The sequence below is a fragment of the Cucurbita pepo genome, chromosome 12, assembly GCF_057944985.1.
Source record: "Cucurbita pepo subsp. pepo isolate OVF chromosome 12, ASM5794498v1, whole genome shotgun sequence".
Lineage (NCBI taxonomy): Eukaryota > Viridiplantae > Streptophyta > Magnoliopsida > Cucurbitales > Cucurbitaceae > Cucurbita > Cucurbita pepo.
Window position 1 is genome coordinate 5,133,126 of NC_141809.1, and position 72,089 is coordinate 5,205,214.

Below are 72,089 nucleotides of genomic sequence, written 5' to 3' on the forward strand. Positions count from 1 at the left end.
CTGTGTTCACAGCATCAGCCCAGAATGTCTTTGGCAGTCCAGAATAAATCCTCATCCTTCTTGCTCGCTCATTCAATGTTCTGTTCATTCTTTCTGCAATACCATTTTGTCTTGCCTTACCGGGAATTGTTCTTATTAATCTAATTCCCTCAGCTGCACAAAATGTTATAAACTCTGATTTGTTGTACTCTCCTCCATTGTCAGACCTCAGGCATTTGATCTTCAAGCCAGTCTGATTTTCAACTTCATCTTTCCACTTCTTGAAGGTGGTAAACACATCTGACTTGTGTTTCAGAAAGTAAACCGATACCTTCCTGCTGAAGTCATCGATGAAGGTGACGTAGTACCTTGATCCACCAAGTGATGAAACTGGAGATGGTCCCCAGATGTCTGTATGGATCATTTCCAACCGCACTTTCTTCGGTTCTCTGGCAGCCTTTGTGAAACTAACTCGTTTCTGTTTGCCCATAACGCAACTCTCACAAAGACCCATATCAACAGATTTTAAGCCTTCTAAAGCTCCTTTCGCAGTCAACATCTTCATTTCTTTGACGCTCATATGTCCAAGTCTATTGCCATAGACTTGAATTGGAAGCACTCTCAGCAGTAGCAGTCATGTTTATACACTCTGCAGTAGTGTATAAGGTTCCGAATTTTGTGCCACGTGCAACAACCATGGCACCCTTCACAATCATCCAGGAACTCTTTCCAAACTCTGCTGCATAGCCTGTGCTATCCAACTGACCAATAGAGATCAGGTTCTTCTTGAGACCAGGAATGTATCTAACATCTTGTAATGTCCATTGATTTCATGCTGGAGTTTGTATAGAGACATCTCCTTTTCCTTCAATCTCCAAGGTTTTGTTGTCGGCAAGATACACCTTTCCGAAATTTCCTGATTTGAAATTTCGAAACAATTCCTTACTTGGAGACGAATGGAACGATGCACCTGAATCCAAAATCCAGGATTCAGCTGGGCTATCCACACTAAGGATTAAAACGTCCTCAACATCTTCTGTTGTGTATATAGAATCATCATCATCTTCAGATTTATGATTCTGCTTCTTTTTTAGTTTTGTACAATCTGTCCAAAAGTGTCATTTTCCCCCACAGCTCCAACACGTTACGTTGGGTTTGTTTGGAGATTTTCCTCGGTTCTTTGATTTTGAACGCCCATGTTTGTTTGAGCTCTTTGATTTGCTTCTTCCCCTTCGATCAACACTGAGAGCATTGCCTGATGAATCTTCAGTTTCCCGTTTGCGAATACTTTCGCTGAGAACTACATCTCGAATTTCATCAAATTTCAGTTTATCAGATCCTCAGGAACTACTGATTGCAGCAACAACAGTATCCCATGACTCGGGTAAGGATGACATCAAAATCAACGCTTTAATTTCATCTTCGAAATTAATTTCCACCAAACCCAGTTGACTTATGATCATATTGAATTCATTTATATGATCCGCAACACGTCCACCTTCAGACATCTATAGATTGAACAATCTACGCATCAAATACACCTTGTTCATAACCGACGGTTTTTCATACATATTTGACAGTGCCTTCATCAGATCTGACGTTGTCTTCTCCTTGATGATGTTAAATGCAATGTTTTTGGATAGCGTCAACCGGATCATTCCTAAGGCTCGTCGATCCTTGAGCTTCCACTGTTTCGTGGTCATGGTATCCGGCTTCACCCCCAATAGAGGTTCGTGAAGATCCTTATGGTACAGATAATCTTCAATCTGCATCTTCCAGAAACCGAAATCGGATCCATCGAACTTCTCAATTCTAATCTTTGAACTTTCCATCTTCACAGATCGTGGTGAATTTCGCCTAGCTTTGATACCAGTTGTTAGGATCGCACAACAACGCACACACTCGATCTAGATGAACACAAAGAAAATGATAGAGAAAATTGCAAGGAGAACTCTGGCTAAAAGGATTTTTATTGAGGCCATCGATCTAGATGAACACACTCGATCTAGATGAACACAACGCACACACTCGGATTTCTGAACTTCTCTAGATCCGGGATTGTGAGGCCTTTACAAACCAAATCCATACCCAAAATGGAGTTAGGGGGAGGAAGAGACTCGGGAACAGAGGAAATAGGAGGGAAAAAGGACGTCGAAAGGACGTTAACGAGGAGAGAGAAAAGTCACTGGAAAAACCCGCAGGCAACCGGGTGAAGAAGACGAAGTGCGACCCAAGGGTCGGATCCCGCAACCCGAACCGAACCCAATCACCTTAGGTCAGCCCAGTACACGACGGTTCCCGCGGCCCAGTTGCTTCAGCCCAAAACGCGTAAGCCCAGTTACGGCCCAACCCGACAGCCTTGACCTGAGACCTCCAAGCCTAGTTCAACGCGGCACGCCTAGCCCAGCCCACCTGCACTTTTTCTTCAGCCTGGGCCGGCCTGTCACCGGCGAACAACCCTAAACCTGCGAGCGATCCGATAACCCGCGCCTCGACTTGAGACCGCTGCACACGCGTCGCCCTCTGGTTGTGCCACTTGGCACGTCTGCAATGCGGCTCCCCTTGGCTCCGACGGCTTAATCGGCTCGGCGGCGACTTCTCGGCTTCGGCGGCTTATTCGGCTCGAGAAACCTATTTCCAGCCCGTTTGTCACCGTTCTGACCCTCCCGGACTTAGTTTCGGCCCTTTTTAAGGTGAAATAGATCATTTTAAGGTCGTATTTCACAAATTCAAGTTGGAAATTAATTATGTTTGTGAAATACTAACGAAGGTGACGAATGAACCAATAGGAACCAACCACCAATGGAAGCGTAGAATGTTCACGAGGAGCTAGGAGCTTACGTTTATATTCTAGGGAGTACTTCAGCTAAGGCCTACCAACTAAGTTGCTCACCCGTCGTAGGTTACGCGTTAATTGCTGTTTGTTGGCACGTGCCCATTGATTCGCACGTGTCATTAAATTGTATGCTAGTTTGTTGTGCTTAAGTACGTAATCACGTGAACGTGAATCTATGCTATGTATGCTGCTTAGTTTGATGTGATATGTAATGCATGTGACGATATGTTGTTCTTGAATGATTATGACATGATTGTATGGAATATCTGAATGTAAACAGCATGAATTGTATGACATGAAATAAGGTAAAATGCATGGAAACATAACCCCGTTAGGAATATGCCTGATACATAAAGAAATGAAAATGAGAATGACATGTAAGTATGAAACGTGACAGGGGGTTATGTTCATTAATGATAAATGTAGGACTAGCGGGGACCTCATGCATATTGTGTGTTCATGCATCTGGGAGGATACCCCTATCCCATCACAAGGGTACGGACGCGTACATCCAATGGCAGGACAACGATTGTTATGCTTTGCATAGCGCTACCGTGACGGTTACTAGTTCTAACGGGTACCGGCATAAGGGGCTCCCAGAGCATGCCCACCGGATAAGAAAAGTGGCCCAGCGGTATGTGAACTAGCTGGTGAGCCCATACTCACACGTATGGGTTGTGTGTAGAGTATATGGTACACATCCAAAGTTTACCCGTTAGGACAGCACCATAGGGAAAACAAAACGAAACGAAAGATAGGTCCCATCATTTCATTGCATGTGAATGTTGCATAACCCCGATAGGGGGTCACTTACTGAGTATTCTAGAAATACTCAAGCCTCGTGCTACTTTACTTTTCAGATAAAGGCAAGGCACCCATGTGAGGTCGTCGGTGGCATTGTACACCCCGGGACCGTGGCACATGCATAGGGTATTTGCTTTCCATTTCCTAGTATAGGTTAGTTTAGGTTGAATTTTGTTTACTTCATTAGTATAAATTAGTGTAGGTTGAATTGTAATCGCATAATAAACCTTAGGGTAGATTGAGACAATTATTTCAGTATTGTTCTTTTCCTTTCTTTACCTTGTATTTGTTTTTCTCTTTCACGAGATAATAAAAGGCGAGTGTTAAGTCGCATTTATATTCAGGGCCCATGTAATGTAATTTCGCATTCCAAGGTATAGTAATGACCTTAGATTAAATAGGTAAAAATTAGGGTCGTTACACTCCTCTAGCTTTAACATTCATCAGACCACATAAATTTGAATGTATAAGTTCTAGGGGTTCTTTGGCTCTATATCCTTTCCAGTAAAAGGTCTTCTAGTCATTTTTCCTCCTCAGCAGGATTCACATACTAGTAAAGTGTCCAACTCTAACTTGCTTAGAAGACCATTTTTTACCAATCTTTCAATTCTATCTAAATTGATGTGACCCAACCTTAAATGCCAAAGATAGGTGTCATCTTTTCGAGAAACTTTATGTCTTTTTGTTCTAGATTTAGCCATTTTAAACAATTCAGTATTTAGAAGTGTCTTACATGCTGATGGTCTTAGCACATACAAGTTATTTTAAACAAAAGCGGAACAACTCTCAAAAAACATTTTTCGAAACAACAACTTTGTTACTATAAAAGTTCAAGGAATGAAATTGTTCAACTTAACATGAAACTGAAATTAGGTTCCTCTTCAACTTAGGAACCAAAAATACATTTTCTAAAAGTAAATAAGATTTGTTTAAAAATAACTTGAAGCTTCCAATGACACAACCTCTCTAGTGCCTACTTTCATGATCATTTCTCCCTCGTTTAACTGCTTCCAAGAGTCACTTTCTTGAAAAGAAGAATAAACATGATTAGTGGCTCCTGAATCAATTATCCAGGTAGATTTATGATAAGAATCACGGTGTTCCAAATGGACCTATTTTCGAGAAGATTCAAAAAATGTCAATGCCAAGAAGATTAGAAAAAACTATCGATTCAAAAATGTCGATCACGGTGCTCCAAATGGACCTATTGCCAAGAAGATTAAAAAAAAAAAAAAGTGGTGTTCCAAATGGACCTATTGCCAAAAAGAATAAAAAAAAAATGTCGATGCCAAGAAGATTCAACAATGTCGATTAAAAAATGTCAACAACATAATTCAAACCTACGCTCAGAGAACTCAATTGATTTTAAACCTGTTGCATTAGCCACTCAAGCACATCAACATTTGTTAAAAAAACTCTTTTTAATTTTATAAATAATGGTCAATTTGACTTATTCTTTTGTTGATATGGAAATCAACCCATGGGAAAGTATGAAACAAATTACCTTGATGATCAAAATCAAGAGTAAAGAAAACTCGTGATTCGAATCACTCCACAAGAGGTTTGATCAATACCACTTGAATGACTCTAGCATGCAAGTTGTAAACACAAGAATTTGCAAAGAAAGTTTTAGCTCTCAACAAAGCTAAAATAGAAATTTTATTCTTAATTCCAAAATGTCATGTCTAATCAAATAAAAGAAGGCTTTATATAGCCTTTACAAACCTTAACCCATGTGATACATAACTCCCAAATTAAATGGGTAAGTAAATGAGAAATACCCATAACCTTCATATTAAAATGGCTAGTTAATGGTGGAATATAGTAACCTACGTGGGTTACAATATAACCTTAACTCCTATATTTAAAAATACCTTAAATATGACAAACAAATAGTTAAACTATAATTAAATAATGCAAATAATAAAATGTGCTTATTAGTCATCCTTTGACTAGTTTGATAAATTCAGCGGAGTTTATTAAATGCAACTTAAAGTGAATTTAATTCATCTCTGTCTTGAAGCTCAACTTTGCATAACATATAAGAGAGGTCTCCAACGTCTTTTAGAATTTCCTTTGATGAGCTCACCATAGCATGAATATAACTGTAAAAGGTTTGTTGTAGCTTCTTGGCTCTCGTCCTTGTAATTGGACCTTGAGGTATGAAAATTCCTTTGTCGTGGTTCATATCATTCTCCCCCTCTTGAGAAGGATTCATCCTCGAATCCAAGCCATCACCTACATCAAAGGGACTTAAATCAACAACATTAAACGTTGCACTAACACCGTACTTACCTGGTAAATCAATTTTATAAGCATTGTCGTTGATGCGCTCAAGAACTTGAAAAGGTCCATCTCCTCATGGTAAAAGCTTAGATTTTCTTTGAGTAGGAAATCTTTCTTTTCGGAAATGCACCCAAATCCAATCTCCTGGCTTGTAGATGACAATCTTACGTCCTTTATTAATTCGGGTGGCAACCTTGGAATTTTGTTTCTCAATTTGTTCTTTTACTTGCTTGTGCAGTTTATGAACAAACTCAACCCTGACATTTGCATCAAAATTCACAAATTCTTTTGAAGGTATAGGTAACAAGTCAATGGGGGTTAAAAGGATTAAAGCCATAAACAATTTCAAAACATATGCATTTAGTAGTGCTCTGAACAACCCTATTATATGCAAATTCTATAAATGGCAAACAATCCTCCCAAGTCTTAAGATTTTTATCAATAATAGCCCTAAGCATAGTAGTCATGGTTCTGTTAACAACTTCAGTTTGTCCATCCCTTTGAGGATAACAAGTAGTTGAATATACTAGCTTAGTTCCTAACTTACCCCATAAAACACGCCAAAAGTGGCTTAAAATTTTTACATCACGATCACTAACGATGCTTTTAGGAATGCCATGCAATCGTACAACTTTCCTAAAAAACAAGTCTAGCAATATGTTTTGCATCATCAGTTTTGTGACAAGGAATAAAATGAGCCATTTTACTAAAAATTCGATCAACCACAACAAAGATGCTATCATAACCTTTCATAGTCCTAGGTAAACCTAAAACAAAATCCATTGATATATCAATCCAAGGACCATTAGGAACCGGTAATGGGGAGTATAAACTATGTGGTTGAAGCCTAGACTTAGCTTGTTTACATGCTATGCAACGAGCACAAACTTTATGAACATCATGTCTCATTTTAGACAAAAAAAAAAATGTTCAGAGAGCATATCATAAGTTTTAGAAACTCCATGGTGTGCCATTAAACTACCTCCATGAGCTTCCCTCACAAGTAGCTCACGGATGGAACAAGATGGTATGCAAAGTTTGCCTTTTCGGAACAAAAATCCATCTAACAACAAGTAATTATTCACAATGAGTCCTTTTTCACAAGATTCAACAAAAGGAGCAAAGAACATGTCATGTTGATACAAATCCTTTATGTGTTCAAAACCCAATAACCTAGCATTCAAAGTATTGAGGAGGACATACCTTCGTGATAAAGCATCTGCAACAATGTTCTTCTTACCTTGTTTATATTTTATGACATAAGAGAATGTTTCAATAAATTCTAACCACTTAGCATGTCGTCTGTTGAGTTTATTTTGTACTCTCAAATGCTTTAAACTTTCATGATCCGTATGAATAATGAACTCCTTAGGCCAAAGATAATGTTGCCAGGTTTGCAATGCACGAACCAAAGCATAAAGCTCTTTGTCGTAAGTTGGATACCTCAAAGATGCACCAGTCAACTTCTCACTAAAGAACATTAAAGGTTTTTGATTTTGCATTAATACAGCACCTATCCCTACTCCACTAGCATCACATTCAATTTCAAAAGTAGACTCAAAATTAGGTAATGCAAGCAAGGGAGCATAACTCAATTTTTCTTTCAACGTATTAAAAGCAAGTTCTTGATCTTTTTTCCATATAAAGGATACATTTTTCTTAACAAGTTCATTCAAGGGTGAAGCAGTTGTACTAAAATTCTTAATGAACCTACGGTAGAAACTTGCAAGACCATGAAAACTTCTTACCTCACTTACATTTTTAGGTGTAGGCCAATCTTTTATAGCCTTCACTTTCTCCTCATCAACCTCAACACCATTAGATGAAACTACAAACCAAGAAAGTTAACTTTTTTCATGCAAAAGCTACATTTCTTTAAATTTACGTACAAACATTCGTTTCTTAAAATAGTCAAAACATTGCGTACATGGGTAATATGATCATCTAAAGATTTAGAGTAAACAAGGATGTCATCAAAATAAACAACCACAAACTTACCTAAGTATTCTCGTAAGACATGGTTCATTAGTCTCATGAATGTACTAGGTGCATTAGTTAATCCAAAAGGCATAACCAACCATTCATAAAGACCCTACTTGGTTTTAAAAGCTGTTTTCCACTTCATCCTCAATATGCATGCGAATTTGATGATAACCCGATTTTAAATCAATCTTAGTAAAAAGACTACATCCATGCAATTCATCAAGCATATCATCTAATCTGGGAATTCGATGCCTATACTTTATAGTTATCTTGTTTATAGCCCTACAATCAACACACATACGCCAAGAACCATCTTTCTTAGGTACAAGAATAACTGGAAAAAAACAAGAACTCAAACTTGCACGTACATACCCTTTAGCAAGGAGTTCAGTTACTTGCCTTTGTATCTCTTCAGCCTCCTTTGGATTAGTCCTATAAGCTAGTCAGTTTGGAATAGGTGCGCCAGGAATGAAGTCAATCTTGTGTTCAATCCCTCTAAGTGGTGGCAAACTACTAGGCATCTCCTCGGAAAATAAAACTTCAAACTCTTGCAAAAGCACAACAAAATCACTAGGCAAAGAAGGGTTAAGCATGTTAGTAAAGTAACAAGACCCCTTGCACATATGTACAAGAATAGTCTTGTTAGAGAGCAAAACATTCCTAGCCTCACTTGATCTAACATACAAGCTTACTGATTTGGCTTTTCTTTCTTTTTTTTCTCTAGGCTGAGTGATACTCTCTTGCTTTTCACTCAAGCTCTTTTTTTCACTTGATTCTTTTTCAATCTCTGCTTTTGCATCAGCCTCTTGTCTTTTCTTTTCCAATAAATACATCTTTTGGAGACAATGGAATAAGAGTAGTTTTTCTACAGTTGTGAGTAAAAGAGTATCGATTTGCATACCAATCATACATTACCCGACGATCAAATTGCCAAGGCCTCCCCAGTAGTAAATCTCCAACATGCATAGATACAACATCACATAAAACTTCATTGATAAGGCAACCCTAATCCTCAGCCCAACGATCCAAGCTTTAGTTGAAGCAAGAACCTTTGAATCAAAGTAATTAACACCTCCTTATACGAAATTTTGATCAACCAAGAGATAAGGCTAGAATTAGATTACCTCTTACGATCGAAGATCTAGAAGCAAGATTTGGAAACATTGTTCTAAATTGAATCACTCCACAATCTAACTTGATCAAGGCTTGATTGAATGGCTCGGGTGCAATTCTACCACAAGAATTGCTTGAAACTTAGAAATGGCAAATATGATGCTCTGATTTCTAATGCTCTGATTTCTAAGGGAAACATCTCAATTTGAGATCTGAATTACATTCATCCACGAATCTGAATTTTACATAACATATTGTGGGTATTTATAGTCTCCCGACAAAAGACGTTTGTGGACAGGATTCAATCCCGATCCCCTTTAAACTCCACAAATGACGAAGTCAATTTTGACCAATTGACCATTGCAAAATGAAAACAAAAAAAAAAAAAAAAACAATAAAATTTTTCAACAAATGTTGATATGTTTGAGTGGCTAAAGAAATAAACTTAAAATCTATTAGGCTTCACTTGTTTTAATGTTTTCCAACTTCAACCGAGCCGATCCAATTTTGTAGATAAAGAATGAATGTTTGTTGAATCTTCTTCGCCTTGGATCATGTAATAGGTCCAGTTGGAACGTTTGGAACACCATGATTCTTATCATCTTCCCCCTCTTCAAAAGAATATTGTCCTTCGTCAATCGTATCAGCTTCTAATTCTACAAATGATGGTTGAACCGAGCCAATCCAATTTTGTAGATGAAGAATGAATGTTTGTTGAATCTTCTTCGCCTTGGATCGTGTAATAGGTCCAGTTGGAACGTTTGGAACACCATGATTCTTATCATCTTCCCCCTCTTCAAAAGAATATTGTCCTTCGTCAGTCGTATCAGCTTCTAATTCTACAAATGATGGTTGAACCGAGTCGATCCAATTTTGTAGATGAAGAATGAATGTTTGTTGAATCTTCTTCGCCTTGGATCGTGTAATAGGTCCAGTTGGAACGTTTGGAACACCATGATTCTTATCATCTTCCTCCTCTTCAAAAGGATTCGTCCTCGAATCAGAAAAATCATCACCTACATCAAAAGGACTCAAGTCAGCAACATTGAAAGTAGAATGTACTGAAAAGTCTTCGGGAAGGTCAATTTTATATGTATTGTTATTAATTCCTTCAAGGACTTGATAAGGACCATCCCCTCTTGGATGTAACTTTGTCTTCCGTTGAGATGGGAATCGCTCCTTGCGAAAATGTATCCAAACCCAGTCACCAGGTTTAAAAATGTTTTACTTCTGTCCTTTGTTAATCCTTGAAGCAACTTTGAAATTTTTGTTCTCAATTCTCTCCTTCACCTCCTTATGCAATGTTTTGATCAAGTCTGCCTTACTTGTGGCTGCGTCACTCACAAACATATTAGAATGAATAGGAAGCAAATCAAGAGGCGTAAGTGGATTAAATCCATAAACAACTTCAAAAGGAGAACAATGAGTTGTACTACGAATTGCTCTATTATATGCAAACTCTACAAATGACAAACATTCATCCCAAGACTTAATATTCTTAGAAATAATAGCCCTAAGCAATGCTTCTAATGTTCTATTAACCACCTCAGTTTGTCCATGCGTCTGAGGATGACATGTAGTTGAAAACAACAATTTGGTACCCAATTTACCCCCACAATACTTTCCAAAAGTGACTTAGAAATTTAGCATCCCTATCACTAACAATTATTCTAGGGATTCCATGTAATCTTACTACTTCCCTAAAAAATAAGCCAGCAACATGTTTTGCATCGTCCGTCTTGTTACATGCAATAAAATGAGGCATCTTACTAAATCTGTCTACCACAACAAAAATATTATCTTTACCCTTTTTAGTGTGCCGTAAACCAAGAACAAAATCCATAGATATATTAGTCCAAGGTTCATTAGGTACATTCAAAGGAGTGTACAATCCATTTGGTTGTGATCTAGATTTAGCTTCTTTGCATTTAAAGCATTGACTACAAAATTTATGAACATCATGCTTCAATTTCGGCCAAAATAAGTGTTCATGCAACATATTATAAGTTTTATTAATCCTAAAATGTCCCATTAAGCCACCACCATGTGCTTTTTTTACAAGCAAATCTCTGATAGAGCATTTAGGAATACAAAGCTTACTTTTCTTAAATAAGAATTCATGAAACACTTAATAATAATCATCTACAGCTATTTTTGTACGACAAGATGCATAAATAATTCCAAAGTCGTGGTCATCTCGATATAATTCTTTAATATGCTCATTGTACCTTCTAGATAATGCATCAGCTACCACATTATCCTTACCTTTCTTATATTTGATGACATACGGAAATGTTTCAATAAACTCCACCCACTTTGCATGCCTACAGTTCAGTTTGCTATGACCCTTAAGATACTTCAAGCTTTCATGATCAGAGTGGAACACAAATTCTCTAGGCCATAAGTAGTGTTGCCACACCGTGATTTTGTTGATGGCTCTACAATCCACGCACATGCGCCACGTTCCATCTTTCTTCAGCACCAATAAGACTGGTACAGAACATGGACTCAAACTCTCTTGTATATACCCCTTCTCCATAAGCTCCTCTACTTGCCTTCTAATTTCTTTATTCTCAGTTGGGTTCGCTCTATAAGCTGGCCTATTAGGAATTACTGCCCCTGGAATGAAGTCTATTTTATGTTCAATACCTCTAATGGGAGGTAGTCCTTTAGGGACTTCATCTTGAAATACGTCATCAAATTCCTGTAAAAGAGATTGAAACATACTAGGCAAAGACAAATTATTATCGTTAGAGACCAAACATCCTTCCTTGTACACAAGTACAAAGATGGTTTTTTGTGAGAACATTGCCCTTCTAACCTCTCCAACTCTAGCCAAACAACTCACATTCTTTCCTTTTTTTCCAATTTCATTATTTTCTTCACTATGGTTTTCTCGTTGACTTTTCTCTATTTTTTTACTCACCTCTTTTTCCTCAAACTCTTTCTTTTTTTGTTCCAACTTTAATTGATCAGCAAATACATTTGCAGAACTCAAAGGTACAAGAGTGGTTTTTCTACCATCTTTGACAAAAGAATACCGATTCAAATAGCCATCATACATAACCCTCCTGTCAAATTGCCATGGTCGGCTAAGCAATATGTCTCCAGCATGCATTGATAAAACATCACAAAGAACTTCATCTTTATATTTTCCTAAAGTAAAAGATATTAAAGCTTGATAAGTTACCTTCATTGTTCCACTGTCATTGAGCCATTGAAGCTTGTAAGGTTTAGGATGGTGTTGGGTAGGAATTAGCAACCTTTTGATCAGCATTGTACTTACGACATTGGTGCAGCTTCAACTATCAATTACAAGACTACAAGGAGTCCCCTTGACCAAACACCTTGTGTTAAATAGGTTGTCTCTTTGATCATCAACATCATTCTCAGTAACTTGAGTTTTAAGAAGTCTTCTGGTTATAAGTACCAAATGACTCCCATCTTCTAGTTCCTCCTCATTCTCCTGGATTTCCTCTTCAACTAGCTCATCATGGTCACTTTCCTCACTATCTGTGACAACTTGTCCATTCTTGATAATCATGACTCTCTTGTTAGGACAATCACGACTAAGATGACCAATTCCTTGACATTTCCAACATTTGATGTCTCTATTTCTTTTTCGAATCTCCTTATATTCCTCTGCTTTCTCTTTACCTTTGGAGGTCTCAGCTTTGTTCTTTTTGTCAAGATCATACTTGCCTCAAACTTTGAAATCTATCTTTTCAATATTTGCATTCTTTTTCCAAGTGTTGAAAGTAATAGACTTTGAAATACCATACCTCTTGGAGTTATCCTTCTCCCAAGCTAGTTGCCCTTCGATTTTGACAGCAAGGTGTAACAATTCTTGCATATCAAAGTACGCTTGCCTATCCAGTTGATGAGCAAGTTGTCGGTTTAACCCACCAAGAAATCTAGCCATTATATCTTCCTCATCTTCATCAATACATGCTCTACTCATAAGGTCTCCATTTCTTTGTAATATTCTTCAACACTTTTGGATCCCTGTTGTAAAGTATAGAGTTTTTGCTTGAGTACTCGAGAATAATGCTTAGGAATGTACCTTTTTCTCATTAATGTCTTCAATTCCTCCCACATTTCAATTGGTTCTTCATAATTTCTCCTTCACTCTAATTTCAAAGATGTCCACCATATAATGGCGTAATCATAAAATTCAGCCACGGCAAGCTTCAACTTTCTTTCTTCACTAAAATTGTTGCAATCGAAGACATGCTCAATTTTGCTCTCATAGAAAGTTGGAATTTTTAGCTTTACTCCCTCGATTCCTTTTTCTTTTTCTCTCTCATACTAGTACTCCCTCTCAATTCTTTTTTGTGCTAAAATTTCTCTACCCCTTCTTCTGACTCTTCCTCTCCCTCGACCGACATCTCTCCCTCCCCTAGGACTATGTCCCGCTAAAAGGGTGACATTGTCATCTTCTTCATTTTCAACTCCTTCATTCCAGAGTACTTCCCTCCCTTGAAGATTACCTAAGGCTATTTCAATTCGCTCCATCCGGTCTGTCAATGTACTAATAACTTGATTCAAACGAGTAATTGTTCCGACCTGTGCTTCTCTCCACCTAGCTTCATTGATCTCCCCTCCATGTCCTCCATCTTGGTTCATGATTGTACAAACAGTAGTGGAATATGTTTAGGACCTCACACACTCAACTCACTGATTTTACACTCAGGGACACTCATGTTTGTACACACAAAGGTAGGCTGTTTGGGAAAGTGACTAAATTATGATCAAAGTAGGCTAATATATCGGTAAAGCAATTCTGATAGTAGCAAGCTATTCAAGGCAATCAAGATAAGTTAATTATGAAATAACAACAAAATAAAACAAGACGTGAACAAAAAAAAGAAGGGACACGAAGATATTTTTGGATATAATTACACATTGAAAAAAAAATCCAAAAAGAAAGGACGTGAAGATTTTAAGAACAATCTAACTCTCCTTTTTACAGAATTCAGAAATTTAGAAGTTATCTTCAAGCGTAGATTATGAGAAAAAAAATATACCAAACACAACGGTTCTAGATTTAGATGGATGAAGAAAAAGATGTGAATCGAAGTTTATTTGATCTTCAAATAAACATGCAAATGATCTAAAAAAATGACAAATATCGTTTATAATCACAATCGTAAGAACAAATATGATAAGATTTTTTTTTTTTTTTCAAGATCTCAATGTGATCTTTAGGAAGAAAATGAGAACAAAGTGAAAAGTTGATGAATAATGGCGGAAATGACAGCAAGAAAATAAATGGAGAAATTTAAAGAAAAGATAAACAAGAGCAGAAATCAAAGATAAAATCAATTCTAGAGTCGGCCACAAAGATGTAAACCTATACTCTGATACCAAATTGATATAAGGCAACCCTAATCCTCAGCCCAACGATCCAAGCTTTTGTTGAAGCAAGAACCTTTGAATCAAAGTAATTAACACCTCCTTATACGAAATTTGGATCAACCAAGAGATAAGGCTAGAATTAGATTACCTCTTACGATCGAAGATCTAGAAGCTAGATTTGGAAACCTTGTTCTAAATTGAGTCACTCCACAATCTAACTTGATCAAGGCTTGATTGAATGGCTCGGGTGCAATTCTACCACAAGAATTGCTTGAAACTTAGAAATGGCAAATATGATGCTCTGATTTCTAATGCTCTTATTTCTAAGGGAAACATCTCAATTTGAGATCTGAATTACATTCATCCACGAATCTGAATTTTACATAACATATTGTGGGTATTTATAGTCTCCCGACAAAAGACGTTTGTGGATGGGATTCAATCCCGATCCCCTTTAAACTCCACAAATGACGAAGTCAATTTTGACCAATTGACCATTGCAAAATGAAAACAAAAAAAAAAAAAAAAAAAAAACAATAAAATTTTTCAACAAATGTTGATATGTTTGAGTGGCTAAAGAAATAAACTTAAAATCTATTCGGCTTCACTTGTGTAACGTTTGGAACACCATGATTCTTATCAGTCATCAACATATTTTCCAATAGTAAAAGAAAAAAGAGCTTGTTGAGTTACCTGTACTTCCCCATGATCATTCAACCATTAAAGCTTGGAGGGTCGTGGATGTAGTTGTGCCTTTAAATTACTCACAACATTGGTGCAACTACCGCTATCAATGACAGCACTACAAGGTACAGATTGAACAAGACTTCTCCCGTTGGTCTAGGCTGTCCTCCTTAATGTGGGTGTTTACTTCACTAAACTCCTCACTCTCATCAGTTTCCTCATTTATGTCGTCATGTGCCTCGTCATCCATAACAATTTCTCCCTCCTTGCTGGTCATAATTCTTGCATTTGGGCAATCTCTCCTATAGTGTCCTACCCCTTGACATCTCCAACACTTTAAATCTCTATTTCGAACATTAGACTTTTCTACTTTTTCTTTCCCTGTTCTAAAACTCTCCCCTTTCTCAAATTTAGCTTGAGGCTTCTCATTAATCTCTTGATTTTTATGCTTATAATCAATGTTCTTACTATCCTTTTTCCATGTAGAAGTATTATTGGGAAAAAATTTAGAAGAATACCGTTGAGACCTTCGTTGTTTTTGCCTCTCGATCTTAATTGCAATGTGCAACAACTCCTCAATATTAGGTAAGGCTATAAATCAGTCTTCTCTGCAGGGGAATAAGATTCGGAGTACCTTGTTGTTCGAATATCTCAATGCAAGAACACTTGATTGAGATTCGAATCACTCCACAAGCAAGATTGATCATGTCGAGCTTGAATGATTCTTGTTGATCAAATATCTTAATGTAAGAACACTTGATTGAGATTCGTATCACTCCACAAGCAAGATTGATCATGTTAAGCTTGAATGATTCTACATGCAACCTAAAACTACATAGAATTGCAAATAAACTTAGTCATTGGCTAAAGAAAGCACAAATGTTCCTTTTACTATATTTTACAAGTCTCCCTACAAATACAACATACATGGCTATATACCCTAAAAAATGAAACTATTAAAGGCATTCCAAGAGTTGTAACATTCATACTTAATGGTGATAATTAGCCATTACCAAAATGTAACCTAAAGTAAATAAAGTCTGAAAATATAATAACTTTAAATTACTCTAAATTGTAACCCACCCAAAATTTATAACAATCAAACTTCATTCTTTTTCAATGTGGCATGAATTGAAAATCTTTTGATAATTTTGATAACCTTTACTTCACATCTTCATTTAAGTATATTGTATGATTGATGTCTTTTGGTTCATATCATTCTCCACTTCTTCAAGAAGATTCGTCCTCGAATCTATTTGTCAAACTTTGCTGCAAAAAATAAGTTATGGAAATACAAAGGACCTCACAACACTCTCTCACGTGTATACACTCAAGGAATTTTAGGCCACTCTGTTTGCACTCATGTACACAAATGAAGCTCTCATTCTCACCTCTCAAATTTTTTAGTAGAGTCCAGATTGGATTTTTTTATTTTGGGTCGATTAAAAACTATAAAGATAAAAACAAATTGAAAAGAAATGCAAAGGAAACATATATCCAATCTTGAGCCTGAAGCTCCGATACCAAATGATAAGATAAGGAATCAATACAAGAGGAATAAGATTCGGATTACCTTGTTGATCGAATATCTCAAGGCAAGAACATTGTTTGAGATTCGAATCACACCACAAGCAAGATTGATCATGTCTAGCTTGAATGATTCTTGTTGATCAAGTATCTCAATTCAAGAACACTTGATTGAGATTCGAATCACTCTAGAAGCAAGATTGATCATGTCGAGCTTGAATGATTCTTGTTGATCAAATATCTCAATGCAAGAACACTTGATTGAGATTCGAATCACTCCACAAGCAAGATTGATCATGTCGAGCTTGAATGATTCTTGTTGATCAAATATCTCAATGCAAGAACACTTGATTGAGATTCGAATCACTCCACAAACAAGATTGATCATGTCGAGCTTGAATGATTCTACATGCAACCTAAACTACATTGAATTGCAAATAAACTTAGCCATTGACTAAAGAAAGCACAAATGCTCATTTTACTATATTTTACAAGTCTCCCTACAAATACAACATACATTGCTCTATATAGCCTAAAAAATGAAACTATTAAAGGCATTCCAAGAGTTGTAACATTCATGCTTAATGGCCATAATTAACCATTATGTAAATGTAACCTAAAGTAAATAAAAAGTCTTAAAATACAATAACTCTAAATTACTCTAAATTGTAACCCACCCAAAATTTATAACAATCAAACTTCATTCTTCTTCAATGTGGCATGAATTGAAACATGTTTTGATAATTTTGATAACCTTATCTTCACATCTTCATTGAAGAATATTGTATGATTGATGTCTTTTGGTTCATATCATTCTCCACTTCTTCAAGAAGATTCGTCCTCGAATCTATTTGTGAAACTTTGCTGCAAAAAATAAGTTATGGAAATACAAAGGACCTCACAACACTCTCTCACGTGTATACACTCAAGGAATTTTAGGCCACTCTGTTTGCACTCATGTACACAAATGAAGCTCTCATTCTCACCTCTCAAATTTTTTAGTAGAGTCCAGATTGGATTTTTTTATTTTGGGTCGATTAAAAACTATAAAGATGAAAACAAATTGAAAAGAAATGCAAAGGAAACATATATCCAATCTTGAGCCTGAAGCTCCGATACCAAATGATAAGATAAGGAATCAATACAAGAGGAATAAGATTCGGATTACCTTGTTGATCGAATATCTCAAGGCAAGAACATTGTTTGAGATTCGAATCACACCACAAGCAAGATTGATCATGTCTAGCTTGAATGATTCTTGTTGATCAAGTATCTCAATGCAAGAACACTTGATTGAGATTCGAATCACTCCAGAAGCAAGATTGATCATGTCGAGCTTGAATGATTCTTGTTGATCAAATATCTCAATGCAAGAACACTTGATTGAGATTCGAATCACTCCACAAGCAAGATTGATCATGTCGAGCTTGAATGATTCTTGTTGATCAAATATCTTAATGTAAGAACACTTGATTGAGATTCGTATCACTCCACAAGCAAGATTGATCATGTTAAGCTTGAATGATTCTACATGCAACCTAAAACTACATAGAATTGCAAATAAACTTAGTCATTGGCTAAAGAAAGCACAAATGTTCCTTTTACTATATTTTACAAGTCTCCCTACAAATACAACATACATGGCTATATACCCTAAAAAATGAAACTATTAAAGGCATTCCAAGAGTTGTAACATTCATACTTAATGGTGATAATTAGCCATTACCAAAATGTAACCTAAAGTAAATAAAGTCTGAAAATATAATAACTTTAAATTACTCTAAATTGTAACCCACCCAAAATTTATAACAATCAAACTTCATTCTTTTTCAATGTGGCATGAATTGAAAATCTTTTGATAATTTTGATAACCTTTACTTCACATCTTCATTTAAGTATATTGTATGATTGATGTCTTTTGGTTCATATCATTCTCCACTTCTTCAAGAAGATTCGTCCTCGAATCTATTTGTCAAACTTTGCTGCAAAAAATAAGTTATGGAAATACAAAGGACCTCACAACACTCTCTCACGTGTATACACTCAAGGAATTTTAGGCCACTCTGTTTGCACTCATGTACACAAATGAAGCTCTCATTCTCACCTCTCAAATTTTTTAGTAGAGTCCAGATTGGATTTTTTTATTTTGGGTCGATTAAAAACTATAAAGATAAAAACAAATTGAAAAGAAATGCAAAGGAAACATATATCCAATCTTGAGCCTGAAGCTCCGATACCAAATGATAAGATAAGGAATCAATACAAGAGGAATAAGATTCGGATTACCTTGTTGATCGAATATCTCAAGGCAAGAACATTGTTTGAGATTCGAATCACACCACAAGCAAGATTGATCATGTCTAGCTTGAATGATTCTTGTTGATCAAGTATCTCAATTCAAGAACACTTGATTGAGATTCGAATCACTCTAGAAGCAAGATTGATCATGTCGAGCTTGAATGATTCTTGTTGATCAAATATCTCAATGCAAGAACACTTGATTGAGATTCGAATCACTCCACAAGCAAGATTGATCATGTCGAGCTTGAATGATTCTTGTTGATCAAATATCTCAATGCAAGAACACTTGATTGAGATTCGAATCACTCCACAAACAAGATTGATCATGTCGAGCTTGAATGATTCTACATGCAACCTAAACTACATTGAATTGCAAATAAACTTAGCCATTGACTAAAGAAAGCACAAATGCTCATTTTACTATATTTTACAAGTCTCCCTACAAATACAACATACATTGCTCTATATAGCCTAAAAAATGAAACTATTAAAGGCATTCCAAGAGTTGTAACATTCATGCTTAATGGCCATAATTAACCATTATGTAAATGTAACCTAAAGTAAATAAAAAGTCTTAAAATACAATAACTCTAAATTACTCTAAATTGTAACCCACCCAAAATTTATAACAATCAAACTTCATTCTTCTTCAATGTGGCATGAATTGAAACATGTTTTGATAATTTTGATAACCTTATCTTCACATCTTCATTGAAGAATATTGTATGATTGATGTCTTTTGGTTCATATCATTCTCCACTTCTTCAAGAAGATTCGTCCTCGAATCTATTTGTGAAACTTTGCTGCAAAAAATAAGTTATGGAAATACAAAGGACCTCACAACACTCTCTCACGTGTATACACTCAAGGAATTTTAGGCCACTCTGTTTGCACTCATGTACACAAATGAAGCTCTCATTCTCACCTCTCAAATTTTTTAGTAGAGTCCAGATTGGATTTTTTTATTTTGGGTCGATTAAAAACTATAAAGATGAAAACAAATTGAAAAGAAATGCAAAGGAAACATATATCCAATCTTGAGCCTGAAGCTCCGATACCAAATGATAAGATAAGGAATCAATACAAGAGGAATAAGATTCGGATTACCTTGTTGATCGAATATCTCAAGGCAAGAACATTGTTTGAGATTCGAATCACACCACAAGCAAGATTGATCATGTCTAGCTTGAATGATTCTTGTTGATCAAGTATCTCAATGCAAGAACACTTGATTGAGATTCGAATCACTCCAGAAGCAAGATTGATCATGTCGAGCTTGAATGATTCTTGTTGATCAAATATCTCAATGCAAGAACACTTGATTGAGATTCGAATCACTCCACAAGCAAGATTGATCATGTCGAGCTTGAATGATTCTTGTTGATCAAATATCTCAATGCAAGAACACTTGATTGAGATTCGAATCACTCCACAAACAAGATTGATCATGTCGAGCTTGAATGATTCTACATGCAACCTAAACTACATAGAATTGCAAATAAACTTAGCCATTGACTAAAGAAAGCACAAATGCTCATTTTACTATATTTTACAAGTCTCCCTACAAATACAACATACATTGCTCTATATAGCCTAAAAAATGAAACTATTAAAGGCATTCCAAGAGTTGTAACATTCATGCTTAATGGCCATAATTAACCATTATGTAAATGTAACCTAAAGTAAATAAAAAGTCTTAAAATACAATAACTCTAAATTACTCTAAATTGTAACCCACCCAAAATTTATAACAATCAAACTTCATTCTTCTTCAATGTGGCATGAATTGAAACATGTTTTGATAATTTTGATAACCTTATCTTCACATCTTCATTGAAGTATATTGTATGATTGATGTCTTTTCGTTCATATCATTTGTGGAGATTAAAGAAGATCGGGAATAATTCTCGTCCACAAACGTCTTTTGTCGGGAGACTATAAATATCAACAATATGTTATGTAAAATTCAGATTCGTGGATGAATGTAATTAAGATCTCAAATTGAGCATTTCCCTTAGAAATTCGAGCATCATATTTGCCATTTCTAAGTATCAAGCAATTCTTGTGGTAGAATTGCACCCGAGCCATTCAATCAAGCCTTGATCAAGTTCGATTGTGGAGTGACTCAATTTAGAACAAGGTTTCCAAAACTTACTTCTAGATCTTTGATTGTAAGAGGTAATCAAATTCTAGCCTTATCTCTTGGTTGATCCAAATTTCGTATAAGGAAGTGTTAATTACTTTGATTCAAGGGTTCTTGCTCAAACAAAAGCTTGGATTGTTGGGCTGAGGATTAGGGTTGCCTTATCAGTTTGGTATAAGAGCATAGGTTGCATCTTTGTGGCCGACTCTAGAATTTATTTTATCTTTAATTTCCGCTATTATTTATCGTTTTTTTAAATTTGTCCATTTATTTTCTTGCTGCCATTTCCACCGTTCTTCATTATCTTTCCACTTTGTTTATATTGTCCTATTAAAAACCATTTGAACCTTTATTTGAGGACAAATAAATTTCAATTCTCATTTTTACCTAAAGCATATAAATCTGAAATTGTTGTGTTCAATATTTTTTTTTCATCATTTAAAACCGAAGATAACTTCTAAATTTTTTCAAATTGTGTAAAAATGAAAGTTAGATCGTTCTCAGATCTTCACAACCATTCTCTTTGGAATTCTTTTTTTTTTTTTTTCAGTGTGCAATTCTATCCCAAAATATCTTTGTGTCTCTTATTTGTTTGTTCACTTCTTATTTTATTTTGTTGTTATTTCATAATTAACTTATCTGGATTGATTTGAATAGCTTGCTACTATCAGAATTGCTTTATCCATATTACCTACCTTGATCAGAAATTAGTCATTTTCCCAAATAGCCTACCTTTTTGTGTTAAACATGAGTGTTTCTGAGTGTAAAATTAGTGAGTTGAGTGTGTGAGGTCCTAAGCATATGATAAGGTAACCCTAATCCTCAGCCCAACGATCCAAGCTTCTGTTGAAGCAAGAACCCTTGAATCAAAGTAATTAACACCTCCTTATACGAAATTTGGATAAACCAAGAGATGAGGCTAGAATTAGATTACCTCTTATGATCGAAGCTCTAGAAGAAAGATTTGGAAACCTTGTTCTAAATTGAGTCACTCCACAATCGAACTTGATGAAGACTTGATTAAATGGCTCGGGTGCAATTCTACCACAAGAATTGCTTGAAACTTAGAAATGGCAAATATGATGCTCGGATTTCTAAGGGAAACGCTCAATTTAAGATCTGAATTACATTCAAACACGAATCTGAATTTTACATAACATATTGTAGATATTTATAGTCTCCCGACAAAAGACGTTTGTGGACGAGAATTATTATCGATCCCCCCTTAATTGACTTTTACATAATTTATGAAATTAAAAATAGTTCTTTCTAGCAAATGTTGATGTGCTTGAGTAGCTAATGCGACCGGTTCAAAATCAATTGAGCTCTATGCGCGTAGGTTCGAATTCTCAAAATCAATTGAGCTCTCTGCGCGTAGGTTCGAATTCTAATTCTATTGTTGACATTTTAAAGTTTTCCAACTTTAACCATGCAAATATTCTGTTATCCTTCGTCAATCGTATTAGTTTCTAATTCAAGAACAATGAGAATCGCTCCGCTCCTTGCGAAAATGTATCCAAACCCTGTCACAAGGTTTAAAAATGATTTCCTTCCTAATGATTTCCTTCTCCCCTTTGTAATAGTTGAAGAACTTTGAAATTTTGGTTCTCAATTCTCTCCTTCACCTCACACAACTTCAAGAGAACAACAAAATGATTTCCTTCCGCCTTAATAGTTAAAGCAACTTTGAAATTTTGGTTCTCAATTCTCTCCTTCACCCAAAACAACTTCAAGAGGAGAACAATGAGTTGTACTATGAATTGCTCTATTATATGCAAACTCTACAAATGGCAAACATTCATTCCAAGACTTAATATTCTTAGAAATAATAGCCCTAAGCAATGCTCCTAATGCCATACCTCTTGGAGTACCCTAAGCAATGAGTTGTACTATGAGTTGCTCTTTGAAATACCATACCTCTTGGAGTTCTCCTTCTCCCAAGCTAGTTGCCCTTCGATCTTGACAGCAAGGTGTAACAATTCTTGCATATCAAAGTACGCTTGCCTATCCACTTGATGAGCAAGTTGTCGGTTTAACCCACCAAGGAATCTAGCCATTGTATCTTCCTCATCTTCATCCATACATGCTCTATTCATAAGGGTCTCCATTTCTTTGTAATATTCTTCAACACTTTTGGATCCCTGTTGTAAAGTATAGAGTTTTTGCTTGAGTACTTGAGAATAATGCTTAGGAATGTACCTTTTTCATATTAATGTCTTCCATTCCTCCCACCTTTCAATTGTATCTTCCTCATCTTCATTAATACATGCTCTATTCATAAGGGTCTCCATTTCTTTGTAATATTCTTCAACACTTTTGGATCCCTATTGTAAAATATAGAATTTTTGCTTGAGTACTCGAGAATAATGCTTAGGAATGTACCTTTTTCTCATTAATGTCTTCAATTCCTCCCACGTTTCAATTGGTTCTTCATAATTTCACCTCCACTCTGATTTCAATTGGTTCTTTAAAATTCAGTCACAACAAGCTTCAACTTTCTTTCTTCACTGAAATTGTTGCAATCGAAGACATACTCAATTTTTCTCTCATATTGCAAATAATACACCTCTGGATCAGATCTCCCATAGAAAGTTGGAATTTTTAGCTTTACTCCCCCGACTCCTTTTCTTTTTCTCTCTCATACTAGTACTCCCTCTCAATTCTTTTTTGTGCTAAAATTTCTCTACCCCTTCTTCTGACTCTTCCTCTCCCTCGACCGACATCTCTCCCTCCCCTAGGACTATGTCCCGCTAAAAGGGTGATATTGTCATCTTCTTCATTTTCAACTTCTTCATTCAAGAGTACTTCCCAACCTTGAAGATTATCTAAGGCTATTTCAATTCGTTCCATCTGGTCTGTCAATGTACTAATAACTTGATTCAAACGAGTATTGTTCCGACCTGTGCTTCTGTCCACCTAGCTTCATTGATCTCCCCTCCATTTCCTCCGTCTTGGTTCATAATTGTACAAACCGTAGTGGAATATGTTTAGGACCTCACACTCTCAACTCACTGATTTTACACTCAGGGACACTCGTATTTATACACACAAAGGTAGGCTGTTTGGAAAAGTGACTAAATTATGATCAAGGTAGGCTAATATATCGGTAAAGCAATTCTGATAGTAGCAAGTTATTCAAGGCAATCAAGATAAGTTAATTATGGAATAACAACAAAATAAAACAGGACGTGAACAAACAAATAACGGACACGAAGATTTTTTGGATAGAATTGCACACTGAAAAAGAAAATTCCAAAAAGAAAGGAGGTGAAGATTTTAAGAACGATCTAACTCTCCTTTTTACAGAATTCAGGAAATTTATAAGTTATCTTCAAGCGTCAATTATGAGAAAATAATAATATATCAAACAGAATGGTTCTAGATTTAGATGGATTAAGAAAAATATGTGAATCGAAGTTTATTTGATCTTCAAATAAACATGCAAATGATTTTAAAAAAATGATAAAGATCGTTTATAATACAATCATAAGAACACATGATAAGATTTTTTTTTAAAGATCTAAACGTGATCTTTAGGAAGAAAATGAGAACCAAGTTAAAAGTTGATGAATAATGGCAGAAATGACAACGAGAAAATAAATTGACAAATTTAAAGAAATGATAAACAATACAGAAATGAAAGATAAAATCAATTGTAGAGTCGGCCACAAAGATGTAAACCTATGCTCTGATACCTAATTGATAAGGCAACCCTAATCCTCGGCTCAACGATCTAAGCTTTTGTTTTAGCAAGAACCCTTGAATAAAACGAATTAACACCTCCTTATATGAAATTTGGATCAACCAAGAGATAATGTTAGAATTAGATTACCTCTTACGATCGAAAATCTAGAAGCAAGATTTGGAACCTTGTTTTAAATTTAGTCACTCCACAATCTAACTTGATCAAGGCTTGATTGAATGGCTCGGGTGCAATTCTACCACAAGAATTGCTTAAAACTTAGAAATGACAAAATTGATGCTCGAATTTCTAAGAAAAACGTCTCAATTTCATTCATTCACCAATCTGATTTTTACATAACATATTGTGGGTATTTATAGTCTCCCGACAAAAGACGTTTGTGGCTGGGATTCAATCCCAATCCCTTTTAATATCCACAAAAGACAAAGTCAATTTTGACCATTTGACCATTGCAAAATGAAAACGAAAAAAAACAATAAAATCTTTCAACAAATGGATGATGCAAGGCAGGTGGTCCTTCAAAACATGTCATGAAGATTAAAAAATGTCAACAACAAAATTCGAACCTACGGATCACTTGATTTCAAACTTGTTGCATTAGTCACTCAAACACATCAACATTTGTTGAAAAGTATTATTCTTAATTTCATAAAATATGTAGGAGTCAAAGTTCAATTTGACTTCGTCTTTTGGGGAGATTAAAAGGGACCGGGAATAAATTCCAGCCACAAACGTCTTTTGTTGGGAGACTATAAATACCCACAATATGTTATGTAAAAATAGATTCATAGATGAATGTAATTCAAATCTCAAATTGAGACGTTTTCCTTAGAAATCCGAGTATCATATTTGTCATTTCTAAGTTTCAAGCAATTCTTGTGGTAGAATTGCACCCGAGCCATTCAATCAAGTTTGATTGTGGAGTCACTCAAATTAGAACAAGGTTTTCAAATCTTGCTTTAGATCTTTGATCGTAAGAGGTAATCTAATTCTAACCTTATCTCTTGGTTGATCTAAATTTTGTATAAGGAGATTTTAATTACTTTGATTCAAGATTCTTGCTCCAACAAAAGCTTGGATCGTTGGGCTAAGGATTAGGGTTGCCTTATCATGTTATGTTTTCTAAATTGTATGTATACAACATGTTATGAATGACATGATATCACGATAAATGAAATGAATGTAACCCCGTTAGGATTATGTCTGATATGTAGACTTAAAAATGAGAAATGACATGTTAAGCATGAAAGATGATAGCGGGGTTATATTCATTAATGATAAAAGTAGAAATGTTGGGGACCTCATGCATTATATGTGTTGGGTTTTATGTCCTAAAACTCATAGTTTGTAAACAAAAACATATTCTATTTTCAATAAAGTTATTATTGTTGTTTATTCATTAAAGATTGTTATTGAATAAAGTGAACTTTACGATCATTAATCTAAATCCAATAAACTAAGAACACTTTGGCTATAGTATGATTACTTGAACTATATGTAGTGACATAAGAGTGGATCAAGTTAAAGTATATAGTCAAAATGATCTATAGTACAAGGATAAGGCTGAGTACCTTATTCTGGGGACACTATGGATGCGGCCCACTTTTGTATATGATATAAAAAATGTGATCACTAAATTGTACATGTGGAGACATGTGAGTGGGGGCATCCTATGCAATGAGTATTGCATAAGATCGGACCATGAAGAAAATCACTCTCACTTTATAATGTCGTTTACTGTTGAGACTGATTTTCTTTTCATTCGATGACCTAGGTAACTCGATCTTAATCCGGAGCTAACCATGAAATCCTGTTCATTCGGAATTATCCTTAGATTTTCATGGGTGAGAGTGGCTTGAGTTCGCCGACTCAATAGGCTTCCCATTTCAAGGGTAAGACTGGGTGAATAGCTGGGACATGGGGTGCAAGATGGAATTCGCTCCTACCCACTTTTAGGGATAGAAGAGAGGTAGTTCTCTTAAGTACTGACTCCAGGTTTTGAACAAGGGGCCCCACCCACTCATTGGCCTGAGAGGGATTCGGTTTACTGGTTGGACCACAAACCAATTGTTCATAAGAGGATTAGTGGGACATAAGGAACAAGAAGTAACTAAAGGGGTAAAACGGCTAATTGACCCAGCTCTAGTTACGAACAACCTATGAATGATCGACTTACTAATCATAGTTATATCAAATGGACAGAAATATATCTATAGTGAGGGGAGTGCAACTACTAGGCTATAGTGGAGTGTCTAGTAGTTAACTGGAATTGATGATTAACAAGGTTAATGAGTTTAACTGGTTAATCTTGGATCGTTGGAGCCCGTGATCTATAGGTCCATTAGGTCCCTCTGCTAGCTCATATCAGACTAAACAGTAGAACAGTGTGACGAGTGAGTTCGAAGTGTTCAAATTCAAATTAGGGAATATGTGCTACATATATACGATATATTTAACCGCATTTTTGTTTTATTTACGAATTAAACAAAAAGAGAGAATTTGAGATATTTAAATAAGATTTAAATATTTTAATCAAATATGTGTCGGAATTGATTGAGATTCGCTTTTAAATTAATATTAAATATTAATTAAATAGTTTAATTAATCATTTAATATTACTTTAATTTGAAATTAATTATTCAAATTTTGTTGAATTAAAATGGAAAAAGTCAAAATGTTGACCATTTGAAAAATCCATGTTAGTGGAATTTTGAGGTGTCAAATTTTGGTTTAACCAAAGTTGCATGGTTGCCAAATAAACCCCACAAATTTGAGTGGAATTTTGAGTGTCAAAATTTGGTTAACTCAAACATGCATGCTTGTCACATAATCCCAAACATTTGAGTGGAATTTTGAGTGTCAAAATTTGGTGATCTCAAATTTGCATGAACATGCAAACATTTAAATAGGGTGATCATGGTACATGGAAGGTCTTCTTCTTGGGGAAAAACCTTGAGAAAAACCTCTCACAAACACTCCCATCATATATACACAATCTCTCCTAAGTTTAGTCACTCATCGGATTCCACAATCCCGTTCTAAGACCGGAGGATAATGGAGAAGACACTAGTGGTGGTTCGAAACCGGTTCGTGAGGAAAAATGAATTTGAACTACAAAAAGTTAGTATTCAAACTCATTAAGTTTTAATACTTATGAACATGCTAGTTATTTACTATAATTGATGTTCTAAAAGTGCCTAAGATCCAAATTGCTTCCGCATGTGTTATATTAACACCATCACAAACACACGAAACAAAAAAAAAAAAAAAATAATTGCTCGAGGTCTCCGACGAAACCCCAAAACTCCAGTGAGTGTTGGAGTTTTCGTTCCAACACGCCCTGAGGCTTCTCCCTACTCCCACGAGTCACCACGCCCATCCCCAAACTCCACCCACACTTCAGCAACCTGCAAAGAAGAAAATACAGAGAAAACGAGAGAGAGGGAAAAATCAGTGAAAACTCTGTAAAGATCAAAATAACGAGACCGACGTTCGAAACCTTCGAATCTTGCCACGAAAAGAATCACCGAAGCTTCTAAATAGTTTACTTTTAACTCTTTTGCAGAAAAAAATTGAAAGAAGTCTAGTTTTGAAACGGCAAGAAATGATCAATGATCATGAATCTCAAATATTGCATGGTTTTACTGAATAAACGTTAAATGTTATTTGTTAGTTAATTTTAGTGAGTTTTAAATTCAAGAGTAAGTAGTAAAGGAAAAAGTACAAACAGTTGAAAATGAAAGACAAGATTTATTTGAGGAAAGAGTGGTTTTATGGGTAAAGGGAACAGTGACCGTCCTAGGGCTATAATTAGTAATACCTATAAATACATCATTACTTTCTCTTGCAGAGAAGAGCAGAGAAAAAAAACATAGAAGTAACAGAAGAATGGTTTTTTCAGATAAACTCAGTGTTTTTTTTTTTTTTTTTTGTCTCTCCACTCTCGACATCTCTTTCATAAATTCATGAGATTGATTTAACAAATTGGTATCAGAGCGAGTTTTCTTTAACAACTTGGTATCAGAGCCAATGGTGAATGTGATGGGTCAAATGCCGCTACCGCGATTAACGAATACAAACTACGAGAATTGGAGCATCCAAATGAAAGCTTTTCTCGGTCTCAAGATGCATGGGATGTGGTCAAAGAAGGTTTCGAAGAACCAAAAGATACCACGGGTTATACGACGGCACAAAACAAGGCGTTAAAAGAATTGCGAGCAAAGGATAAGGCCGCATTATACATGCTGTTCCGAGCCGTTGACGAGTCGGGCTTTGAAAAGATTGCCAGTGCAACTACTTCAAAAGAAGCATGAGACACTTTAGGAAAAGTGTTCAAAGGAACCGACCGAGTCAAGTAAGTGCGTCATCAAACCCTTCGTGGCGAGTTGGAGAGCATGAAGACGAAGGAGTGAGAAAGTGTATCTGACTACATCACGCGTGTACAGACCGTGGTAAACCAACTCAATCGAAACGGAGAAATGTTTCCCGAGATGCGGGTTGTGGAAAAGTTCTTGAGGTCATTAACCAACAACTTTAAGAATGTTGTATGTACAATAGAAGAGCCAAAGAACCTAGCAACGTTCATGGTCCATGAGCTCAACGGTTCTCTCGAGGCACACGAGCAACGTAAGAAGAAGAAGAAGGAAACACTCGATCAAACACTTCAAACCAAGGTGTCAATCGAAGATGAAAAGGTACTCTACTCTCATAATTTACAAGGTAGAGGTTGTGGTCGTGGAAGTCACGGAAATGGTCGAGGTGGTCAAGGCAACGGTCATGAAGGATACTATAAGGAGAAGGTACAGTCGAGCCAAGCAAATTGGCGTGAAAGAAGACGCAGTCGAGGAAGAGGCGGCCGATCAATTTATTCAAACATTTAGTGCTCCAAGTGTCACAAATATGGTCACTACGTGAATGATTGTAACTCTGACATATGTTACAATTGTGGTAGAATGGGGCATTTTGCACGAAATTGTCGAGTCGATAAAAAAGTGGAAGAAACGATCAACCTAGCCTTGGATGACGCAACAAACGAAGGTATTCTCTTGATGGCTCAAAATGAAGATCTGAAAGCAAAAGAACACAGCGGCGCTAAAGATGATGGCGATGGTCGTGAGGCGGTGGAAACCGTTGGAAATGAGGGGATACGCAGCGGATTTAGCGAAATCGCGATATCGGAGACGAGAAAATTGAAGAAGGATGAACAACTGTATAACAGAGAGCTGGAGCTCGAAGAGAGAGAGCTTGAATGGCGGGAAAGGGAATTTGAGGCAGAAAGAAGAAAGAGGATGAGAATGGAAGAAGAAAAGATGGAATGGGAAGAAAGGATGGTAGAAATGCAGGTTGAACATGAAAAACAGATGATGCAAATGTAAGTCGCAATCCCTTCAAAATCCCAAAACAATGGCGAAGAAGAAGCCCATGCGATCAGCGAATGAGCCAAATAAATTACAGGATCATGAGCAGGAGAACAGAGATTCAGAGCAACAACCCAAAACTGCTATGGATAAATCTGTGGAGAAGTCTCAGTTGTAGACGTTGAAATCGTTGAATGAGCACCTTTCAAAGGAGAAAATAGAGATTGAGAAAGAAAAGAAAGATTTAGAAATGGAGATTGAAAGATTAGAGAAGGAAGTGGCTGAGCTGAGTGAGAATTCTTTCTATCTTAAACAGGAGAAGGAAGAGAATGGGAAGGTAATTTCTGAACTTGTGAAGAAAATTGAAGAAGGTGTGGAGAAAGAGAATGACTTATTAATAAACATTGACGGTTTAGTGGAAGAGTTAGTGAAGGAGAAAGATGTAGAGATGCTAACTCAACAAAGAGACTCACTTGACGTGACTCTGAATCGAGTCCAACAGGAGGCAGTGAGTTTACGACACACGATTGAGATAATCACTCGTGATAAAGCCGAAATGGAGGAGGTAACAGTGGAAGTGAAAAATGTCGTTGTGGACTTGCGAAGGAAATTGAGTAAACTAAAAGAAGCTGTGACATCTTTGACTGAGTCAAGCGTGGCTGAGAACGGGAGAAGGAGTTGCTGTCTCAAATGGGCTGTTTTCGAGAAGCTCCAAATGAAGTTTCGTCAGAAAAGGATATCTTAGTTTGTTGCTCGAGGACAAGGAGAGGAAATTGTAGAAACCACGACTGAGCTCGAGAAAATGAAAATGGCGCAGGTGGATTCGTTGAATATAGCATTTAAGTTTATGAGAGAGTTTTATTGAATAAACGTTAAAGGTTATATTTGTTAGTTAATTTTAGTTGGTTTTAAATTCAAAAGTAAGTTGGAAACGAAAAGGAATAAGTGTTGAATTTGAAAAGTATCTATAAATACATTACTTCTTTCTATTGTAAGTCAGAGAGAAAAAAGAAAAATAAACTCAGTGTTTTTTTGTCTCTCCACTCTCGACATCTCGTTCACAAATTCGTGAGATTGATTTAATAGGTTTTAGATTGGGTTATAATGGCATTCACCATGGTTCATAAAAACTTGCTTTGCAGATCCATTTGAGCACTGGACTGTGCATGGGTTATAATGGCATTCATCATGGTTCAAAAAAAACTTGCTTTGTAGATCCATTTGAGCACTGGACTGTGCATGTAACCAATGAAATGCAAAATGGGCCAAGCTTTTTTCTTCCTTACAAGTCGAAAGATGACATATGAGAGTTTGATTCCTCGAGATTTAAAGTGAATTTGTGGTGAACAACATTGTTATGGTGTTACATTATAATCGCCTAGATCCACCCCTAGCAGATATTTTTCTTTTTGGGCTTTCTGTTTCGGACTTTCCCTTAAGGCTTTAAAACGCGTCTGCTAGGGGAAAGTTTCCACACCCTTATAAGAAGTGTTTCGTTCTCCTCTCCAACCAATGTGGGACTCTCACAATTATATCTGCTAGCAGTGGATCTGGACTGTTACAAATGGTATCAGAGCCAGGCACCAGACTATGTGCCAATGAAGAGGCTGTTCCCGAAAGTGGGGTAGACACGAGATGGTGTGGCAGTAAGAACGCTGGCCCCTAAGGGGGTGGATTTGGTGAGGGTCCCACATCAATTGGAGAAAGGAAAGAGTGCCAGCGAGGACGCTGGACCGAAGGGGGGTGGATTGTGAGAGTCCCACATTGGTTGGGGAGGAGAACGCAACACCCTTTATAAGGGTGTGGAAACCTTTTCCTAGTAGACGTATTTTAAAACCTTGAGACGAAGCCTGAAAGAAAAAGCCCAAAGAAGACAATATCTGCTAGCGGTGGATCTGGGCCGTTACATACATGCAAAACAACCACGATCATAATGTTTTAGAAGTGTTTTAGCCAGAATACGACTCCCTAGCGTAGCTCTCCCACATAAGTAAAGATTATGAGTGCTTTTCGTCGGTAAGAGATGATGGAATGCATTTAAAAAATGTTTCTGAAAATAAGTTTGAGATTCCTACTAAACGGCTGTCTGATTGGAAGCATTATTGTAAGACTATGCATGAAATTCTAATATTTAAATAAATAAATGATAAAGGTGTTCCCAATTTTAAAATCATGTTCAATTTATACATGGAACTACTTATTTCCTTTCTACTTATTCCAATCTCAACATTGTTTTTTAAAAATTGTTTAATAATGACCTAAATATAGGTTTAACCATCTAAAAATTGTTTAATAATGTACGGAAACTTAAAAATTAGTATGGAAGTTTGATACGATAATGCCCATATCCAGGATTCAAATTAGGATTTGGTAATTGATGGTCCCGTTATCTCTTGCAGCATGGTCACGTTACCCACTCATTGTTACTCAAGAGTGAAAACTATCTCCACAGACCAATACGAATCCTTCAAACATATTTTGCCTCGCTCACGTGCCTCTCAAAACATTCTTTAAGAGGTCAGCAAACATAAAATCACTACAAGTAAAACACGTTTAATCATGAAGTTTTATGATTGAGCCAACAAAAAGAAAGGTACACGGTGAAATACTCAATTTGAACACTTTTAAAAGTTTAAATATATTTTCTCTATTTATTTAATATGATATATTAAATATTAATTTGAACACTTCCCATTTTCTTTCAAATAAATTGAATCTTTGTGCATTACTATGAGCTAGCAAGGGGACCTTATGGATCTACAAATTATAAGCTCCAATGATATAAAATTAATTAATTAAACGTTAATTAATTAATTTCCATTCATTAACTATAGGTCACTCCAGTATAGACTTAGAGTTGCAATTTTATGACTGTAGGACGAGTTATGTCTATTGATATAATATTACAAGCAAGTCGATCCTTCACGAGTTGTTCATAATTATAGCTGGGTCAAAAGTCCGTTTTACCTCTGTAATTACATCTTTCACTTTAAGTACCACTGAATCTCTAATGAAAAATTTATTTATGATCCAATCATAAACCAAGTCCCTCCCGGGCCAATGAGAGGGTGGGGCCCCATTGTTCAAATCCCGAAATCAGTACTTAAGGGAACAACTCATCTGCTTTCCTTATATGGAAATGAGTGAATTCCATCTCATGATATTATGTTCCTAACTTCTTATTTGGCCAAGTCCCCAAAATGGTAGGCATGAATCGGCTAAAAGAGCCATTCTTACCCATGTAAATTAAAGGACAAGCCCTCATAGGCAGGAGTTCATAACTCACTCAGGATTAAGATTGTGTCGCATATGATCATCATGTGAAATATTAATCTTCTCAATTAATGGATTTATAAAGAGAGATTAAATATTTCTTGGTCCAGTCTTATACACAAACTCATTGTATAGGATACCCCCATTTACATGTCTCCACATGAACGATTTGGATCAAATCATTTGTAACGGTTACAAAGTGAGTCGTATCAATAGTGTTACCATGATAAAAGGCACCCAACCTTATCCATATACTATAGACTCTTTAGGTTATTACTTGAACACGATTCTCTTGTATGTCAACCACATACTGATATGAACCAAGAGACATCAATTGTAACGACCCTAAAATTTTACTTATTTAATCCAAGGTCATTACTATCCCTTGAAATGCGGAATATACATTAAATGGGCCCTATTCATAAATGCGACTCACACTCGCCTTTTATTACCTCGTGAAAGAGCAAATGATTACAGGGGAAAAAGAAAAGAACATTATTGAAATAAATGAAAAGGAACAAAACCGAAATGAATGTTTTATTCTACCCTATGGTTTATTATGCAAATACATTTCAACCTATACTAACCTATACTAATGATGCAAACTGAATTCAACCTAGACTACGAAATGAAAAAAAAAACAACTACCGGGGTTATGTGACAATCACATGCAAGGTGTACGATGCCGCCATCGTTGGCACATGGGTGCCTTGCCCTTATCTGCTAAAGTAGAGTAGTACGAGGCTTGAGTATTTCTAGAATACTCAGTAAGTGACCCCCTATCGGGGTTATGCGACAATCACATGCAATGAAATGATGGGACCTATCGTTTCGTTTCGTTTCGTTTTTCCTATGGTGTAGTCCTAACGGGTAATCGTGGACGTGTACCATATACTCTACACACAACCCATACGTGCGAGTATGAGCTCACCAGCTAGTTCGCACACTGCTCGGCCACTATCCTTATCCGGTGGGCATACTCTGGGAGCCCCTTATGCCGGGACCCGTTAAAACTAGAACCGTCACGACAGCGCTATGCAAAGCATAACGATTGTTGTCCTGCCATTGAATGTACGCGTCCGTACCCTCGTGATGGGATAGGGGTATCCCCCCAGATGCATGAACACACATAATGCATGAGGTCCCCCCTACTTCTACATTTATCATTAATGACCATAACCCCCCTGTCTCGTTCCATGCTTCATGTCATTCTCATTTTCAATTCACATTTCATACATATTCCTATCGGGGTTATGATTCCAGACAGTTTACCGTGTTTCATGTCATACAATTCATGCTGTTCACATTCACATATTCCATACAATCATGCCATAATCATTCAGGGACCACATATCGTCACATGCATAACATATCACTTCAAACTAAGCAGCATACATAACATACATTCACGTTCACATGAGTTCGCACTTAAGCACATCAAACTAGCATACAATTTTAATGACTCGTGCAAATCTACGGGCACGTGCTAGCATACAGCAAAATACGCGTAACCTACGACGGTTGAGCCACTTACTTGGTAGGCCTTAGCCGAACTCCCTAGAATATAACGTAAGCTCCTAGCTCCTCGTGAACGTTCTACACTTCCGTTGGTGGTTGATTCCTATTGATTCATTCGTCACTTTAGTTAGCATTTCACAAACGTAATTAATTCCAATCTTGAATTTGTGAAATACGACCTTAAAATGATCTATTTTACCTTAAACAGGGCCGAAACTAAGTCCGGAGGGGTCGAAACGACGACAAACGGGCTGGAAATAAGTTTCCCGAGCCGAATAAGCCGCCGGAGCCGAGAAGCTGCCACCGAGCCGAGGGGAGCCACGCTGCAGACGTGCCATGTGGCACAATAAGAGAGCGACGCGTGTGCAGGGGTCTCGGGTCGAGGCGCGGGTTTTCAGATCGCTCTCGGGTTTCGAGCTGTACGCAGGTGACAGGCCGTTCGGCTGAAGGAAAAATGCAGGCGGGCAGGGATTATGAGTTTGGGGCTGAAGCGCCTGGGCCGCGGGAACCGTCGGGTACTTGGCCGACCTAAGGGCAGTGGGTTCGGTTCGGGTTGCGGGATCCGACCCTCCGGTCGGACTTCGTCCTCTTCGCCCGATTGTCTGCGCATTTTCCAGCAACCTTTCTCTCTCCTCGTTAACGTCGTCTCAACGTCCTTTTTCCCTCCTTTTTTTCTCCGTTCTCGAGTCTCTTCTTCCCCTAACCCCGTTTATGGTATAGATTTGGTTTGTAAGGGCCTCACAATCCCGGATCTGGAGAAGTTCGGAAATCCGACGTTCCGTCTTCTTTGACAACAGTGTTCAACGTAAAGGATTCGTCTAAATATACTCCTGTTTTGTATGATTTTGACGTCGATTTCGTATGGTTCGGCTTCGCTGGAGTTTCGTGGGGCTTTTCTGTTCCTTCTCATTTTTTCTCTGTTTTCGTTCTTTGCAGGTCGTTTTGGGGTGGCTGAAGGTCGAGGTCGAGTTCTGTAGCATCCCAACCTTCAGCCGCCCTTTGTGGGTCGTGTGCGAGTGAAAACTCCAGCGTTCGCCGGAGTTTTCGGTTCTGCCGACGACCCCCCCCCCCCCCCCCTTTTTTTTTTTTTGGGTTCCATTACATCAATCTTACAATATACTTCAATGAAGATGTGAAGAAAATATTGTTGAAATTATCAAAAAGATATTTCAATTCATGTCACATTGAAGAAGAACGAAGTTTCATGTTTTAAATTTTGGGTGAATTACAATTTAGAGTAATTTAGAGTTATTGTATTTCATTAATGTATTTTAAGAATTTTAATTTACTTTAGGTTACAATTACATAATGGTTAATTAAGGCCATTAAGTATGAATGTTACAACTCTGGTAATGCCTTTAATAGTTTCATTTTGAGGCTATATAAAGCCATGTATGTTGTATTTGTAACTTAGAAGAAAATATAGTAAAAGAAGCATTTATGCTTTTCTTTAGCAAATGGCTATGTTTCTTTGCAATTTTATGTAGTTTAGGTTGCATGTACAATCATTCAAGCTCGACATGATCAATCTTGCTTGTGGAGTGATTCGAATCTCAAACAAGTGTTTGAGATATTTGATCAACAAGAATTATTCAAGCTAGACATGATCGATCTTGCTTGTGGAGTGATTCGAATCTCAATCAAGTGTTCTTGCCTTGAGATATTTGATCAACAAGGTAATCCGAGTCTTACTCTCCTTGTAGTGATTTTCACATATCACATACGGTTCAATATTACATTAATAACCTTGATTTTCATACAATGGATAACAATTAATTACAAATAAAATAATAAAAATTATTGTTAAAAACTAAATAATTAATTACGAAGCTTTAGAGCATAAATCCCAACCGTACCATCTTTTTGTGATATGACTTGGTGGCAATCATCTATCTATGTGTATAAGGATTGTATTGTTGTGTTTTGATTTTACTTGTAGCAACTACTCATATGTGAGCACGAGAGTTATTCAGTGTTCAACGATTTATATATCCCTTGATTTCACAATTTTTGTTGTGATTAAATGTATATCTAACTCGATAGGAAGGTTACTTACTTAGTGAGTGTTTTCAATACTCAACCTTTTTAAACAATGTTGTTTTGTAATTGCTATGAGAAACTACCTTATTGTACTTTACCATTTTTTTCATAATTCATTAGGAAGATTCTTTAACTTTATTTTTAGGACTATTGGTGTAACACCTGCTCATCGTCAATGCGATTCACAGGAGCTACCACTGACATCGATAATAAACTTGACAACCAATTATAAATTTCAAATTATTTCTAAAAACATCGAGTAAAAAAAAACATTTAAAACCCGTACTATTTAAAACTTAAAACGACCAAAGTAAATTCTTGACAATGAAACAGGAGCTACCACTGACATCGATAATAAACTTGACAACCAATTATAAATTTCAAATTATTTCTAAAAACATCGAGTAAAAAAAAACATTTAAAACCCGTACTATTTAAAACTTAAAACGACCAAAGTAAATTCTTGACAATGAAAGCATAAGTACACAAAACAGACACAGACATGGATTCCCAAATAGTCTCTAGCCTGCTGGTCTCGTCCTCGTCCTCGGTTAGCCTGCATCAACTAAATCTGGAAATAAAAGTTAAAAATAATTTTGATGAGTAATTAAATTACCCAGTAAGTAGGGAGCTTATTTTTCATGAGTTCATAACTAATCTTTCGAGCTGTTTTTAAGTTTTATTCGCCATTGACTCCTAGTTTCTCTTACTAGAGTCATCTGTTCATTAATGAGGTATCTCAGCTACCTCAATCTTAGGTTACTGACTCTCTCTCGATATGCTTATCTAGAATTTTTGAACTCGTATGTAAGGCTCGCTCTCAGTCAAATACAGCCCGTCTACTAATTCCTCTGGCGGCTTGTTTATCTCATATACCAACGGTCAAGAGTACTCATGCTCCCTAACTTAGCACACAATGCGTTGGTCAGGAACTCCGCGGGAATTTGTAGACTATCATACTCATATAAATAAGCCATGGCTCAACAACCAATAAGCATATCCTAGAGTCATAACATTTCCATTAACATGCATACTCACATTTACTGAGTGCTTTCATACATTTATCATGTTCAACACATAGAACATTCTAGTAATCATTTATATCATGCTTACATCACAAGCAAGCAATCAAGATATAAAATAAACATTCAACATCATCAAAACTCATTTTAACATACTAAGCTTTTAATCAGGTAAACAACATACTCACATGTTGTCAACAAGTTAAGAACTAGCTTAAAGAACGATATGCTACTTACCTGGTTTCGAATCCCTTTCTCTCTTGAATGTACGTTTAATAGGGTATTTCAACACAATTTCCTCCAATCAGACCTATATGTCACTATTTTCAAGGTAAGTATAGGTCAAAACGAATTGAACGGGACAAACCTGAAGTCGAAATGAGGTCTCACGCGCCCTGACATTCTCGGTGTGTTTGTCCCACGCGCCAGGAGAACTCCTAGTCGCACGCCCAGTCCTGGCTCCTCACGCGCCTTGCGTGTAGTGCACGCGCTCCTTCTTCTTCCTTGCATTTTCTGAAATTTTCCCAACTTTTCTATTAATACCGATTATGTCCCGAAGCCATATTCCACCCCTACAGCCCGAATTTCGTCCCGACTTCCACTACAACTTTATAGATCTCCTTATTACGATTCTAACAAGCCATATTTTATAACTTATTATGCAGTATAGACCAAGATATCAGAATTTAAAGATTCGGTCAAATGGGTTTTCTTACCTTCGAATAAACGCCTACCATGGTTTTCATTAACATTTTTTTTATTATATTATTACATATATATATATATATATATATATATATAATAAAAATGAATTTAAAATGTTTTTAATATTGATTTAAAATAATATATATATATATATATATATATATATATATATATATATATATATATATATATATATATATATATATATATATTTATTTATTTATTTAAATGAAATATGTGGTTTATAGTTTTTTCCGATAAATTTAAAAATAAATAAATATTATTTTTCGTGGTCTATGTTTCCGTTCACGTTTTAGTTGTACATATCAATTCCTATTTTTACATCACTATTTAAACTCATGGACTCTTCCTATTTTAAAACACACAGAATATTTCACAATACACAACTTTCATAGATTCCTCCATCTAAACTTTGTTTTTAAAAAGCCTCCATTGTTGCTCTCTCCAAAGTTTTCAATTTAATTTTGTTTATCTTATTGCAAGAGAGATGTGTATTGTAGTATGAGAAAATTGTAAATCTACTATTTTAGAGAGTTGTGGTGTATGGTGTGTTTCTATAAGGTTTTACGCAATTGTATTGGTTCGATCCTGAGCCGTGGAAAGGATTGAGTTTGCTCTTGAACTCGTAAAAAGAGCGGTGTAGCGGTTGGGCTCTGATCCGAAGAAAGAGTCAAGAAAGATTTATTCAAATTCCCAAGAGGCGCTTAGGGAGTGGAGTAAGTCGAGTTTGACCAAACTATAAAACTAGAGTGTTATATTTTCTAACCCTTTTCCTATTTAAATTCTAAATTATTGTTAAGTTTTATTGCATGTATTAAGTTTTATTGTTATTAAAAAAAATTAATAATTATATTGTTAAAACCGTATTCACCCCTCTAGGGTTGCCATATCGATCCAACTAGTATCAGAGCAGGTTGCTCTTATTGATTTTTTTTATATATAAACTTTATTTTTAGAGCTTATGGCAAATCTACGTGTTAAAAACGGTTTTTGTGAAGGACAATCAACTTCTAGACCTCCTTATTTTGATGGAACTAATTATACGTATTGAAAAGCTAGAATGGAAATTTATTTGCAATCAATTGATTATCAATTATGGTTAAATGTTAGTAAAGACCCTTATATTCTAATAAAAATGGTTAATAATATTGAGGAGCTAAAAATGAAGGATGAATTTGATGAGCATGATATGAAAAAATGTTCTTTTAATGATAGTGGTATAATCTGTCTTTATTGTGCCCTAAATAATGATGAATTTAATAAAGTATCTGTGTTCTTCACATATGAAATTTGTAAAACTCTTGAAGTAACTCATGAGGGAACAAATCAAGAAACAAAAATTAGCATGTTAGTTCATAATTATGAACTATTTAAAATGGATGCAAATGAATCTATAGGTGAAAAATCTTGGAAAAGTATATTCTACTTCCGAAAATGTACGGAAAATTCTTAGGTCTCTACCTAAAAGTTGGGAAACAAAAGTGACGGCAATTAAAGAAGCAAAGGATCTCACAAAGCTTCCTTTGGATGAACTTGTTGGTTCTCCCATGACGCATGAGATTACCATGAAGGAGCGCATGGAAGAGGAGGAGCGCATAGAAGAGGAATCCAAAAAGAAGAAAAGTATAGCCCTAAAGTCCATCACATTGGAAGTTGACTCTGACGATGAGGAAGCCCTTGATGAAGATGATGTTGCCTACTTCACACATAAGTATAAAAATTTCATCAAAAGAAAGAAACAATTTAGGAAACATTTCACCAACCAAAAAGGTGAGGAGAGCAAACATGATGAGATAATATGTTATGAATGTAAAAAGTCGGGTCATATAAGACCGGATTGTCCTCTCCTCAAATTATCTAAGAAATCGAGGAAGAAAGCAATGAAGGCTACTTGGGATGATAGTGATGAAAGTGCAAATGATGAAGAAGTCACAAATTTTTGCTTCAGGGCTCATAGTGACAAAGAGGATGAAGAAAATGAGGTAATTCTTGAATCTCCAATTATTTAAACTTTTTTAGGAGATGCAACTTGATTTAGAAAAACTTGGTTCAAAGTATGTTATGCTTCAAAAGAAATATAAGGCTTCAATTATTAAAATTAAGTCTTTATTAAATGAAATTTCTTGCTTAAAAGAGAATAATCATAACGTTGTAAAACTTGATATACCCTGTGAAAAGCATGTATTTGATTGTGATGAAAAAACTCCATTAATTGATAAAATTAAATTTCTTGAGCATGATTGTTGTAAAAAAGATAAATTAATTAAATTACTCAAAGAAAAGGAATTAAATACTATGTAAGAACTTGGTAAGGCTAAGGAGTCTATTATAAAAATTTAATGTGCTCAAAAATTAGATAAAATATGAATAGGTAAGCCTTATGGTGATAAAAGAGGATTAGGCTATGTTGATGACTATTCTAGTCCTTCCAGTTCTAAAACAATATTTGTTAAACCATCCCCATTATGCCTAAGCCTAATACATGCAAATTTGTATCTCAGTATGATAAATCTAGATTTGTGCCTGTATGTCATTATTGTGGTGTTGAAAGTCATATTAGACCTAATTGCTTTAAATTGAAAAATTCTCAAAACATTACTTCCGGAAAGAAAATTTTCTCAAAATATAAAATTTAACAATATTTTAAGAAATAATTTTTCTATTGAAAATAGAATACATAAACTTAGTCCAAGAAATAAATTCCTGCATGATGTTGTTTGTTTCCGGTGTGGTATGTTTTTTAATATGAATGCAAGCATGATTCCTAAATGTGTGAAAACTAAGTTGTTAGAACCCAAACAAGTATGGGTACCAAAAGGTCAATTTTGAATATCTTTATTGATAGGTTTATTTGAAAGCCTCCAAGAAAAAAGAAGTGGTATTTGGATAGTGGTTGCACAAGACACATGACCCGAAATCAATCCAAGTTTGTGAATCTCTCCAGGAAGGATGGTGGTTTAGTAACTTTTGGTGACAACAAGGAAGGTAAAATAATTGGTAAGGGTACTATAGGTAATGACTCTGTTACTCTCATTGAAAATGTACTTTTAGTTGATGGTTTAAAGCATGACTTACTTAGCATTAGTCAATTATGTGATAAAGGTTTTAGAGTTATATTTGATAAAAATAATTGCATAATTGAAAATGTTAGTGATAGAAAAGTGTTGTTTGATGGAAATAGGGATAATAATGTGTATATTATTGATTTAAATGATTGTCCAACAAATGATAAATGTCTTTCGGCTTTGCATGATAATTCTTGGTTATGGCATGGAAGATTAGGACATGCTATTATGCATTTGATTTCAAATATATAAAAAAATTCATTAGTTAGAGGCCTTTCTAACTTTAAATTTGAAAAAGATAAAATATGTGATGCTTGTCAAGTGGATAAGCAAACCAAGTCCTCTTTCAAATTTAAGTACGTGATTTCTACTACTAGACCTCTTCAACTGTTACATGTGAACTTATTTGGACCTTTTAAAATAGCTAGCTATGGAGGGAATTACTATGTCTTTGTGATAGTTGATGATTTTTTCGAAATTTACTTGGGTTTTGATGATAAAACATAAAAATGATGTTTTGAAAAGATTTGTCAGTATTTTAAAACGAGTCCAAAATGAAAAAGATTTTTTAATTACTAAAATTAGGAGTGACCATGGAGGAGAATTGGATAGGGTAGCATTTGAAAATTTTTGTGAAAATAATGGTTTTTATCATACTTCTCCTCTGTACGGACTCCTCAACAAAATGGTGTGGTTGAAAGAAAAAATCGTACTTTACAATAATTTGCTAAATCAATATTAAATGAATATGATTTACCTAAATATTTTTGGGCGGAAGCTGCTAATACCACATGTTATGTTTCATGGAAAAAGTTAAATTAGTTTTGATTACACATAGAAAAGAGAAATTTAATTTTGATAAGGGTAGTTTTTGCATGGAAAAAGTTCACTCTATTGGCTTCATAGTTGATAAAAGTAGAATAGCATTAGATAGAGACAAAGTTAAATTCATTATGGATTTGCCAACACCAAAGAGTGCACGTAAAGTTCGAAGTTTTCATGAGTTAGCTAACCTCTATAAGAGATTTATAAATGATTTTAGAACCACAACTGAACTATTGAATGACTTAGTGAAAAAGAATGTTGTTTTTAAATGGCGAGGAATGGAAGAGAATGCATTCAATTTGCTTAGGAACAAATAAAGCAATGCATCATTATTTGTTTTGCCTAGCTTTTATAAAACTTTTGAAATTGGATGTGATGCATGTGCTTTGGTCATAAGTGTTGTTTTAATTCAAGATGAAAAGCCGTTAGTATATTTTAGTGAAAAACTAAATGGGGCAACATTGAAATACCCTACCTATGATAAAGAATTGTTTGTAGTTCATATATTGCATGTGCCGCAACACCACTTATGGCCTAGAGAATTTGTGATCCACTTTGATCATGAAAACTTGAAGTATGTGAATGGTCAAAGCAAACTGAACCGTAGACATGCAAAGTGGGTGGAATTTATTGAAACATTTTCGTATGTCATCAAGTATAAGCAAGGTAAGGATAATACAGTAGCTCATGTGTTATCTAAAAGGTATGATCTCTTTACTTCTCTTACTGCAAATATTCTTGGAGTTGAGCATATTATTGAATTATATAGAGATGACCAAGACTTTAGAACTATTTATGCATCTTACTTGCAAAAAAAAGTGGTGGATGATTATTATGTGTTTCATAAATTTTTAATTACTAAGAGTATGCTTTGTATTCCTAAATGCTCTATAAAAGATTTGTTTTTGAGAGAAGCATATGGTGGTGCCCTAATGGGACATCTTAGGATTAATAAAGTTTATAAGATATTGCATAAACACTTTTGTTGGCTGAAGATGAAGCATGTGGCAGATAGATTTATGGATGGTGCAAAGCATGCTGCTCACTTATTCTTTAAGAAAGTAGTTTATGGATTTAATACACTTCATTTGCTTCCTATTCCTACTATTTCCTTCTAATATTTTTGTGAGTGAAGCATGCAGATTTGATCAAAACATTTCAAAAGGAGATACGGAAAGAAGGTGATGATTTTGAGTGAAGCATGCAGATTTGATCAAAACATTTCAAAAGGAGATGACGGAAAGAAGGTGATGATTTTTTCTGATTCGAGGACGAATCCTTCTGAAGAGGGGGAAAATGATAAGAATCATGGTGTTCCAAATGGACCTATTGCCAAGAAGATTAAAAAACATTTCAAAAGGAGATGACGGAAAGAAGGTGATGATTTTTTCTGATTCGAGGACGAATCCTTCTGAAGAGGGGGAAGATGATAAGAATTGCACCTGAGCCCTTCAATCTAGCCTTGATCAAGTTCGATTATGGAGTGACTCAATTTAGAACAAGGTTTTCAAATCTTGCTCCTAGATCTTCGATCATAAGAGGTAATCTAATTCTAGCGTTATCTCTTGGTTGATTCAAATTTCGTCTAAGGAGGTGTTAATTACTCTGATTCAAGGGTTCTCAGCAGCATGCTTTGCATCATCCATAAATCTATCTACCATAAATTGCACCACCAACTTAGCAGTGGCGGCTATGGAAGGTGGGAAGCCGACTATTGTAACCAACGCCGAAGGCCAGAGGACGACTCCATCAGTGGTGGCCTACACTAAGAACGGAGATAGGCTTGTGGGTCAAATTGCGAAGCGACAGGCGGTAGTAAACCCTGAGAATTTAAATTGATAAGGCAACCATAATCCTCAGCCCAACGATCCAACTTTATGTTGAAGCAAGAACCCTTGAATCAAAGTAATTAACACCTTCTTATACGAAATTTGGATCAACCAAGAGATAAGGCTAGAATTAGATTACCTCTTACGATCGAATATCTAGAAGCAAGATTTGGAAACCTTGTTCTAAATTGAGTCACTCCACAATCTAACTTGATCAAGGCTTGATTGAATGGCTCGGGTGCAATTCTACCACAAGAATTGCTTGAAACATAGAAATGACAAATATGATGCTCAGATGTCTAATGGAAACGTCTCAATTTGAGATCTGAATTACATTCATCCACGAATCTAAATTTTACATAACATATTATGGGTATTTATAGTCTCCCGACAAAAGACGTTTGTGGACGGAATTTATTCCTGATCCCCTTTAATCTCCACAAAGAATAAGTCAAATTGACCATTTGACTTTTAGAAATAAAGCTAGACTTGTAGCTCAAGGTTATTGTCAGAAGGAAGGTATAGACTATGAAGAACAAAGTTTGGGAATGAGTTTATAGAAATAAAATTGATGAAAATGAGAATATCATTAGAAATAAAGGTAGACTTGTAGCTCAAGGTTATTGTCAGGAAGAAGGTATAGACTGTGAAGAAACTTTTGCACCCGTTGCTAGATTAGAAGCTATTAGAATGTTACTTACATTTGTTTCTTACAAAAAAAAAAAATTATATTATATCAAATGGATGTGAAAAGTGCATTCTTAAATGATTATGTTATGGAGGAAGTTTATGTAAAACAACCTCCTCGATTTTAAAATTTTGATTTTTCACATCATGTCTATAAGTTAAAAAAGGCTCTTTATGGCTTAAAACAAGCTCCAAGGAGCTTGGTACGATAGACTTAGTAATTTTCTTATTGAGAATGATTTCAAAATGGGTAAGCTCGACACTACCCTCTTTATTAAAATTAAAGAAAAAGATATGCTATTAGTACAAATATATGTGGATGATATTATATTTGGTTCTACTAATCCCTCTTTATGTGAAGAAATTTCTAAATGTATGCATAATGAGTTTAAGATGAGTATGATGGGAGAACTCAGTTTCTTTCTTGGACATTAAATCAAACAACTGAAAGATGGTATCTTCCTAAATCAAGAGAAGTACACCAAGGATTTACTCAAAAGGTTCAAGTTCAATGAAGGTAAGATTGCAAAAACTCCAATGAGCACATCTACCAAGCTTGACAAGGAAGAAAAAGATAGATATGTAGATATAAAATCTTATCGAGGTATGATTGGATCTTTACTCTACTTGACTGCTAGTAGACCTGATATTATGTTGAGTGTATGTCTTTGTGCTAGGTTTCAATCTTGTCCTAAGGAATCTCATCTACATGCCGTTAAAAGAATATTTAAATATTTGCTTCGGACTATTAATTTAGGATTGTGGTATCCTAGAAATGTTGAGTTTAAATTGGTAGGATATTCTGATGCAAATTTTGCAGGAAGTTTACCTGATCGTAAAAGTACTAGTGGAACTTGTCAATTTCTTGGTAGTTTATTAGTTTCTTGGTTTAGTAAAAAGCAAAATTCGGTTGCCTTATCTACTACCTAAGCGGAATATATTGCGGTTGCTAGTTGTTGTGCTCAAATTCTTTGGATGAAAAAAACTCTTTGTGATTTTGGATTAACATTTGATAGTGTGCCTATATTTTGTGATAACACTAGTGTTATTAATTTAACCAAAAATCCTGTTCATCATTCTAGAACTAAACATATTGACATTAGACATCATTTTATTAGAGAGCATGTGCAAAATGGACATATTATTCTTGATTTTGTAAACTCTAATAATCAATTAGTAGATATTTTTACCAAGCCGTTAAATGAAGAATTTTTTTTGCAAAAATAGGCTTGAGCTTGGTATTATTCGGTGTGATATATCTTGAATTTGAGTTTGGTATTACTCGGTGTGATATATCTTGAATTTTATAATTTTGTTTAAAGGGAGAGCATGTAATTCTTTTATTATTTTTTATTGTTTTTTTTTTTTTTTTTATCATTACAAAGGAGGAGAAAATTAGGAAAAATATGCTCTAAGTTTGTCATTTTATAATTAATGAATCACTTAGTTGTTATTTTATAATTAATGAATCACTTCGTTATTGTGATGTTTCATAATTCATTGGAACATTAATATAGGGGGAGAATATGGATTTGAGCGAATTTCAAATTTATGATGATATATTAGAATGCCTATCATGATGTATCAATATTATTATTTGGACATGTGCCATTAGTGGTCCGTATCGATTCTTATTTTTAGGACTTGATCACTATTTAAACTCATCCCCTCATATTTTAAAACACACGTAACATTTCACAATAAATTCATCCCTTCCGTATATTTTAAAACACACATAACATTTCCCAATACACAACTTTCATAGTTTCCTCGATTTAAACTTTTTTTAAAAAACCTCTTGCTCTCTCCAAAGTTTCCAATTGTAACATTTCACAATACACAACTTTCTTTTCTTAAAAAACTTCACTTGCTGCTCTCTCCAAAGTTTCCAATTTTATTTCTGTTTATCTTATTCAGAGAGAGATGTCTATTGTAGTGTGAGAAAATGATAATTTTATTTCTGTTTATCTTATTCGGAGAGAGATGTCTATTGTAGTGTGAGAAAATGTAAATCTACTACTTCAGTGGTGTGTGGCGGTGTGTGGCGTGTTTCTATAAAGTTTCAGACAATTGTACCGATTTGATCCTGAGTCGTGGAAAGGATTGAGACAACTGTACCGGTTTGATTCTGGGCCGTGGAAAGGATTGAGACAATTTTACCGGTTTGATCCTGAGCCGTGGAAAGGATTGAGACAATTGTACCAGTTTGATCTTGAGCCGTGGAAAGCATTGAGTTTGCTCTTGAACTCGTAAAAAGAGCGGTGTAGCGGTTGGGCTCTGATCCGAGGAAAGAGTCCAGAAAGGTTTATTCAAATTCCCAAGAGGCGCTGGGGGAGTGGAGTCGAGTCGACCTACTATAAAATTACGGTCTTATATTTTCTAACCCTTTTCGTATTTAAATTCTAAATTATTGTTGATTGATTGCATTTAATAAGTTTCTTAAAAAAAAAATTAATAATTATATTGTTGAGACCCTATTCACCCCTACGGTTGCCATATCGATCCAACAATGATTAAATTTCTTTCTTGCCAATCCATTATATAATCCTCTCAGAAATTAAATTAGCTCACTAGGGTTCCCATATCGATCAACCAATGATTAAGTTTCTTTCTTGCCAATCCGTTATATAATCCTCTCATAAATTCAATTAGCTCACTAGGGTTGTCATATCGATCCAACAATGATTAAGTTTCTTTCTTCCCAATCCATTATATAATCCTCTCAGAAATTAATAGCTCACGAATATGAACTTAAACTACATATAACTAAGCTTATCCCATTTTGTCATTAAGGTTAACCTAGATAGATGTCTAAGAATTTGTTAAAACATTTATTCTTGAGTAAAAATTTAGAGGTTTCAATTTTATATGGATGACCTGATAAGCCAATCCTAATCCTTAGTTGAACTGCAAGCCTTTTGTTGAAGCAAGAACCCTCGAATAAAAAAAAATTAACACCTTTTTGTACAAATTTTCAGATCAATGAAGAGATAATGCGAGAATTAGATTACTTCTTAAAATCAAACATCTAGAAGCACGATTTGGAACCTTGTTCTAAATTGAGTCACTCCACAATCAAACTTGATCAATACTTAATTGAATGACTCGGATACAATCTATCAAAATATTACTAGAGATGACAAAGATGATGCTCAAATTTATAAAGGGGAAAAGATGACAAAGATGATCTCAAATTTATAAAGGTAAAAGTCTCAATTTGAGAACTAAATTTCATTCAGGGAGTTCTCCATTTTATAGAGTGATTTGTGGGTATTTATAGTCTCCACTTAAAAGTAACTTCAAACTCTTCTTCAAATGGCCACTAAGAAGTTAGCGACCATGATTGGAAATACTCTTCAAATGGCCACTAAGAAGTTAGCGACCATGATTGGAAATTATAAATTAAAAAATTAAAAAAATTAAAAAAAAATTAAAAAAAATTATATCAACTTTAACAAGTAACACCCCACCCTTTTGCCTCAAGAAATCATAAAATTGAAATAATAAATAAAGTTTGGTAAGAAATCTTCAATCAAATTCAATTTATAACAACCACATCCACTACTTTTGTAACGATTCGAGAAAGAAAGAAAGAAAAAGAAAATATTATATATATATATATATATATAATAAATAAATAAATGAAAACGAGAAAACGAAAAGAAAAAAAAAACAAAAAAACAAAAACCCAGTCGCTGGAAAACCCGTGAGTTTTCCGGCGACCGCCGAGTTTCGCGGAACCCACGCGAAACAACGGCCACAGCACGCCCACCCTCAGCCCAGCATCTTCAGAACACCTGCAAAGGGAGAAAAGAGAGAAAATTTCGAGAGAGAGAGAGAGAGATTTCAGACAAACGTCGGCGAGTGTTCAGTTTCTCCGACGAGCCCTCAAACCACCCTTAAACCGACACCAAACGACCTGTTACTACCGTAAGAGAGATCCCTAACGAAAGCACAATAACTCAGGGTGCATTTGGTGTTATTTCGTAAGCGTCGTCGTCGGTAACCGAGGTCGGAAAGTTAGGTTTCTTAATCGATTCTTAGATCTATGGCTTTTAGGAGCTTTTAAGCCGCAAAACTCCCAAAAAGGAAAGAAGGACGACGAACAAAGAGGAAAAGGGAAGGAAGAGGACCGAAATCGGCAACGGAAACGCCGCGGGAAGGAGAGAGAAAACTCGCCGGAAAATTGGCCAAAGTCGGGTAAGGAAGACGAGATCCACGGATCCGGGTCAACCCGAACCCAGAACCCGGGAGAGCCAGCCCGTTCCCCCTTGGCCTCTGCCTTCGGCCCAGCCCAACTACAGCGGCCCAAACCTCAAACCGGCCCAGAAGCTACGGTTCAGTTGAACCAACCCAGACTAGACCCACGGTCCAATTGAGCCGGCCTGCAAACCAAACACTTGCGGCCCAGCCCAGTAAGCCGAGGCCCAACGTTTAGCCTTGGCCTAGTAGACTTCCACAGCCCGCGACCCGAACCACGACCCAAACCGGACTGCGACCCGCGCTTCGACCCGACACTACCGCCCGACGTGGCTTTCTCTGCTGCTGCCACGTGTCACACAGCGGCGCGGCAGTCCTCGGCTCGGCTCGGCGCAAACGGCTCGGGCTCCCTCCGGTGACGCTCCGGCGGCTCCAGCGGCTGTTCGGCTCGACTCACCTGTTTTCAGCCCGGTTTCCACTGTTTCGACCCTCCTGGATCTGTTTTCGGCCCCGATTAAGGTATCCTAGGCCGTTTTAGAGCCGTATTTCACATTTATTAAATTAGGTAAATTAATTGTGAAATACTAACGGAAAGTGGTGAACGGTGTGATAGGAAACAAACCCCAGCGAAGTAGGAAGCAGCTCTCACGGAACGGGAGCTTACGTTTAGCTATTTAGGGAGTACTTCGGCCGAGGCCAACCAAGTAAGTGGCCTTACTATAGGATAGACTAAATAAATTGTATGATGCTTGATGATATGTGCCAGTTTATACATATTTTGTTGAGTGACGCTTAATATGTTTGACGCACGTTATGGCATTATGATGAGCATGATGATTGCATGATTTTTACCTTAATATGATGATGTTTTCCATATTGAGCATGCTAGATGATGATGAGTGCCATATTGCATCATGTCGTTAGATCGACGTAGGACACAACCCTAAGAGCATGAAAATGATATTAATATAAATATCCACGATATGCGTTACCTAGAGTAACAAAGAGATGAGACTAGAGGGTTGTGTCAGAAGAGACATTACGATGGATTTAGAGGGACCTCATGCATTTTGTATGTTCATAAGCATAGGGCTACTTCCCCTAGAGATGATGAGTGCGGACGCGCACCTTATGATGAGCGCGAATGCGCACAGGTGCGAAAGCACACAGATGAGGGTGTTCATGAGGCGCATGACACTATGGGGTTCCGCTGACCTCCGGACGTCACTACAGATTAGCTTGACCAGAGGGTCCAGGGGGTGTGCGAGCGCCCTAGGGACTCACACTCGCACGTGTGAGTCGTGTGTAGGGAAGTACTACACATCCAATTTGTCCGAGACTGGAGGCCACCCCTAAGATGATTAGAGATAGGTCCCTATTCATGATTGCATGTGTTTGCATTAGCATGGCCCCTATAGTGGGGTCACTTACTGAGTATTTCTTCGAAATACTCAGGCCGTGTGCCATATTGTTTTTCAGGTAAAGGCAAGACTCCCATGTACGGTTGACGGTGGCATCGTGATCAGAGACTGTGGCGCGTGCATAGGATAGTTGCATATTTAAAATTCCTAGTCTTGGTTAGGATAGACCGTTTGCATTTCATTCATTTATATTAATTAATTTGTAATCGTTTTATTTTGTCTTTTGAACTCCAGCACGATGTTTGAAAAACGTAAGTCCGGCAGTGTTTTCCAATGTTTTAATGTATTCTGAAGTTTTAAATTTTTCCGCTAATAAAGATGAGCATGCTTAGGTTTTTATTCTGCATTAGAGATGAGCATGAGACGTTAGTGGCGACTCTAGATATGTGGAAATTTAGGGTCGTTACAACTTTAACCGTGCAAATATTCACTTTTGAAAATCAAACTTCAAATGACATTTCCTCAATCGAATCAACTTGTAACACATGAAATGAAAGTTGAACCAAGCCTCTCCAATTTTGTAGATGAAGAATGAATTAATCTTCTTGGCCTTGCATCGTGTAATAGATCCAGTTAGAACACCGTGATCCTTATCATGATCTCTTACACAATAATAACATCAAAAAATTTTGGGATTAGAGAAATGTGAAACTTTAATTAACAATATAATTAGGGATACAAGGATAGTAATTATTAGTATTATTTTGGAAAATTGCACGAGTAGGCTGCTGTTTAAACCAGTTTGGGATGTTAGAAATTCAAAACTTTATGGTAGATTAGCAAGTTTAAAGTGTCCTAATACAAATTAGATGTTTAATTGTGAGCGTTAGGAAAACTAAATCGCTTAATGTGTTCTAATTCGGTGTTGTAAATTAACATAGGTCGACTTGGATTTGAAGGGATGGATTTGTTCTAACTCTAAAGATAATTAGCAACTTTGGCTTAAGCTACTCAGGTAAGTTGCTTCACTACTGGTTTGGTCGAATGAATTGCTTGAATTATGAACGGTACGTACCCTTTGGCCCTTGCATGTGTCGTATATTGTGATTGTTTAATGCTTGTTTATTATGTTAATGTTGTGTTGTGAATATGTTGCGCTATGAAACTTGATATGTTAAGTTATGTTGTAATTATGAGATATGTCATGTTATGAAATATCATTTTGAGATGTTATACAATTAAAAATTGTGCTATGTTATACATGAAATTTAGAGGCAATAGCGTGAGTGTATGCTAGCCGAAGGCCAGGTCCAGGGGTTCATATACGAGCTCGCCCGGGGTTCATGTGTGTGTATGTGGGCCGTGTGTAGAGATGTAATACACATTTAATTCTGCCCGGACTGTAAGTTGAGACCAAAACCATGAAATGATGTTTTAATAAATGATTGGTCCTAAACATTATTGCATATTCCAACCCCAATAGCGGGGTTACTTACTGAGTATTTCTTAAAATACTTAACCTACGTGCTACTCTTATTTTTCAGGTAAAAGTAAGACCCTTTTACACAAATGACAATGTTGCGGTAAACCCTATGGAACTGAAGTTCGAGTAGATGCATTCATGTTGTATGTAGTCCTTAGGATATATTATGGATCTTTTTTTTTATTTTATTTAAAAAATTTAAGCTATTTATTTTCGCTATATTGTTTTGAGATTTTCTTGTGAACGTTTAAATCCATAGCATCGTTTAGTGGCGACCTTGGTTTTGATAGAAAATTAGGGTCGTTAGAGTTGGTATTAGAGCGATACCTCTCACAGTAAGATGTGATTCAAGGAAAAATCTTGGGGGAAGCTAGTGGGCATGTGACACTTAAGTAAAGGTGATATGAATTCAACTGCTGACCCTTTGCATGTACCCGAAGGACCGATTACAAAAATCAAGGTTAAGAAGGTTCAAGAGGCCTATACATTGCATATTCAAAAGCTAGCTAGTGTACAAGTTGAAACAAAGCTAGCTGTGCAAGTTGAAATAAAGACTTTTGAGCCCAAAAATCTTTATAGCATTAGCATATCAAATCAAGAAGATATTGGAATGGCTGACATTGGAAAGTGATTAGAAGACTTAGTTTGGTAGTTGAACTATCAATTAAGACAATTTATGAATGCCTTATTTTCTTAAATATATATTTAATAGCATTTATTAGTAGTCCGCATTTGGTGGTTCAATTTATTATGTTAGGGTTATCTTTTTTGGCCTATTTGAAGGCATGTAATATTCATGTTTGTGGATCGATGGTTGAATACAAACAAAACCTTTGTGTTTTCTTGATACCTTTTTTGTGTTATTCTTTTTCAAACCTTGTTTTAGGTTTGATGTTTAAACCGATTCATTGAATTAGTTTTGATCAAGCTAATTTTGGAGTGAATTGTCTTGGTATCTAAGAGTGACCATCATAGATTTCAAGTTCAATCTAAGAGTCATTCATCTTCTAACAAGCTCTTGGTTGGATTCAATCCGTTAAGTTAGCTTTCTCTGTAAACGTTTTGCAAGGATTCTAGAAGGACCTCTAGCTTTGCAAAATCTAGCAATTTTGGCGCTTATCATTTGGTATCAGAACATTTGGTTGACGTTCTTTAGCCGTTCTAGAGGTGAAATATCTTTCTTGTTATTTTTTTTCTATCAATTTGTTTTTTCTCTAAAAAATTATTGAAGAAAAAAAGAAAAAAAGAAAAAAAATATCAGTTTTGAGAGAAAAAAAAAACAGTTCTTATCATTCATTTTCAAGCTCTTGATCCTTGAGATACTAGTCTGATATGATAAGGAATCACCACAAGGAGAGTAAGATTCAGATTACCTTGTTGATCGAATATCTCAAGGCAAGAACACTTTGATTGAAATTCGAATCACTCCACAAGCAAGATCGATCATGTCTAGCTTGAATGATTCTTGTTGATCAAATATCTCAAACACTTGTTTGAGATTCGAATCACTTCACAAGCAAGATTGATCGTGTCAAGCTTGAATGATTCTACATGAAACCTAAACTACATATAATTGCAAAGAAACTTAGCCATTGGCTAAAGAAAAGCACAAATGCTCTTTTACTATATCTTTCAAGTCTACTTACAAATCAACGTACATGAGTTTATATAGTCTCAACAATGAAACTATTAAAGGCATTTCAAGAGTTGTAATATTCATACTTAATGGTCATAATTAGCCATTAGGTAAATGTAACCTAAAGTGAGTAAAAAGTCTTAAAATATAATAACTCTAAATTGTAATCCACTTAAAATTTATAACATGAAACTTCATTCTTCATCGATTGACATGAATTGAAATATCTTTTGATAATTTCAACAATATTTTCTTCACATCTGAATTGAAGTATATTGTAGGATTGATGTCTCTTGGTTCATATCATTCTCCACTTCTCCAAGAGGATTCGTCCTCGAATCTATTTGTGAAACTTTGCTGCAACAAATAAGTAATGGAAATACAAAGGACCTCACAACACTCTCTCACGAGTATATATACTCAAGGAATATTAGACCACTCTTTTTACACTCATTTACACAGATGAAGCTCTCATTCTCACCTCTCAAAATTTTCAATCCAGCAAAGATGGAATTTTGAACTCTGGGTTGATTAAAAAGTAAAAAGATAAAAATAAATAAAAATCAAATTAAGAAGAAACGCAAAGGAAACATATATCCGATCTTGAGCCTGAAGCTCTAATACCAAATGATAAGATAAGGAATCACTACAAGGGGCGTAAGATTTGGATTACCTTGTTGATCGAAGATCTCAAGACAAGAACATTGTTTGAGATTCGAATCACTCCACAAGCAATATCGATCATGTCTAGCTTGAATGATTCTTGTTGATCAAATATCTCAAGGCAAGAACACTTTCTTGAGATTCGAATCACTCCACAAGCAAGATTGATCATGTCGAGCTTGAATGATTCTACATGCAACCTAAACTCCATAGAATTGCAAAGAAACTTAGCCATTGACTAAAGAAAAGCACAAGTGCTTCTTTTTACTATATGTTCCAAGTCTTCCTACAAATACAACATACATGGCTTTATATAGTCTCAAAATGAAACAATTCAAGGCATTAACCATTATGTAATTGTAACCTAAAATAAATAAAAAGTCTTAAAATACATTAATGAAATACAATAACTCTAAATTACTCTAAATTGTAATCCACCTAAAATTTATAACAGGAAACTTCATTCTTCATCGATGTTACATGAATTGAAATATCTTATGATAAATTTAACAATATTTTCTTCACATCTTCATTGAAGTATATTGTATGATTGATGTCTCTTAGTTCATATCACTTTTGCACCGATGGACAATGTCGTGGTGACATCTATGGATTTGAAGTTTTAGTAGATGCATTCATGTTATATGTAGTTCTTAGGTTATACTATTTATTTTCTGTTATATTGTTTTAAAATTTTTATTACGAACATTTAAGTCCAAAGAATTGTTTATTTTAAATGAATTTCTCCACGCATTTTAGTTACATTTCTTTTAAATGAATTTGTCCAACGAATAGTTATATTATGCATGTAGCGGCGACCTTGGTTTTAATAAACCATTAGGATCAGAGCGATACCTCTCACAGTCAGATGTGATTCAAGAAAAAACCAAGGAGGAAGCTGATTGGTATGTGACACCTGAGTAAACGAGGAGTACATGAATGAACTGAGACCACATCCAAGGAGAGTGATCCTGAAGATAGGATGATTAAGAAAGTCTTAAAGGAAATAAAAGTTACAGCCTATACCAACAATGTGCATCTTCCTTTTTAGTGGTTTCGTCATAGGAACTCCATTGTTAACGTACTTTGTTTGGAGTAATTCTATGTTGGGTGACATTCTAGAAATTTTCCTATGATACATGTGAGTGAGGAAAAAACATGCTGGAACGACTCGTGTTGGTTTGTAGGGATAATTTTACTGTTAGAAGCGAGGAGTATGTAACGTGACTATGTAGTAGGAGAATGCTAGAGCCATCAGGTGTCGAATCAAGATTTCGAATCTTAGCCATGAGTCGTTACACATTTGTGACAGCGAGGAGATAGTCTTCCTTTTATCTTTTCTATCATTCACTATGAAATTTCCTTTAACTTTTATGTCATTTTCTTTTACAAACTAGATAGACTAGTCATGAATTTTTTTATTCTTTTAAAATAAATTGAATGCATTGTTACCTGATTTGATTTTAAAGGAATACCTCGTACAAATTTAATTATTTTTTTATGACTATTAATACGAATTTAAGTTCGTATGTTGTCCAAAAGACAAATAAGCAAATAAAGCAAAGTGTGTCAAAAGATTAAATAAAAAAAAAAATTATACATATATCATATATTATTGTATGGTATTCAGTATTATTGCGTTCCAAGGATAGAATTTTGTCCCGCATGCTAACAATCATAACATATTAGTTTTGTTCATATTAACACTTAATTCTTGAGGTCATCTTGTTTGAGGTCTTCAAATTGCATATCATTGAGCTTCAATTCTTTGGTTGCGAATTGAATACAAACACATAAACCGAGATAAGAACACGAGCAAGTACGATCTCCGCAGTCAGCAGAGGTGTTGCATGCGATTTGTTTTAGAAGGCTTCTCTTTGGTACCAGTGGCAGCATCCCTTCAACTTCAACTGCAATAATATTTAAACACTCGACATTATGTTTGAAACTTTTGAACTCTTAGCATGCGATTTGTCTTAGAAGGCTTCTCTATTGAAATATTAACCTTCAAAGGGATTCAAAACAAACAAAGAACGAAGAGCTAGAAATTTTACCAGAGCGAGACACAACCAGCAGTATCATCGCAATAATGAAACTCAACTTCACACTACAAATCTCTCCCATGTTATTATTTGTGTTCAAAATAATTTGAATGGACAGGTGTGATGGTTAAGTTTCATTCTTGTCAATCCATTATATAATCCTCTGGACGTCAAATTAGTTCACCAATATAAACCTAAATAGTAGATTTTGGTTGATGCATATGCCAAATATATGATATTTCTATAATTACAAAACCATAAATCCCATTTTTTCTGAAAATGTTAAAAGGAAATCCACGTAGGAAATGTATTGGGTTTCAGTCATTTGCCCAAAATTTAACTTGAGCTTGAGAAAAATAAGTAAATATAAAGGAACTGTCACAATTTAATTTAATTTATTTTATTTATTATTATTTTGCTCTAAAGATAAATAAGGTAAGATTCCACCTTGATTGGACAGGGAAAACAAAACATTCTTTATAACAGTATGGAAACCTCCATCTAACTAGACGTGTGTTAAACCCTCGACGAGAAATTCGGAAGGCCATTGGAATAGGTTGAAGAATTAAACCAAGATTTGATGTAGTAAATGATCTTAAGACCTTTATGAAAATTCTATGACGTTTTCATGATCCTTGAAGACTCGAAATATGATAAGAAATTCATATGACACTTATTTATGATATTAAGGGTAAATATAAAAGATTTTAGGGAATTAAAACAATTTTGGACTATGAATCAAGATTTAAAATAGGTAACTATCCATCCAGACAATTTATAAGAAACCAAAGAAAAGCCTATTTGACAATGTTTCTTATGAAAGTTACCAAATGCTCAAACTCTAGCTTGACCACAAATCAAATACAGGAAGTCGTTCCTAGGTCCATGTGATTTACTAGTGCATTCTATTTGCATTGGGATAGGGTGGAGTTCTTAACGAGTTTCATGTCATGATTTTGACTCCAAAAATTTACTAGGGGGTAGGTAGCCAAAAGAGAAGAGGTATTACAAATTTCTTGATTTTTTATGGGAAAATAGGCAAATTTGTATATGGAATTCATCTATAAAGACCAGACATTAATGATGAACCAAATCAAGTGGACACAAACAATATTGAGGAAAGGAAAACAATTCTTTCTTTCTTTTTAATTATTAAAAATATAGAGAACGAACAATTTTAATTGGAAACATTCCTCTAATGAATTCTCGGGGAACTCCTATAGTAAATGGACTATACAGAATTGTGATCCGTCAAATATTGCAAAGCGCCGGTATCTATTACCGATCAGAATTGGACTGTAACAAAATTTCGGTCTATACCAGCACCGTAATATTTTATTGGGTAGGAAGATTCAAATTAGAGGTAGATCGAGAAGCAATGATATGAGCGCGTATGAGTAGGAAACAAAAAATATCTATCATAGTTCTACTATCAGCTATGGGTTTGAATCTTAACAGAAATTCTCCCCAATGTTTCTACCCCTAATTTTTCTTTGTCTTTCTTTATGACAAGGAGAGAGGAAAAAAATATGTGGATCAAAAGAAAATGCCATTTGGGATATTTTAAAATCAGATTTCGAGAATGTATGGACAGAAAGGTCAATGAGTGAACCTTTAGCTAAGTTTAGAGAATTTGATTTGGAGAACCATGTAAAGTAGAAACTAGTAAAACTATTGATGAAGTAGATTGAAAAAAAAAAAAAATTGCGAGAAACTCTTCAGATTGAGTAAGTTTGCCAACCTTACGGTACACATGAACGTTTGTTTTAATGAAGCACCTGAGTTAGATGAATTATGTTGCCCATGAAATTTTAGAAGAAGGCTTAATATGACATGATAATGTTATGTATGAAATTTGGTGACAATTACGTTATGATAATGGGCTAAACCAAGTATAGGTGTAAAATGATTAAAATGCCCCTATAACTATGTACCAGTAGTTTATGACCAAGTGACCTCTAAATGACATGAAATTTGATGAGGATCCCTCTAAATGACATGAAATTTGATGAGGATCCTTGTGTCATGGTGTAAAGGGATTACACAAAGTTACAAGGTGTAACGACCAGGGAAAGAAAGAAAGAAAGAAAGAAAGAAAAAAGACAGAAACTATAAAAGAGAGAGAGATTTTGCGGAACCCACGCGAAACGACGGCCACAGCACGCCCAGCCTCCAGCCCACGACTCCCGGCACCATCAGGATACCTGCAAAGAGAAAAAAGACAGAAACTACAAGAGAGAGAGAGATTTCGGAAAAAAAAAAGTCGGCGAGTGTCGAGTTTCTCCGACGAACCCTCAAACAACCCTCAAACCGACACCAAACGACCTGTTACCACCACGAGAAGGATCCCTAACGAAAGCACGATAACTCAAGGTGCGTTTTGTACTTTTTCGTAAACACCGTTATCGGTAACAGTCAGAAAATTGGGTTTTTCCTAATCGTTCATAGATCTGTGGTTCTAGGGACCTTTAGGCAGCAAAACTTCCAGAAAAGAAAGAAGGACGACAAATAAAGAGGAAGAGGAAGAGAGAGAACCGAAATCGGCAACGGAAATGCCGCATGAAGGAGAGAGAAAACTCACCGGAAAATCGGCCGAATTCGGGTAAGGAAGACGAGATCCACGGATCTGGGTCAACCCGAACCCAGAACCCGAGAGGATTAGCCCATTCTTTCCCTCAGCCTCTGCCTTCGGCCCAGCCCAACTACAGCGGCCCAAACCTCAGACCAGCCCAGAAGTTACGGTTCAGTTGAACCAACCCGAGACCAGACCCACGGTCCAATCGAGCCGGCCTGCAACCCAAAAAAAACTTTCGGCCCAACGATAGTTTTGGCCCAATAGCCTCCGTAGCCTGCGACTCGGACCACGACCCGAACCGGACTGCGACCCGCGCTTCGACCCAACACTACCACACGACGTGGCTCTCTCTGCTACTGCCACGTGTCAAATAGCGGCGCAGGCGGTCCCTCGGCTCGGCTCGGCGCAAATGGCTCGGGCTCCCTCCGGTGGCTTCCAGCGGCTGTTCGGCTCGGCTCACCTGTTTTCAGCCCGGTTTCCACTATTTTGACCCTCCCGGATCTGTTTTCGGCCCCGATTAAGGTATTTGAGGCCGTTTTAGAGCCGTATTTCACATTTATTAAATTATAGGTAAATTAATTGTAAAATACTAACGGAAAGTGGTGAACGGTGTGATAGGAAACAAACTCCGGCGACGTAAGAAGCAACTCTCACGGAACGGGAGCTTACGTTTAGCTATTTAGGGAGTACTTCGGCCAAGGCCAACCAAGTAAGTGGCCTTACTATAGGATAGGCTAAAAAAATTGTATGAGTTATGATGATGTGTGGATTACAATGCTTGATGATAGGTGCAATATATACATATTTTGATGAATGACACTTGATATGTTTGATGCACTTTGTGGCATTATGATGAGTATGATGATTGCATGATGTTTACCTTAATATGATGATGTTTTTCATATTGAGCATGCTAGATGATGATGAGTGTCATATTGCATCATGTCATTAGATCGACATAAGACACAACCCTAAGAGCGTGAAAATGATATTAATATAAATATCCACGAGTATGTGTTACCTAGAGTAACAAGAAATGAGACTAGAGGGTTGTGTCAGAAGAGACATTACGATGGATTTAGAGGGACCTCATACATATTATATGTTCATAAGCATAGGGCTACTTTTCCAAGAGATGATGAGTGCGGACGTGCACCTTTGAGATTCGAATCACTCCACAAGCAAGATTGATCATGTCGAGCTTGAATGATTCTACATGCAATCTAAACTACATAGAATTGCAAAGAAACTTAGCCATTGGCTAAAGAATAGCACAAATGCTTCTTTTACTCTATTTTCCAAGTCTCTTACAAATATAACATACATGGCTTTATATAGCCTTAAAATGAAACTATTAAAGGCATTCCAAGAATTGTAACATTCATACTTAATCGTCATAATTAACCATTATGTAAAGGTAACCTAAAGTAAATAAAAAGTCTTAAAATATATTAATGAAATATAATAATTCTAAATTGATTTCTGACATATAGTGGCACCTTATTTTTAATAGGTAAACAAGGATTTTACAATTATAGGCTCTTAGTTTATTTATAAATCATATATCATTCACATTTGTTACGTCATTCTTGTATCTTATTACATACCTACATGTCACATATCTGGCATTTAGGCTCTACTAGTTTATCCAAACTCAAATTAAGGTTCTAGTTCTGTATCTTCAAAGCTTTTCATCGTTTAGCTTAGTCGGAGATCTTTTGGTTCATCGATTTTCGCTATTCGGCTCATTAGGAATATCCTGAAGTTCTAGATTAGTTGTTTTCTAGTCCCTTCATACCTATTCATTTTTTATGTTTCAAGGATATTATACGTTAATTCTAATTCTACTCAAAAGTTTTGAAATTTCTAACATACCAAATATGTCTAAACAACAGCCTACTCGTACCCTTTTCCAAATTAATACCTATCCTTAATCATATTGTTAATTAAAGTTTGATGTTATTATTGTTTAAGGGTTAATATAAAATTGAAACCTCTAAATTTTGACTCAAGAATAAATGTTTTAACAAATTCTTGACTTTTATTTAGGTTAATTATAATTACAAAACTGAGTAAGCTTAATAATATGTAACAGCTCAAACTCACTGCGAGGAGATGTTGTCTTTAAATTAACCCAACCCAATTTTATAACTCGGGCTTTTCGGTTTCAAAAATTAATCCAACTCAATCCTTGTTTTGCTGCTTCAACCATATATAGCCAATCACACATTTAGCTCAAACATCCATTCTCGGTGAATGACCTCTAAAATTAAAGTAGATAGGTTCATCAATAACAAAATCGTCTCCAATCACGATAGCCATAATTGCGCCTCTATTGGGTCTCTTGCGCTTCCACTAAAGGTACGCGGGTTGTATCATTTGAAATCCCAAAAATATCTTGCCCCTCATGTAGACTACGAGCTATTGGCTTGCTCGATGGCCACCATTATTTGAATCATGGCCTAGAACGATTCCCACATCAGATTCGTCGTGGGGTCTATTCCTGCCAGTGGTGCTGTTGGAGGTGGCGCAGCCACGTATGTTCTTGTTACATAGCCTTCACAAGTTGGGCTCCCTCTACCTTTACCCCTTTCTCGAACAGGGGGTTGTCCCCTTTCTCGATGTCCTCTTCCACGTCCTCTAGACGGCATGGTTCTAAACAACCACACAATTTTTCCTAAGTCTACTATGAAGTAACATAAACTACATAATGTTCTATATGATCATACACATATAATTAAACGAACAATCATGCGGTCAACAACAATCTAGTCAATTTTATCAAATTCAATTATGAAATACATTTATAATGTACAAGTAGTAACAATATACATAATCAATGACATTTCATTTTCTTATTTTACGCTTGACATACCTGATGGTGATGGAGCATAGCGGTGAGACCACGGAACATGTCAGGCCTACCTCGTAGGCTAGTCAACAAAATCTATAACCTAGAGCAATGATACCAACTATAACGACCCTAGTTTTCTACTTACTTAAAATCACTACCACATACATGACGTGACATCTTGTGGAAAAATATTCATTTAAAATGTCTTCATAAAACAATGTTACATGTTTAAGAAAAAAATCTTAAAATAATACAATTGAAAAATTAAGATTGACATAAGTAAAAAAAAAAAAAAAAAAAACAAAAACAAAAACAAAAATGCCCTATACTAACTTACAGTTTATGAAATTAAGTGCAACTATCCTATGCATGTGCCCTAATCTTTTAATTTGTGATGCCGGTCAACGTGTCTTGCGATCTGAAATATAAAAGTAGCACGTGACTTAAGTATTTTAAGAAATATTCAGTACGTGATCCCACTATTAGGGTTAGAAAATGTAAAGACATGTAAAATGAATGAGACCTATCATATAAAAACCATATTCCCTTAGGTTACTATCCTAACTGGATCATTGAATTTGTATTTACTACTCTACACACGGACCTCATTCTGGTTGGGCTAGTGTTCTCTAGTGCTATTGCTAGACACCCGAAAGGAGTAGCGATCGTCGTAGCATCATATAAAATATGATATTCATAATGTACATGTTCATACTCATCACAATACGGTAATATCTTGATGCATGATATGTATAACAATGTATGAGATCCCAACATTTCACATTAATTAAATCATGTAAGACAACCCCCTTCCATTTTTCTTCGTATCATATAATTTATACCATAGCCTCTCCAACATCTCTCGAGGTTGTGTATCATGTAAAAACATATTAATGTGTATCATCGTGTCATACATCGTGTTATATCATTTCTGCACATATCATATTCTACAATATACAGTATCATCTCACATATCATATCAAATTATATATCATATCATATTATAGACATCATACATATCAAACACATGACACCAGTTTATTCAAACTCAAGTTAACGTTCTAGTTTATAACTTCATAGCTTTTAATTGTTTAGCCTAGTCGGAGATCTTTTGGTTCATTGGTTCTTGCTATTTGGCTCATTAGGAATATCACGAGGTTCTAGGCTAATCGGGTGAGTTGTTTGCTAGCCCCTTCATTCGTAACCAACCTATTATTTTATTTTTATTTTTTAAGGATATTAATCAATAATTCTAATTGTGCTCGAAAGTTTTGAAATTTCTAATATCCCAAAAGGGTCTAAACAACGTGCTCATACCCTTTTAAAAAATATACTTACAATCACTGTCCTTTTGTTAATTAAAGTTTCCCATATCTCTAATTTCCAAACCAATTTGATGTTATTATTGTGTAAGGCCATGATTATAAAGTTAAAACTTCTCAATTTTGATTCAAGAATAAATGTTTTAATAAATTATTGGCTTCTATTTAAGTTAATGTTAATGACAAAACCTCGTAAGCTTAACTACGTGTAACAATCCAATCCCACTGCTGCTATCAGATATTGTCATCGTTGGGCTTTCCCTTACATATTTCTCGTCAAGGTTTTAAAACACGTCTGTTAGAGGTAGGTTACTATACTTTTTTGTTTTCCTCTCCCATCAATGTTGGATCTTACGTTACAAGAAAAAAGTTGGTGACAGTTTGGTTTATATTTATTTTTTTTCTCTCAAGAATGGTAGATGACTATACATTTTCTACTTGTATTTTTTTTTTCTATTTTTAGGAAAAATAGGATTTATGGTTTTGTAATTATAGAAATATTATATATTTGGCATATGCATCAACAAAAATCTACTATTTAGGTTTATATTTATGAGCTAATTTAATTTATAGACATTATATAATGGATTGGCAAGAAAACCATTCAAAATATTTTCAACTGAAAGGATAATATGGCAGAGATTAGTAGTGTGAAGTTGAGTTTCATTATTGTGATGATACTGTTGGTTGTGTCTCGTTCTGGTAAAATTTCTAGTTCTTCGTTTTTTGTTTGTCTCTTTGAATGTTAAAATTTCAATAGAGAAGCCTTCTAACACAAATCACATGTTAAGTGTTCAAAAGTTTCAAGCATAATGTTAAGTGTTTAAATATTATTACAGTTGAAGTTGAAGGGATGCCGCCACTGGTAATAAAGAGAAGCCTTCTAAAACAAATCGCATGCAACACCTCTGCTGACTGTGGAGATCATACTTGTTCGTGTTCTGAAATCGGTTTATGCATTTGTTTTAAATCGGCAACAAAAGAATTGAAGTTCAATAATATGCAATTTGAAGACCTCAAACAAGAAGATCTCAAGAATTAAGTGTTAATAAGAACAGAACTAATATGTTTGTGATTGTTAGTGTGGGCACTAAATTCAATCATTGGGGCAAGAATAAATGAATAATATAGCTACAATACCATAATATATGTATATGTATATTCTGTTATCTTTTTGACACTTTGCTATGTTTGCTTATTGTTATTTGGACAACAAACTAATTTGAATCCGTACCAATAGTCCTAAAAAAAATAATTAAATTTTGTACGAGATAGTAATAATGCATTTAATATATTTAAAAATAATAGAAAATTTCATGACTAGTCTTATCGAGTTTGTAAAAGAAAATGACATCATTGTTAAGGAAATTTCATAGTGAATGATAGAAAAGATAAGGAAGACTATCCCTAGGCGCTCACAAATGTGTAACAACTCTTGCCCAAGATTTAAATCAAGATTCAAAATCTTGATTCAACACCTAATGGCTCTAGTATTCCCATGTTAGTAGTCACGTTACTTACTCTTGCTTCTAACAGTGAAAATTATTCCCACAAACCAATACGAGTTGTCCTAATATACTTTGTCCTCAGTCACATGTATTATAGGAAAATTTCTAGAACGTCACCCAACATAGAATTACTCCAAACAAAGTATGTTAAAAAATGAAGTTTCTATTATTGAACCACTAAAAAGGAAGATGCACATTGTTGGAATAGGTTGTAACTTTTATTTCCTTTAAGACTTTCTTAGTCATCCTAACTTCAGGATCACTCTCACTCTGATATGTTCTCAATTCATTCATGTACTCCTCTTTACTCAGGTGTCACATACCCACAAGATTTCTCCTTGGTTTGCCCCTGAATCACATCTTACTGTGAGAGGTATTGCTCTTATCCCAATTATAATGACTCTAATTTTCTATTAAAACCAAGGTCCCAACTACATGCATAATATAACTAGAATGCGTGGAGAAATTCATTTAAAAGAAATGACGCTATGGACTTAAACGTTTGTAATAAATTTTTTTAAACAATATAACGGGAAATAAATAGCATAAATTTTTTAAATAAAATAAGAAAATGATGGATAATCTAACCTAAGAACTACATATAACATGTATGCATCTACCCAAACTTCAATTCTAGATTTCTACTTACCTCGAGTCACTACTGTCATTAAAGAATAATCATTTTGTGCAGAAATAAGCATTTAAACTTTATCCTAAAATATAAATTTCATCATAAAACACTGTCATGGACTTACATTGTAACGACCCGGAATTGTTTACTTAATTTTAGGTCGCTACTGCATACATACCATAACATTGAATGCGAAAGACTTCATTTAAATTCCATAAAACATAACCTTTATCTTAAAACACAGCCATGGGCTTACGTGTTTTGAAAACAGCTTTTAAAAAGACACAACAAAAGACTAAATAAAATGAATAAGAGTTTAAGTTAAAAATATCCTATTCTATTCTAAGTCTAAGAAAATAAATTCCACTATCCTACGCATGTGAAATGGTCTCGAATTGCAATGTTGTCAGCCGTACAAGAATGTCTTGCCTTAACCTGAAAAATGTAGTAGCACATGACTTGAGTATTTAAAGAAATACTCAGTAAGTGACCCCACTATTGGGTTAAACGTAACAATCACATGTAATGAGATGATGAGACCTATCTTTCATTCCGTTTTCCCTATGGTGCTGTCCTAACAGGTAATTTTTGACGTGTACCAACTCTACACACAGCCCATACGTGCGAGTATGAGCTCACCAGCTAGTTCGCACACCACTGGGCCACTTTCCTTATCCGGTGGGCATACTCTGGGAGCCCCTTAGGCCGACCACCCGCTAGAACTAGTAACCGTCCCGGCACGCTATGCAAAGCATAACGATCATTGTCCTGCCATTGGATGTACGCGTCCGTACCCTCGTGATGAAGGGTATTCCCTCAAATGCATGAGCACACATAATGCATGAGGTCCCAAAACTTTTCCATTTTTATTATTCTTTAATACAACCCCGTTAGCATTATGTACATATCATATCTTTTTCATATCGTTTCAGATATAGTTCATCATTCATATCATATCTCAAATCATACATAATTTCTAATGGGGTTATATTTCATGCCATTTATCGTGATTTCATGCCATTCATATCATGCTGTATACACACAATTTAAGAGACCTAACATAACGTTCTATGCTTTTAACATAACATTTCATCATATACACATCATACCATGACATATTGCATCACAATGTATCATATCATAAACAAGTCATAACGTAAACACTTTGTAGTCATATTGCATCACAATGTATCATATCATAAACTAGTGAATGAGTGATTGACTGCCCCTCGGTAGCAGTTGCTCTAACTCACTAAAGTATCGTTGCAAATTAATAATGATTTGGGTACATTATTATATTTGCTAAAACTGATTGGATTAAACAGGATTAAGTCAACTCACTAATAGAATTTTCTTTATATCACAGCATGACAAACTCAATAGTACAATTACTTGCTTCTGAGAAATTAAACGGCGACAACTACACAACTTGGAAATCAAATCTAAACACAATACTGGTCATTGATGATTTAAAGTTTGTTTTAACTGAGGAGTGTCCTCCAAACCCCAGCTCAAATGCAAACCGAACAGTTCGGGATGCGTATGACAGATGGATAATGGCAAATGATAAAGCCCGAGTGTACATTCTAGCCAGCATATCTGATGTTTTGGCTAAGAAACACGATGTTATGGGTACTGCTAAAGAGATTATGGAATCTCTAAAAGGGATGTTTGGACAACCGTCCTTCTCCCTTAGACATGAAGCCATAAAATACATTTACAACTGTCGTATGAAAGAAGGGACCTCAGTTAGAGAACATGTCCTGGACATGATGGTCCATTTCAATGTGGCAGAAGAAAATGAAGCTGTCATTGATGAGAAGAGTCAAGTTAGTTTTATCATGATGTATCTTCCGAAGAGCTTCTTCCAGTTCCGCACCAATGTGGTAATGAACAAAATAGAATATAACTTGACTGCTCTTCTCAATGAGCTACAGACTTATCAGTCCCTCTTAATGAACAAGGGACAAACAGGAGAAGCGAATGTTGCTATCTCCAAGAAATTACTACGAGGATCGTCCTCCAAAAATAAGTATGGATCTTCAACTTCTAAAAGTGTTTTGATGAAGAAGAAGGGTAAAGGGAAAAATAAGATTCCTACTAACCGCAAGAACAAGGTTCAAAAAGCAGATAAAGGAAAATGTTTCCATTGCAACGAAAACAGGCACTGGTAGAGAAACTGCCCAAAATACCTTACAGAGAAGAAAGCCGAAAAGACACAACAAGGTAAATATGATTTACTCGTTGTAGAAATATGTTTAGTAGAGTATGACAACTCAACTTGGATACTAGATTCAGGGGCGACTAATCATATTTGTTCTTTTTACCAGGAAACTAGCTCCTAGAGAATGCTTGCGGACGGCGAGATAACACTCAGGGTTGGAACAAGAGAGGTTGTCTCAGCAAGATCAGTAGGAAATTTGAAGTTGTTTTTTGGAGATAAATTCATTATATTAGATAATGTACTTTTTGTTCCTGAAATGAAAAGAAATCTAATATCTATCTCTTGTTTATTAGAACAATTGTATAAAGTATCTTTTGAAATCAATGAAGTGTTCATTTGCAAAAGAGGCATTCATATTTGTTCTGCAAAACTAGAAAACAACTTATATATGTTAAAACCGAGCGAAACAAAAACTATTTTAAATACCGAGATGTTTAAAACAGCTGAAACTCAAAATAAACGACAAAAGATTTCTCCTAATACCTATCTTTGGCACTTAAGACTAGGTCACATTAATCTCAATAGGATTGAGAGATTGGTTAAAAGAGACTTCTAAATGAGTTAGAAGACAACTCTTTACCTCCACGTGAGTCTTATCTTGAGGGTAAAATGACTAAACGATCATTTTCCGAAAAAGATTGTAGAGCCAAAGAAACCTTAGAACTCGTGCATACAGATCTCTGTGGTCCAATGAATGTCAAAGCACGAGGAGGGTATGAATCTTTCATCAGTTTTATTGATGATTATTCAAGGTATGGCTGTCTTTACCTAATGCATCACAAGTTTGAAGCTCTTGAAAAATTCAGAGAGTATAAGACTGAGGTTGAGAATCTATTAGGTAAAACTATTAAAACACTTCGATCAGATCGAGGAGGAGAGTACATGGACTTAAGATTTCAAGACTATATGATAGAACATGGAATAAGGTCACAACTCTTAGCCCCTGGTATGCCTCAACAAAATGGTGTATCAGAAAGGAGAAATAGAACTCTATTAGACATGGTTCGGTCTCTGATGAGTTTCGCTCAATTACCCTATCCGTTTTGGGGATATGCAATGGAGACTGCTACATACATTTTGAACATGGTTCCTACTAAGAGTGTTTCAGAAACGCCTTATGAGTTATGGAAAGGGCGTAAAGGTAGTTTATGTCACTTCAGAATTTGGGGATGTCCAGCACATGTGTTGTTGCAAAACCCCAAGAAATTAGAACGTCGTTCAAAATTATGTATATTCGTAGGATACCCCAAAGAGACGAAAGATGGTTTGTTTTATGACCCTCAAGAAAATAGAGTGTTTGTATCCACAAACGCTACATTCTTAGAGGAAGACCACGTAAGAAATCATCAACCTCGTAGCAAACTAGTATTAAGTGAGATTTCTAAAGAAGCTACTGATAAAACAACAAGAGTTGTTGATCAAGCTGGTCCTTCAACTAGAGTTGTTGATGGAGCTGACACTTCAGGTCAATCACATCCTTCTCAAGAGTTGAGAATGCCTCGACTAGTGGGAGGGTTATAACTCAACCCGATCGTTACTTGGGTTTGACAGAAACTCAAGTCATCATACCTGTTGATGGCGTTGAGGATCCATTGACCTATAAACAGGCAATGAATGATGAAGATAGAGATCAGTGGATTAAAGCCATGAATCTTGAAATGGAGTCAATGTACTTCAATACAGTCCGGGAACTTGTAGATCAACTAGATGGGGTAAAACCTATTGGTTGCAAATGGATCTATAAGAGGAAACGAGACCAAACCGGTAAGGTACAGACCTTTAAAGCTCGACTAGTAGCAAAGGGTTATACCCAAAGAGAGGGGGTGGACTATGAAGAAACCTTCTCTCCTGTTGCTATGCTTAAATCGATTAGAATACTCTTGTCTATTGCCACAGTTTATGATTATGAAATTTGGCAAATGGATGTTACGATAGCCTTTCTAAACGGCAATCTTGAAGAGAGTATCTATATGGCTCAACCAGAGGGGTTCATTGAACAGGATCACGAGCAAAGGGTTTGCAAGCTTAAAAGATCCATTTATGGGTTGAAGCAAGCATCTCGATCCTAGAATATAAAGTTTGATACTGCGATCAAATCTTATGGCTTTAAACAGAATGTTGACGAACCTTGTGTTTATAAAAGGATAGTCAACTCTACAGTAGCTTTCCTAGTGTTGTACGTTGACGATATCCTACTCATTGAAAATGATGTGGGATTTTTTACTGACATTAAGCATTGGCTAGCGACACAATTTCAAATGAAAGATTTGGGAGAGGCTCAGTTTGTTCTTGGAATCCAAATTGTTCGGAATCGCAAGAACAAAACACTAGTATTGTCTCAGGCATCGTACATCGACAAAATTTTGATTCGATATAAGATGCAGGACTCCAAGAAAGAATTATTACCTTTCAGGCATGGAGTTCATTTGTCGAAGGAACAAAGTCCTAAGACACCTCAAGAAGTTGAGGATATGAGACACATTCTCTATGCATCAGCAGTCGGCAGTCTAATGTATGCCATGCTATGTACCCGACCCGACATATGCTATGCTGTGGAAATTGTCAGCAGATATCAGTCCAATCCGGGACGTGCTCATTGGACTGCCGTTCAGAATATCCTCAAGTATCTTAGGAGAACGAGGGACTATATGCTAGTGTACGGTGCTAAAGATTTGATCCTTACAGGGTACACTGACTCAGATTTTCAGACCGATGTAGATTCGAGGAAATCGACATCAGAATCTGTCTTCACTCTGAACGGAGGAGCAATAATATGGAGAAGCATAAAGCAAGGTTGCATTGCTGATTCCACCATGGAGGCTGAGTATGTTGCTGCTTGTGAAGCAGCGAAAGAATCTGTATGGCTTAGGAAGTTCTTAACTGATTTGGAAGTCGTTCCAAATATGCATCTTCCCGTCACTCTTTATTGTGATAACAGTGGAGCAGTTGGAAATTCAAAAGAACCTAGAAGCCATAAGCGAGGAAAACATATTGAGCGCAAATACCATCTCATAAGGGAGATTGTGCAACGAGGAGATGTGATCGTCACACAGATAGTTCATACATCATCATAACTCATACATACTCATCATACTCATCATATTGTCACAAAGTGTATCAAACATATCAAGTACGACATTCATCAAAATATATATATACTGAGCACATCATCAAGTATCGTAACCCACACATCATCATAACTCATACATCATCATAACTCATATACCGCATCGTACGACATAGTTCATACATCATCGTAACTCATACAATTTTTAGCCTATCCTATAGTAAGGCCACTTACCTGGTTGACCTTAGTCGAAGTCTTCCCTAATTTAATTAACGTAAGCTCCCGTTCCTCGAGAGCTGCTCCAAAGGTTGCTGGAGTTTGCTTCATATCCCACCGTTCGTCACCTTTTGTTAGTATTTCACATTTTAATTAATAATCCAACTCACAATGTGAAATACGGCTCTAAAACAGTCTCAGTAAAAATTGAATTCCAAGTTTTCATTGTTTCTATATTTTCTAAAACACAAATTGAAAATATGTCAATATTATTTCATGCGGCTTTGAATCATTCAATCCAACTATGGTTTGTTATAATATTATATTCTCTAGATACAAATAATAATAATTTTTCACCTCTTCTATTCTGCTTCTCTTCTGTTGTACCACTTTGTTTCTCTACTCTCTGTATTTTTTTTTTCTTCTTATTATGCAATTATAAAACAAATTTCAATCTTCTTCTCTCTTTCCTAATATGACTCTCCAAGTAACAGAAAGCCATTTTTAATCTATTCTGTTTTCTTCTCTCTCCTAAAAACTACTATCGGTAAGCCATTTTCAATCTATTATTTTTTCTTCTCTTTCCCAACTGATGACTATCCAATCAAAGGAGTCATTTTCAATCCATTCTAATTATTCTAATTTTCCTTTGTAAAACTGCCCTATGCATCAATGAGTTATAATTTTTTCTCTTTCCTAAAAATGATGATCCAATTTAAATGCAATTGACAAAGCCATTTTTCAATCAATTTTGATTTTGGATAAGATATCCAAAAATCTAAATAATAGAAAAATAGATCTAAGATAACTTTTCTATCTCAAAAATAAAAGAAGAGAAGATCTAACTTACCCATAAATTTTCTATCTGTTTCCTTCCTATCAAATGTGCTTGCAAGTGAAGCCATTTCCAATTTTTCTCTCACAAAATCTGTAATTTTGTTTTGTTTCTTTCTCCTATTTTTTTACCCTTCCCAAAATCTGCCATTTTTTTTTTTTGTTTCTTTCTGTTTCTTTCTTTTGCTGATCGTTTTGCAGTTGGAGGTGTCGGGGAGATATTTGGGTTTGCGGATCATTTTGCAGTTTGAGGTGTTGGGGAGATATTTGGGGTGTTGGGGAGATATTTGGGGAAGGGGTTGAGGAGATCATTTTGTTTCTTTCTCTGATAATTTACTTTTTTTTTTTTTTTATAATTATTATTTACTTAGTATTATTATTTTTTTTCTTTTTTTTTTTTTCTGGTTACATATG

General features: G+C 35.7%; 1 pseudogene; it reads right to left on the bottom strand.

Moving 5' to 3' along the window:
* Positions 1-5,833: 5,833 nt before the first annotated feature.
* LOC147789858 (uncharacterized) lies at positions 5,834-13,627 on the bottom strand (annotated as a pseudogene).
* Positions 13,628-72,089: the final 58,462 nt, after the last annotated feature.